This window comes from Lactuca serriola, chromosome 1, assembly GCF_051521515.1.
Source record: "Lactuca serriola cultivar US96UC23 chromosome 1, Lser_US96UC23_V15, whole genome shotgun sequence".
Classification (NCBI taxonomy): domain Eukaryota; kingdom Viridiplantae; phylum Streptophyta; class Magnoliopsida; order Asterales; family Asteraceae; genus Lactuca; species Lactuca serriola.
The window spans coordinates 73446566-73518654 of record NC_136408.1 but is presented as its reverse complement, the minus strand read 5'-3'; the positions used below and the strand labels follow the sequence as shown (position 1 = coordinate 73518654).

General features: G+C 39.3%; 1 protein-coding gene across 1 annotated transcript; it reads left to right on the top strand.

Moving 5' to 3' along the window:
* Window positions 1-49583: 49583 nt before the first annotated feature.
* LOC145069437 (zinc finger protein 8-like) lies at window positions 49584-50632 on the top strand. The gene has a single exon (XM_079016374.1). The coding sequence runs from the start codon at window positions 49712-49714 to the stop codon at window positions 50420-50422; it is 711 nt and encodes a 236-aa protein (XP_078872500.1). The 5' UTR covers window positions 49584-49711; the 3' UTR covers window positions 50423-50632.
* The last annotated feature ends 21457 nt before the right edge of the window (window positions 50633-72089 follow it).

Genomic DNA, 72089 nt, shown 5'->3' with positions numbered 1-72089 from the left:
GCTTTACGGCCAAACCACTCAGCCAGCAGTTTAATGAGCTTGATGAACTGATAAAGAAGGTACAATCGGTTTTCATTTCATTTAAAGTACCACAATCCTCATATGAGAAAGAACTAAAAAATGTTAATACAAGAATTTCTCATCTAGATAGCAGCTTAACTCAAACTCGAGTCACCAATTCTAACCTAACTGATCAATGAAGCAGGGTGTCATCGAAGAGTGAGGAGCGGCGCATGTGGATCGAGTTGAAGGAGTCTGAATTAGTTAAAATTTAAGACGAAAACATTTATTTACAAAGAGATAATTTAAAGTTGTTAAAACAGCGGAATGTTTTTTGTTTAATTGCAAAACGTCTTTATTCTAATATTACTCAGCTTCACTTAGACTGTGAAATAGGACAAAAGATCCATCGCATGATTTTGCCCTTCCTGGAGTTTAAGGAGGATGAAATTGATGTCGAAGCTTATAACTGTGAGAGTGTGATATCATCTGATGATGTCAATCCGACCTACATGTATGGACTGGACAAAATTGAGTCCTTCATTAAATCCAAGGACCACAAGAACATGCTTAAAAACCTTTTGGATGAAAATGATAGACTTAAACTGAGAACCGAAATCATACAAAAATTTGACTCTTTAAACGCCAACGTAAGCTCAGAAAACAAAATTGATGTTGAAAATGCATCTGAGCTTAACGAAGACGACAAAATGAGTGAAATTTCTGTAGAGGACACGGTTGACTGCTCAGAATTTGTAAAAAGCGAACCTCAAAACCACAAGAATCTAATTTCTGAAAATTCGGTGGAGTTCGCTCGATTGTCCCAACAAAAGTCCCCGATCTTAGCAGAGAAAGCAGTTGTGTATCAAAAGGTCAGGACCACTCCAAATCAAGTATACAAGGTCACTGGAGTAACTGAACATCAGACGGCTGAACTCACAGCTATTGTAAACGAAGACAATGCTGATGGCTGCGATGAGTACTTCTGGTCAGCACCAATAGATAATGCAAACGAAACGGTGGGCTTATCTGAAAGAACCTCTTGGATGAGTAAAGGTAGATACATACCTAAACCCCTGAATAAGCCAGATAACTTCGATGAGCCAAGCACCAGTGGTACGAAAGACATTCCTGAGGAGAATGAAAGTTCAGCAAAAGAACATGTTCCCTCTACTTCCTCAGTTCAAAGTGAAACTTCCACAGCTCAAAGTGAACCTGCTAAGGAGAAACCGAAAATGAAAGCCAATATTCATCATCAACCGAAGCAGATGAGGAATAAGAAACGTGAAAGGAACCAGAGATACAGGAAGAATCTCTCTGAAAGGAGGCAATTCTGGCATTCCCAGAATGCATACTTCTCACATCAAGACAAGAATCTGAAGTATGAAAACAATCCTGTCGGAAAGCCTGAGAACCACAACAACCGAAAGCTAAGGTTCGGTTCACATGAGGATACCAACCGAAAGCAAAGGTTCGGTTCTGAGAATGACTTCAACCGAAAGCAAAGGTTCGGTTCAAAGAACGATTCCAACCGAAAGCAAAGGTTCGGTTCTGAAGTCAAAAGAGATCAAAACTCTAAGGTCAGTCCCTCCAATGATCAAAAGCAAAAGGGTCACCTAGAATCTCCGGCCAAGAAGTCCTCTCCATCTAAACCCACTTCTTCTAGTTCATCTAATTCTTCTACTTCCATCAATTCATCTCCATCTTGCTCTAAAGTTCATTCTGTTCACTCACAAAAATCTCATTCGTCATCTGAACAAAAGGGCAAACAGAAGGTTAATGAATCCAAACCAGAGTCTAAACCGAACGCACCTAATCCTAATAAAATAAAAGTATTTACCATTAAAAAGAAAGATGAAACAACACTTATAAAACGAACATATTTTGTTGATATCTCTCTTACTGTTCCTGTTCCCATGAAAAGCTCACGTAGACCCAATAAACTTTGGGTTCCTAAATCTGCTTAATTTTTGCAGGTTATAAGTGACGAGCAGTTCGACGAAGAATGGTACATCGATAGTGGCTGCTCACGTCACATGACAGGGAGGAAAGAGGAGCTCAGGGAATATAGATCTCTTGCAAATGGTGGCAATGTCAAGTTTGGAAATAATTCTTTCGGCACCATAAAGGGATACGGGATGATAACAAATGGTGACTTTACTATAAGGAAGGTGGCTTATGTGGAAGGACTACAACACAACCTCATCAGTGTATCTCAGCTTGTTGGAGGTACAGGTCTCAAAGTCTCATTCGATGATGAAGGTTCTGAAATTATTGAGAAAAAGACAAAGAAAGTAATTCTCAAGTCTGAGCGAAAGGGTGAAATGTTTCCTCTAAACCTGAAACCCATCAAAGGAAACCCAGCTATATGTCTGTTATCAAAAGCTCAATCTAACGAAAGCTGGTTGTGGCACCGAAGACTCTCTCATCTCAACTTTAAAGATATCAACCGACTTGTCACTGGAGGTCATGTTAGGGGTCTTCCATTACTCAAGTTCGATAGAGATCATTTGTGTGCTGCATGCGAAATGGGGAAGCAGAGTCGTCAAAGTCATCCATCTGTAATTAACACAAAAGTTGTTGAACCACTCGAATTACTTCATATCGATTTGTGTGGTCCTTCATCTATCGAAAGCATCAGCGGTAGCAAGTATATTCTTGTTATTGTTGATGACTTTTCACGATTTACATGGGTGTTCTTTCTAAAGCTCAAATCTGAAGCGACTCATAAGCTGAAAGTGTTCATCAAGCAGATTGAAGTACAGCTCAAGAAGGTCGTTCGCAACATCAGGAGCGACAATGGTCTGGAATTCAAGAACAGGGAGTTTGAAGAATTTCTAGCAGAAAAGGGAATAAGTCACAACTTCTCAGCTCCTTACACACCTCAACAGAACGGAATAGTCGAAAGACGAAACTGATCTTTTTGTGAAGCTGCCCGTACTATGCTAAGTTTCGCTTCCTTACCTCTTTATTTTTGGGCTGATGCTATTTCTGCTGCTTGTTTTACACAGAACAGGTCTTATCTTAACAAACGATTCACGCTCACACCATACGAGATTCTCAATAACAGAAAGCCCAATGTGAAATTTTTCCACGTGTTCGGCTCACGGTGTTTCATCTTTAACTCTAAAGAACACCGCAAAAAGTTCGATGTCAAAGCCGACGAGGGAATCTTTCTGGGCTACTCTCTCACATCCAAAGCATACAGAGTCCTAAACAAGCGTTCGAGAAAAATTGAAGAGACATATTACGTGACCTTTGACGATAGCTATGTCAAAAAACTTCAAGCCAGAGAAGACAATGCTGGGGAAATCTTTCCTCAAACTGGTCAAGTCACAGTCTCGATCGCTAATCTATACGAGAAATTTCTGGAGCTCTTTGACGAACCAGAGAAAGCTTCTCTCTCAGAAGCAGGTGCAGCAGACAACAAGGTAGATCACATGAAGCAAATTGTCGAAGAAGCTGCCAGAAGAATGAATGAAGGAGGATCGACTTCTGATGAACCTCCATCCAACGATGCTTTAGTCGAGGGGGAGCCAAGCTCACATGTCGAGGGGGAGCCAAGCTCTACAACTGCAACCGAAAGTGCTTCTCCAACCAAAGGTGCATCAACGCCTGCAAATCCAGCATCACAAGAAACCCCTGAACCTCAAGTTTCTCAAACCTCATCCATCGAGGGGGAGCATGATGATATGACGCTTGACTTCGATAGCCAATCCGAGCCAGAAGAAATGATCAATGCTGAACTAGACCCAACCTTTGATCCAAATTATCCTCCTCTTACCAAATGGACCAGAGATCATCCAATCTCTCAAGTGGTTGGTGATGTCTCTAAAAAGGTTCTGACCCGATCACAACTGAAGGCAAAACAAACATCCTTATTTTCAAAGGTTGAGTTTTGTATGTTTAACTCATTCGTATCAAAAGTTGAACCGAAGACAGTTAACACTGCTATCGATCACTCTGATTGGGTTCAAGCAATGCAAGACGAACTGAACGAATTTGAAAGGAACAAAGTCTGGCGCCTCATTCCAACTCCTCCAGATGCTTCGGTTGTTGGTCTCAAATGGGTCTTTAGGAATAAAATGGACAAGGAAGGGAATGTTATAAGGAACAAAGCTCGTTTGGTAGTAAAGGGATACTGTCAGGAGGAAGGGATTGATTATGAAGAGACTTTCGCTCCTGTAGCTAGGCTGGAATCTGTAAGAATATTTCTTGCTTATGCTGCCCACAAAAACTTTGAAGTTTTCCAAATGGACGTCAAGTGTGCATTCCTTAATGGAGAACTCGAAGAAACGGTGTATGTGGAGCAACCTCCTGGGTTCGTGAACGAAAAGTATCCAAACCATTGCTATATTCTGGATAAAGCTGTGTATGGCCTTAAACAAGCTCCGAGAGCCTGGTATGAAACGCTAACTAAATTCTTAAAGATATCTAAATTCAAACAAGGTTCGGTTGACCCAACCTTCTTTCGCAAAAAGGAAGGTAACCACCTTATGATAGTTCAAATTTATGTCGATGACATTATCTTTGGCTCTACGAATCCCAGCTTAACAGCTGAATTCAGAAAGTTGATGGAGACTAAATTTGAAATGAGCTCAATGGGTCCTATTAACTTTTTCCTTGGTTTAAATATTAGACAGGGACCCGAAGGCATTTTTATCAATCAGGAAGCTTACACGAAGACTCTCCTAGCAAAGTTTGGTATGATGGGAGACTCCAAAGTCAAAGTCCCAATGGCATTCGGCACCAAGCTAACTCCATCCCTAGACAAACCGGCTGTCGATATCACGCTCTATCGTCAAATGATAGGCTCACTAATGTATCTTACTGCTAGCAGACCTGACATCATGTTTTCTGTGTGTTATTGTGCTCGATTTCAGGCAAACCCACGCGAACCTCACATGCTTGCAGTGAAAAACATTTTACGCTATCTCAAGCGAACCACCTCCTTAGGTCTATGGTATCCTTCCAACTCAGGCTTCTTCATTCAAGCCTATTCAGATGCTGACCTTGGAGGATGTGGACTCGACAGAAAAAGCACAACTGGTGGCTGTTAATTTCCTGACGGGAAGTTGGTCAGCTGGCAATCCAAGAAACAAACGTGCGTGTCCTTGTCTACTGCCGAAGCGGAATACATAGCTGCTGCATCCTGCACATCACAAGTGATTTGGATCCAGAGTCAACTTCGAGACTATGGACTCAATATGAAGAAGATCCCACTATATTGTGACTCTGAAAGTGCAATTAGGATCTGTCATAACCCAGTGCAACACTCTAAAACCAAACACATAGCACTGAGGTATCACTTCATCAAAAATCACGTGGAAGATGGAAACGTCGAAGTTCACTTCGTAAGAACCACTGATCAACTGGCTGACATCTTTACCAAAGCTCTTCCTGAAGCATCCTTCAATAGAATACTGCAAGGGCTAGGTATGATGGAATTAGAGTCAGTACCTCACACTACCTCTCAACCTCAATCGTAAGAAGCGAAACCAACCGAACGTTCGGGTTCGGTTAAACCATCTGACTCGCTCTTCACTTCAAAGGTAGTTTTTCTTGGTTGTATATTTCTTGTACAAAAATTGTTTTTCTTAGTGTTGAAAGTATTTTCCTATTGCATGTCTAAATTCCTTGGTTTCTTAAAATTTTCCAAAACCGAAACCTACCGAAGGTTCGGGTTCGGTTTTTCAAAATTTTGTTGAACCGAAATCAACCGAACGCTCGGGTTCGGTTTTTCAAAATTTTCTGGAACCGAAACCAACCGAACGCTCGGGTTCGGTTTTTCAAAATTTTCTGGAACCGAAACCAACCGAACATTCGGGTTCGGTTTTTCATATTTTTTTTTCAAAGTTTTTTTAACTCATTTTTTTTCTTACTTATTTTTTTAATTTTATTCATTTTTTTTCTCTTTCTTTTATTTTTTTAATAAATCTCAAAAATTCCAAAAATATTTTTTTCTTCTTGTGTGTTCGTTCGTCTATGGGGATATATTTGATGAATTGCTTAAGTGTCCCTAGAAGCATGTTGCTGTATGTGTCCCAAGCCTCATAAGATTTTGAATAATACCCTTCATGACCTGGTATACACAAACCTTGTCTTCCCAATAAGGCTAACACATTTATTCTAATCGTGAGCTACCTCACTCTCTTCTCACATGAGATAAGAGTTTTCTGCTTGGTCCTTTATTTCGCAGCAGAGGTACTGTGTTTTCTTACACCATCTCCATTATATTTCTCCATTACATTCGTTTAATCAACGTAACCCTTGAGACTCTCAGAAATTACCACTGAGGTTTATGGTTACACAACATCTGTGTTTATGATCTTAGTTTCGTGTCACTACGAGCTGAGTGAAACCCAAAATTCAACACCTAACGAATTGACGGTGAACAATTAATTTGCTCAAGTTTTCACCAACGAATTGACGGATGTATCCTACTGAAATCTCAATTTTTTTTTGTGATTCCTATGAAATTGTTAAAAACCATAACATTTCTTCCCTTGGAATCCAACTTTTAATTTTTTTTTCTGAGATTTTATATTTTTCCAAGCCAATTTAAAATAAATTCCTACCTACTTGTTCAATAGACTACACCGGTCTCACAAGAACTTTGATCCCTTTCTTTCTTATTTCAAGATTAGAATTGCTGAATCAAAGCGAAAGCCACCCTTACTTAGCCTAATTAAAAGAAGCCTTTCAACATTTATTAATAAGTGTTTGATCGTAATTCAACGGGAATCCACATAAACACTTTAAGGTCTCTCTTGATCTTGAAGGAAGAGATTCGTGCCCGGGATCATCAGTTTCGTGTCATTATTGACATCACAGTAAATCCTAAAAAGAGTTGCTTTATTTCTTTTCTTTTTACACTCTTTGCACGAAAATCTTTGATTTTCCAAAATTCCGTTACTAATTAATTTTAGGCTGATTTGTTGCATTGGTGGTTAATAATTAAGACGTGGTCAACAATCCTCCATGTGGGCAGTTTATTCAAAAAGATGCAATTTACAAGATAAGACGAAAGGGTGCTGACTCAGGCGGGAAATAAAAGGATTGAATTTCAACTGGTGGTAAAAAATTAAAAAGGGGGCGCGTGTGAATTTGAATCGCCCATACTTTTACTGGCATCAGGGACGCGTGTGCGAATTTCAAGCGCCATCTCTCTGGCACTTAAAGGCGCGTGAGGATTTGAAACGGTTTTCCTCTGAAACGGCGCTTGTTGGGTGGCGTGATCCTAGGAATCTGACACTCTCTCTCCTACGTGATCATCGCATAGAAGATTTGAAACGATTTTTCTCTCTCCATTCCCTCACTATAAAAGGCAGTCTACACTCTCATTTACCTTTTTACTGCTTCCGGATTTTCTAGAGAGCAAAAACTCCCAAAAGCTTCACTGTTCATCTTCTTCTTCTACTACCTTCAACAATGGCGGAATCATCCTCAGTCCATGCTACCTCACAAATCCTTCCTATTCGTCCGCAACAATGCCTGGTGATCGACCTCAATCCTCTGGCGTACGACTCTTACATGTCGCCGATCATTGAGTGCCTGAAGTACTCCGAAATCGCTCCGGCTCTCTCCAGGATTGAGTCTGTGCCCATGACGACTCTCTCGCAGGTTTATGCGACTACCTATTACGACAAAGCAGTCGAGCGGGTGTTCTTCGAGATTGCTGAACACAAGACCTCTGTTTCTCGACAACGTTTCTGCACTATGCTAGGGTTGGCTGTTGACCCATCGAGAATAAATCCGGAGACGATTCCGGTTGGGTATCTGTATAACATGTTTTACAATATGGGGTACACGGAGGTCCTCACCTCCGTCGCAAAGTTCAAGAAATCTTGCTTGCCGCCACAGTGGAACGGCATGTTCACAGTCCTCTTCAAGGGCTTGTCGGAACGGAGCTCAGGATCCGACGGTGCTAGTCGACTTTTCTTGTCGATCATGTATGCAGTCTACAATGGGATCAACTTGGATTTTGGGTTGGTCCTTTGGCAACAGCTCATCCAGAGCCTTTCTTCATCATCACGACACTTTGAGGTGTCGCTTGCCCGGTTCTGGATTTTAATCACAAAGTGGGCAATGGACAAGTTCGACATTCCCACTGTTGCTGATGCATCGATGTCTTCAATCGGTACGTTTCATACCAAGAAGATCATCGTCTCGGATGCATCTAAATTCTCGTTCATTGGCTCTATTCCGGAGACAATGTATGGCGACGTCCCCTCTGACAGCAGGCTAATCCGGACGATCAAGGAATTCAGGGCAACTGGACCTAGGGAACTAACACCGGAAATGCTCAAGTCCATCCACGATGCCGACAAACCGGTGCCCAGGGGCAAAAAGGCGGACAAAGGGAAGCAAGAGACCAAAGCTCCTAAGGGTCCTTCTCCCAAGAAGAGGAAACAGCCTAAAGCTGCACAGTCCCCACAACCGAAGAGGAGGAAGACTCAACCGAAGCGCAAGCTTGTTATTCCCTCTTCTTCGAGTGACTCTGAAGGCGAGAGTTCGGGTTCGGACGGCTCTAAAGGAGGCGAAACCCCTCAAAGAGGCACACACCACCTCGATCACCTACCCCAGAGATGGAACTTCATAATTCACCAGTTCCTTCACCTCCTCCAACCATTCCTACTTCCATTCCGACCATAATCCCCAATACCTCTATTCCTACAACCTCTTTCCCAATACCACCACCCATTTTCACAACTGCAACCGAAACACCACCAGTAACCGAAACCCCACCCGTAACCGAAACACCTCAAACCGAAACCCAACATACAACCGAACCTACCCATACTCAACCACCACCCGAAACTAACCCCACACCCACTCAACCTGAACCTACCCAAACAACCACACCCCCAGCTTCACCACCTCCACAATCTCCAGATAATGCCTCTGATGGAGATAACCCGTTTCTTGGCGGTGATAACATGAACTTCGATTCGGTCTACTATAGTCCGTTTCAGGTTCAGAGCGACGAAGAGGATGATGCTCCAGTGACAAAGAAGCATCTTAAGGAGCTCAACGAGAAGGTTGACTTACTTCTCGCCTCATCTTCCAACCAACAGTCCTCTCTCTCTGAAGCTGCACTTCAAAAGATTGTTGATGCCTTCTCCAGGGCTCAACATGATTCGGTAGCCTCAGCCACTGCCGCCATAGACGCATCTACCAAAGCCTGTGAGGCAGCGACCGCAAAAGTCGATAAACTATTCTCAGACGCCTCTACCCTGTTGAAGTCATTACAGGAGAGTGTGGATTCAACCAAGACAACTTTGGACCCGATTGTTCAGCAATTGGCAAAGTTTGTTTCAACGGAGTTGACATCGTTCGCTACCCTTCGCCAAACCATAAGCAACGACAACTCGGCCCTTCGTGCCTCCATCGATGAGTGCCTCACTAAGCTTCAGGAGGATCTCGCAGCTGAAAATTCTTTGATGGACGTTCTGGCGAGCAAAACCACCGCCCTCAAGGTCAAGAGCACGCAGCTTTCAAACTCACAACAACAACTTGAAGCTCTTCGATCCGAAAGGGAGGTCATAAAGACATGTGTTTCGGATGTACACGCTGCCTTATCAAACATCCTTGAAGCACACGATCCAATTCTTAACCATTCGGTGAGGCGAACCCTTGCTGAAAAGCTTTCTCCCGCCATGGACCTTCTCAGCAAAATCGAAGGCTTACCCAGTTTCGTGTCCACTCCGAAACAAGGGGGAGAAGAGTTGAAGTCCGGATCGAAACCACCTCCTTCCTCCAAAGCTACTCACACAACCGAACCACCTCCGACTGGTCAAGCTTCGGGTTCGGGTGTGAAGAACAAAGGGAAAAACATAGCTGAGGAAGAAGATGATGATGAAGACGATGAAACCATTGCGGACCTGTTGAAACGAAAGAACAATCGCAATGTGGATGATGATGTTAATCGTGTGGCGCGAGAGGCTGAAGAAGCCGAACGCAAGCAGAAGGAAGCCCACGATCTCCTCGAGAGCAGGAAGACTCTCTTCCCTGCCTGGACTCGGGAGCGCATGATTAAAGAGGCCATAGATACTCCTAGCATCTTATGGCTCGAGCCGGTGATCTCGTTCGACTGCAATAACACTGTCGACTCGCAGTTCGACATGCCGTTGACTCGAAAGGCATTTATCTTCCATGCCTTCTCAAATATTTTTGAAGTCCCTCATCCGAATGCTGAGGTGGATAGGGAGCTCATCGACTTCTATCTGAAGGCTACTCGTCCTTAGTATCTAACTTGGAGCGCCCAGAAGATAGTGAAGGTTCGGGTACTGAAGCCTTACACCGAAGGAAGGTTCATAAACGTTCGGTTCAAGGTGATTCGAGGATCTGCAAGAACTACACATCATATCTCCCTGGCAGATCTACCAAACATAAATCCTCATGATTGGATTGTCTTGCATAATATCCTTTTGACTAATGAAGCCGAATATGGTCCCATTATAGACCATATCAAAAGGATGTTAGTCTGCTACATCATGGAGGTTGCCCTAATGGATCAGGAGGTTGCCACAGTCTTCAAGAAGAAACCGAAGATAGCTCCTGTGGGATCGGCCAGTGATCTCAATCAAATGCAAATGGGCAAGATCGACCCGAGACGCAATTCGATTATGTTCACCAGAGCAGAAGGACAGAAATGTCTCTTTGCTTTAGCTGACAAACATCTTTACACCACTGCTTGTCTAGAGCATGTGTTGTCGATCATCAAAAGGTGTAAAGAGAATTCAACGGATGATGTCAAGTACTTCAACGACATGATCCAATGGTACATCGGGTTTAGACAGACAATACTCGCTCTCACCAAGTGTCTGTTTAACACCGTGAAGAAGAAGGTACCTGTCTCCGCTGCTGGCCCAAGTAACAAGTGAAGATCTCGCTCCAATTGACGCAAAGAGGGAGATTGTTGGGCTGAAGATTTGTTTGAAGATTGCGTCATTTAGGCTCGGTTGTTTGTTTATTTATTTTGTATTCCGGTTTGGGCCTGTCCAACCGAGAGCCCATTATGTTTATTATATAAGTATATGCTTGCATGCATATTAGGTCAATGATTGAACGATTCATCTAGAGCATAATGATAGTATTTACAGTTTTCTTTAATCGTTCTTGTAACCTACCAATCCTCTACAGTTGATGTTCTTAATCGAGCTCTTCTGAGGATTTTGTTTCAATCATTCGACACGTTTGATTCACTCTTGCCTTGTTCTTATTTTCGTGCTCTTGCTGTTTTATAATTAATTACATGTTTAAGATCTAATCGATCTTCATTGATTAAAGTTTTAATCTCATCAATGTTTGTCTATGATCCTTACATTGTGATGTAGATCAATTGAACATGATTCCAATGATACTCATTTCACAATCCCAAATCCTTATCGTAAATGTCAGAATCCCCGATTCCTATCATTTACCAAAAAAACTATTGAATTTTAAACTTTTATGCAATGTTCCTCTTGTAATGATTATGCACAAAGTCACCAAAACCTTGTCACCAGTCATTACAGAGTATTCCAAAGAAGGTCAACCTCTATGGAACGGAAGTCTCATATTCAAAGTACATTGCTTTGAACATCCTTCTTGCATTAAGGTTTTCTAATCTTACATAGATTGAATAACTTCCACCTATGGAGACATTTCCATAGTCCCATTTTGACTACCACTTCCGAACAAGAGTTACTTCTTTTCAGAACATGTCAATACGGTCCTTTCCGACAACTTACATCATACTTCCAACTTTCCCTGAGCAACCAATCTTTGGCGAACCTCAGATTTGTCCTCGACAATTGCTTAATCACTTTAGTCATATCCAGTTCTAGACTTTTCCCTTCTCAATGCCTTAAGCATTTGGAAAATTTAGAAAAGATGAATATTATAGCACATGCAATCAATCCTATATCCGAAGCATATGGGACACGATTCATGATGTTTGACATAAAGACATGATACTAGACCAGTCTTTTGCTACAATAATTTTTTTTATTTGCCATGTTTTCAAAATTTAACTATGAAGAGGGATGTCGTAGTCATAATTGAATTTTGAGAACGCAATATATATAGAATTTCCTTAAGTCGAACCATTCAGACATAAAATTCATATATATGTCATTGACTAAAGATGATTAATATCTCAATCTAAGCTTCTAGAATTGAAATGAAGTATAATTTCCTCTCCCTTAATTATAGCAAAACAACTTTTCAACCCATGCAACTTCACGAATTGAAACTTTGTTTTCTATCATTTACATTGCTAACTTGCAACACTAAACGTAATAATCATGCTCCCAGTAACATGATGATTATCAGCATAACACTTATGCTCCCACTAGCTCTGACATATTTCTAGAAATTTGCTAGACTTCTGAAATTTAGATTCATACACCCTTTCTTAGATAGCTCACATGTGTTTCTAAACAATATTTAGGACTATGAAAAGGGATGTCGTAATCATAGTCTCAGTTGCTTAGGCATTTTCCATTTCTCACAAGTCCATGTTAGTGTGCCGGTTAACCACACGCGCTCCACTAACGACTTTTGAAAATGCAAATAACACAATTGATATCTACGTAAAATCTACTTAGTGAAAGCGTTTCCTCACCATCATTTTCATGAATTGGAGAGAAACCTTATGACACTTAGATTTTATAGTGTATGAGTTCCTATCCATGTGAATTGTCAAAACCATAATCACAAGATAAGGTTAGTGACAAATTCAGCCTTACATGGATTAAACTTGTTCAATCTTAGTTTCTTGTCACCTTGGTAGCACAAGGTCCACCAATGCTTCCAAGTTAAACTCTGATAACTCACATGCAAATTCAACTTATTTGAAGTAGGTACAGAAATAAGAATTATATCAACACGATAGGTTGCAAACCTCAAGTCGTGTGCTAGTGATAAATTACAGGTTTTACTCTTGATTAAATCTTGAAACTCTTTCTGGATCTTTAAGGCTCCCACTGTCCCCTTGACATATAAGTTTCCCCAGTCAAGAACCATTCCTTGACAAAACAAATATTCAAGGGACAATGCGGATTCTTATCAAGACTAACACTTCACACAATTAGTCTTACTTGGTCTTTGTCTCATCCAAGACATCACAACTTACCAATCTCAAATGTACAAGAGTAGAAAACATTTTACTCTTACATTTGACTAGTGTTAATAAATCTTCCTTTATGTCACTCAAAGTTACAATCTTGGAGTATGACTCTAAGAATTGTTTTGGAACGAAGTATGACTCATCTTCTCGATCTTAACCAATCCAACAATTCATGACCTCTCTTCTTAGCCATAACAATGCACTAAGACGTCCTTAGAGTATGAATTTGTGACATGGTTTCATAATCATTAAGATGATCATGAAATACGATACTAAAGTACTCTCCCATCCTTTCCGATTTGAGAAACTTTTATTTTTCTGCCTAATTTGATTCTTCTCATTTGTTTTGTCATACATTGTAACCTTTCCAATGTTAGAGAATTATACTTAACCTTATAAGTATAATCATATTTACTAATCTTTAGTAAATCATGACAAATCAATCTTTGTGGTGGACCTTGACCAGCGCACACCCAGTGTACCTAATTCCTTAGTCCTTCAATTGACTCACATATACATGTGATCAAAGAATTAGTCTTAATTTTCAAATATGAAAATTCTCATTCATCATACAATACAACTTTTATGATTCCAAGTTTCTGTCCAATTGAAACTTGGGTGATGAAAACTTTCTTCATTCGGTAAATTCAGACACTACCACAAATGAAAGAATCAAATCCACTTTCCAATATTGCTATTACTGGAAACATATAAGCAACAATTTTCCACAGATGCCATTGTAAGGATATTTTTAAAATAAATAAAATTAAAACCCTTTTTTTTCTTTTATTTTAAAACTTTGCAGAAAAACTTATCCTTACAATCCACATGAAAATCTTGTTGTTATCTATTCATAAGCAATATATTATAACTCTTAAGAAACATCTCAAAATTCCGATTGCCGAACCATGCGATCGAAACCCACCTTCGCAATCAGAATCAACATATACTTAGTTTAAGCTTCCTATCTTTTCTTTGATTCTTAAAAACATCAACATGTGACCCATTCACATTATGTAATAAGAATCTCCAAATAGAAACTTAATAGAGTTAGACAGTGGACTTTACCCGAAGTAGAGTCAAACCTCTTGACTTGATCAACCTTATGACCTTTCAGGTGAATATGGCAGCTGCACAATCAGTGTCCCTCCCTTTGGCAATAAAACATATAGACCCTTTGGTAATGGCACATGAGACTATCTCAGACTTAGCCTTTCTCTTTACCATTTGGTCAACCGAGTTGACTATGGCCGATCCCTTTCCATTGGGAAGAGAAATCTTTTTCTAGATATCCAATGCTACCATTGTCAATGTCCATTTAAGACTTGGGAAGTTGTTCTTTTAATCAAATCTGCTTTACTAGTGTTCCAAATCATTGCTGATTCCACAACACCAAGCAAAAAGATAACATCATTAAGGTCATGTCATAGTCTGCCTCATAGTAGTCCCAAAGAGACTCACTATGTTACTAAGAAAGTGATTGAACATCCAACTTTCACGAGCCTTTGACACCCAACTCTCCCGGCTTGTAAATATGTGACTTTATCTCCAAGATGTGAGCATACATAGACTATGCTTGTCAATAGGGATTGAGTGACTTTAAACTTTTCAAGAACTTGTGGGTGAGGGAGAATAATTGGAGGAGGTGGAGGAAGTGAAGCATGATGTTGAGGGACACCATCTTCAAGAGATTTGGGAAGATCATAGTTGTCTGAACCAGACATCTATAATGGGAGAAAATCAAGTTAGTTGATTCAAAGTCTTTAATATAACACCCAATATGAAATATTAAGGCTAGGACCCAACACAATACTTTATAATTTGGAAGAGGGATGCCGTAATCCAAGCTATAAAATATTTAAATGTAGGCGAATGACGATTCACCAATTTCAACCATGAAAACCGAAATAATTTATTAGGTTTTAATTGGATTTGAAATTCCTAGATCTTTTGAGATTCATTGAACTTTTCAATGTCATGTTTCAATCTCAAGTGTGCCCTCTCAAATTTTGTGACTGGGATGCCGAGGATCACAAAACAAGGTGTGAATAACCATACCAATTCACTTGGTACCCTTAATATTATCACCTAATCAATGTGCCGGTTAACAACACACGCTCCATTGATCTATGACAAACATTAAGTCACCCTTCGTGATCCTTACTAGTCCAAGTTAGTGTGCCGGTTAACCACACACGCTCCACCAACGACTTAGTTAGGTACAAAGTGTGAATTCCATGGGCTAGCACCAAATTCACATTTTTCCTAAAGTAACTAAGATTGGGAATTAAAAAAACATATTTAGTTACTTTATAATATTCATTATACTTTTAATGAGAATTTAAAGTCATTATCCTACCCGTTCGGCTAACGAGCCTCCACCGATCAAGCAAGCGGTGGGTGAGAGTGAACACGCATTAAGTCGCCATTTTATAGGCAACAACCTTATACCCACCTTATAGACCGGCTTCGTGAATGAGGCCTACTAACGGTAAAACGACTTGTTCTTATACATATATATAATAATTAACCATTAATGTTATAATAGTATAAGGGTTGAATTTTAACTTTTAAATTTCTAAGCGTTGGAATTAAAGTTTATTAAAGTGTGTGAAACTTTTCCAAATTCCAAAACTTGAGGGCAAGTTTTGTAACTCTTCAAAACTTTTCATTTCATAACTTATGAATTAAAGGTTCATAAAATGAAGACTCTTCATTTTATGTAACTTATGTGTTTTTAATGTGTGTTAAAGAAAAGTGACCTTTGGATATCCATAACTTGAGGACAAATTATGGACTCCATTAAAACACATAAATGATCAAGAATTACTTCTAAACAATTTAGCAAATAATTCCTATCATCTTCTAAATTCATAAGAACATGAACATGATCATCAAAATTTCAAGAATTATATGAACACATAAAAATCATGGAATTTTGATATATGCTATTGTAAATGGATTAGAACAACCATTACACCAACTAAAACAAGTTTTAAAACACCAAAACAGTTTAGGGTAATGTTTCTAGTCCATTTCCAGCAGCAAAAGTCGAAATTCTGCATTCTGATCATTCTACTCGCCGAGTGCACGAACCTACTCGCCGAGTAGGATGAATTTTGCCTTGAACTCAACGAGCCCCCCCATGAACTCAACGAGTCCCCCCATCAGCCAAACAGCAACAATTTCAACTTTTTTCACTATTTTGCATCAAGTATCAAACAAGCAAGCCTAGGCTTTGATACCACTGTTGGGTTTTGAGCAATCTAACACTTCCTAAGTGTGCATGCAACCCTAATAAACCTTGGATCTATGTTTGTCTAAATACATGCAAAATAATAATTTTCCAAGGTTCATAACCTATTTAACATGGCATGGGGTACTTTTAAACATAAAAGAATTAGATGAGATTACATACCTTTTGATGATGAGTTTGATTCCTAAGGAGTTTGAGGGCCAAGCACTGTGACATCCCCAAAATCTCGGCCAAAAAAAAAAAAAAAGACCGATTTTCATTTATGCTTTTAAATATTTTCATAGTAAATCCTTTTGATTTGAAAGAGTTGCGGAATTTGTTCCCAAAAACAAAACATGATAAAACATTGTTTACCGAAGCATTTCATAAAAGAAATGTATTTTCATTATAATCAAAACTCGGGGTGTCATGTTCCAATACAGACCAATAAGCATAAACGAATACATTACAAGTCATATAACAAATATAAACATATGCAGACTTGTAAACAAAACAACTTGATGGTTCATCCATCTCATGCCCTTCCGCCACTTCCTGTAATACAATTTAAAACTGAGTGGGTCAGGCTTGGGAGCCTGGTGAGCATATAGGGTTTTCAACCCACAATAAATATCATATTTAATTTTCACCAACCAACAATAACCCAATTACCCATTCCCGTTATTCTCACTTTAATGTCCCTAAAACAACTAACATAAGGGACCTAGTCTAAGAATATTTCATCGGGGCGACAACACATGCTTCGGGGGTACCTCAGCAATATAAGTCAAATAAGGCAACCATGAGGGGGATGGAGTACAGCGAATGAACACCCAAGTTCATTAACACCTACAGGTGGCGAACCTGCTAATGTTTCCACAAGACTGTCTAGAATAGCCAGTGGTCGTCATCTAAACTCCGCTAGATGACTCAATCAAACAACAACGAGGCCTCTCATCTGTTTATTACACACCAACGATCTACCCATGTTCTACCCAACATATTAGTAGATAAAAATATACATTTGTATACATAGTTTAAAGAAAACCTGTATAGCATGCTTTAATCAACACATATATCACATAACAGATGAGGCACACACACACATAACACGTATCTCATAAAGAAATAAGCAGATCTATAAGATAGAAGAGAGTGAATACTCATTCACACATAACACAACCAAATATATACACATAGCACGTATTTTTATATAAAATACTTCGTATTATTGTATTAGAAGAAAATAACTACACACTCACTTGATCAGAAGATGATCCGACAGCACTACGGCTTATAGAAGTAGTAATCCACAGCAGATCTGGAAGATCTTCACAAAAATCGAACTTCTCGCGGGCAGAACTTCTACTCGGGAACCGCACTTCTCGGGATCTTCGGGGTCTCGGGACTTGCCTCGGGGCTAGAGTATGATACCGGGATTTCGGGATAGCTTCGGCACGAAAAACGATGCAAAAGACTAGAGAGAAGAGAAGAAATTGAACAACAAAGAAGGCTGTCTTCGGATCCTTTATATAGAGGCTGGAGCCTCGGAGTACGCGGGGCGTACTGCGTTACGCGGGGCGTACTGCCCAAAACGTCATTGCTTACGTATCCGAAGTGCTCGAGTGCGAGTGTCGACATCCCTCGGAGTACGCGGGGCGTACTCGAGTACGCGGGGCGTACCTCAGATCAGATCGGTGACTCCTTCGGATAATGCTTCCGAATTTTGATTTAAATATAAATACAAAATGATTAATAAACTTCGGAAATTCATAACTTCTTCATACGAACTCCGTTTTCAACGTTCTTTATATCCACGCGAAGGTGAGACCACGCTCTACGACTTTCGTTTAGACTCCGTCGGCTAATTTTGACTTTATTTTTATTAATTATTTTTAATAGGCCGGGACAGAAACTTTCGTTATAAATTCATAACTTCTTCGTTTGACGTCCGTTCTCGCCTAACTTTTTATCGTTTCAATACCAACAATGAGATCTTCGATTCTCATTTAGATTGCTTCGGCTAACAACCGCTCGATCTCAAATCGAGTAAAACAGGCTGTATATCGCTAAGCCGGAACTTCGATAAATCATAACTTCCTCATACGAAGTCAGATTTGGGCGTTCTATATATATTCGGAAACCTCGTTTCAATTACTACAACATTAATCAAATATATTAAGTTTATTTTACACTTAAATTTTGACGCTTATTTTTATTCTTAATTAATCAAACCACATAATTAAGCAATTAAGCACAAAACACAAAATACTCAAATAATACAATCTTATTACTTCAAAATGGGTTACAAAGGTCAACCTAGACTATTACATTGCTACAAATGGCAAGCCCGGAACACAGGCGTTACAATTCTCTCCACCTTAGAATGATTCCGTCTCCGGAATCACACATCAACAAACAAATGCGGATAGCGACTCAACATGTCACTCTCCGTCTCCCAGGTGAGATTCGGCCCATTCGTGTGTTTCCATCGGACAAGCACTAATCCAACCATTTTGCGTCGCAACTTCTTAGTCTTTCGGTCAACAATTGCCTCTGGTTCTTCAATCAACCTTTTGTTCTCATCAATTCTCAATTCAGAAATTTGAATTATATCGGGAACTTCTCCCGTGAACTTCCTCAAATAACACACATGAAAAGTGTTGTGAATTCCATTCAGCTCTTCGGGTAATTCGAGCTTGTAAGCTTGATTCCCAATCCTCTGAAGGACTCTAAACGGTCCAATAAACCTTGGACTCAACTTTCCCCTTTTTCCAAATCTTATAAGTCCCTTCCACGGCGAGACTTTAAGCAAAACCGAATCTCCAACCTCAAAAGTCATCGGTCTTCGCTTCTTGTCAGCATAGCTCTTTTGACGATCTTGAGCTGCTAACATTCTTTCCCTAATTATTTTCAACTTTTCAGCAGTTTGATGAACCAACTCCGGTCCCATAAACTGCTTTTCCCCAGCCTCAAGCCAACAAGACGGCGTACGACACTTCTGTCCATACAAAGCTTGGTACGGTGCCATCTTAATGCTCGAGTGAAAACTATTATTATAGGAAAATTCTACCAACGGTAAATGTTCATCCCAATTACCTAGGAATTCCAAGGTACATGCTCTCAGCATATCTTCAAGTGTTTGTATTGTTCTTTCACTCTGACCATCAGTCTGCGGATGGTAAGCTGTGCTTAAACATAACTTGGTACCCATTTCCTCTTGTAGACTTTTCCAAAACCTTGAGGTGAAACGGCTATCACGATCAGATACAATCGTTAACGGAACACCGTGAAGCCTCACAATTTCCTTCACGTAAGAATTCGCAAGCTTTTCCATAGACCATTTCTCCCTGGCCGCTATGAAATGCGCACTCTTAGTGAATCGATCAACGACCACCCAAATCATGTCGTGACCATTCTTTGTTCTGGGCAGCTTAGTGACAAAATCCATAGCAATGTCTTCCCACTTACCCATAGGCACAGGCAAAGGTTCTAAACTCCCGTACGGTTTCTGATGTTGTGTCTTGACTCTCGCACAAGTCACACACTCGGCCACATACTTTGCAACATCAAGCTTCATCGTCGGCCACCAGTAGTAGGGTTTCAGGTCCCTATACATTTTAGTGCTACCCGGATGAATCGAGTACATGGTCTTGTAAGCTTCTTCCATCAGAAGATCCCTAATTCCTCCTGACTTAGGTACCCAAATACGATCTTGGAATACCTTCAGTCCATGACCGTTAGTACCAAACACCAACATTTTACCCAAACGTTCCTCCTTTCGGTCATTTTTCTCAGAAGCTTCCTCTTGAGCTTTCTTTATACTTTCCACAATAGTCGAGACAACTTCAATTCTCAACGCTCTTGGCCTCTTCCTTTCAAGATTGACCTTCCGACTGAGAGCATCAGCAACAACATTAGCTTTACCGGGGTGGTAAAGTATCTCGCAGTCGTAGTCTTTAAGTAATTCTAGCCAGCGTCGTTGCCTCATATTCAATTCTTTCTGATTAAAGAGGTATTGGAGACTCTTATGATCAGTGAAAAGTTTGCACTTCGTGCCATAGAGGTAATGCCTCCATATTTTCAGAGCAAAAACTACCGCTGCCAACTCCAAATCATGAGTCGGGTAATTCTTTTCATGCTCTTTCAACTGTCGAGACGCATATGCTATCACCTTTTCTCTTTGGGTCAAAACACAACCCAATCCAACACCAGACGCATCGCTATAAACAGCGAAGTCTTCAACTCCATCGGGTAGAGAAAGTATCGGTGCCTCGCATAGCTTCTTCTTTAACTTCTCGAATGCTTCTTTATGCTTCTCACTCCAAGCATAAGTAGCTCCCTTGTGGGTCAAAGCTGTTAATGGAGTAGCAATTGAAGAAAAACCTTGGATAAACCTTCGGTAATATCCGGCTAATCCCAAAAAGCTTCGAATCTTCGTGGGACTTTTCGGTTGTTCCCACTTCGTCACAGCCTCAATCTTCGCTGGATCAACCATTATACCTTCTTGGTTGACCACGTGACCCAAGAATTGGACTTCACGAATCCAAAAATCACATTTGGAGAACTTTGCATAAAGCTTCTCCTCCTTCAAAACTTCTAACACTTCTCGCAAGTGTCTGCCATGCTCCTCCTGGCTTTTCGAGTAAATCAGAATGTCGTCTATGAACACTATCACAGATTTATCAAGGAACGGGTTACAAACCCTATTCATCAAATCCATGAACGCTGCTGGAGCATTGGTTAGTCCAAACGACATAACCAAGAACTCGTAGTGTCCATATCTAGTTCTGAATGCAGTCTTCTCAATATCTTGCTCTCTTACTTTCAGCTGATGATATCCTGACCTAAGATCGATCTTCGAGAAATAGCTCGAACCTTGCAATTGATCAAATAGGTCATCAATCCTCGGCAACGGATATCTATTCTTTATTGTTGCCTTGTTCAGCTCTCTGTAATCTATGCACTTTCTCATACTTCCATCTTTCTTCTTTACAAATAACACCGGAGCTCCCCAGGGCGATGAACTAGGTCTAATGAAACCTTTGTCCAATAACTCCTGAAGTTGCATCATCAGCTCCTTCATCTCCGTCGGTGCTAATCGATAAGGTGCTTTTGCAATTGGCGTGGTTCCTGGTAACAAGTCTATTCTGAATTCCACTTGTCTATCAGGTGGTAATCCAGGAAGATCCTCGGGAAATACTTCCGGATAATCACACACCACTGGAATACTCTGCATCACCTTCTTTTCTTTCTTAGCATCAATCACGAATGCTAAATATGATGTACATCCCTTGGTCAAACACTTTCTGGCTTTCATTAGAGAAATGATCCCAGAATTCACTCGTCGTTTGTCCCCATACACCATAAACGAATCTTTTCCAGGCGGGTTTACTTTAACTATCTTCTTCTTGCACAAAATTTCGGCATCATTGGCGCTAAGCCAATCCATTCCCAACACGATGTCGAAACCATTTAGTTCGATAGGCAATAATTCCTCGAGAAACTTATTCCCATTAAGGTCGATCAAGACGTTTTTCATACGATGGCTAACAGGTACAAACTTGCCACTAACTACTTCGACTAATAAAGCATTATTTAGTCTATCAATAGGCAAAACTAGCTTTCTACCAAACTCATGCGAAATAAAGGAGTAGTTGGCTCCAGAATCAAACAATATATGAGCAGGTAATTCGTTTACGAGAAAGGTACCTGAAGCGACATCAGCTTCATCTTTCGCAGCCTCAAGTGTCATCTGGAAGGCCCTCGCCTTCGGCTTTGGTGGAATGTTGGGCTTTGCTGCCTCCTACTTCTTCGGACAGTCTTTCAAAATGTGCCCCTCTTCATTACACCCAAAACACATCCTTTTGTTGTTTGGACATTCATTGGCAAAATGTCCAACCTTTCCACACTTGTAGCAGGTCACATCCTCGCTACATTTCCCAAAGTGCTTTTTCCTACACTTATCACACCACTTTGCTTCTCCTCCTTTTCCTCCAAACTTTTTCGAATCAAATTTCGAAAATTTACTCTTCTTACTGGAACCAGATGTTCCTTCAAACTTCCTTTTCTCACCAACCTCAACCTTGACGGTGGTTCTCCCCTTGATCATGTTCTCCACAGACTTGGCAGCCCAGATAGCTGCCTCTAGAGTAAGTGCCTGACGTACTGGCACCTCGTACTCCCATGGAAGTCCCTTCGCATACCGATCCACCTTTGTCAGCTCGTCTGGAACGATACGTAAGGCAAACTCCATCTTATCGGTGAAGTTATTGGTGTATTCATCAACTGACATGCTACCCTTCGTCAATGTCAAAAACTTATTCTCCAACTCCAACAGATTTTGAGCCGAGCAGAACTTGCGCTTGAACTGCACCAAGAACTCTGCCCATGACAATTGCAGTGGCTCATTAGGGCTTAAGGTCTTCCCTAGAGTGTTCCACCAACGAACGGCTCCACCTCGGAATTGTCGCACGGCATAGATAGTCTGCAACTTGCCTCTACAGCCACATGTCATAAAGGCTAACTCCATTTTGGAGATCCAATCCATAACCCCAATCGGATCCTCCTTTCCATTGAAGGTCGATGGTTTACAAGTCAAAAAGTCCTTGTACTTGCATCCCATTCCATCATTCCTTCCATCATGGTTATCTTGCCTAACTATCGGTGGGTTGGCTGGACCAACAGACCCACTGAAGTTTCCACCTTCCGAGTGCCCTTCATTCAGTTCAGGCTCTTCCACACGAATCGACAGTTCTTCACGATTTTGTTGAAGCAACCGTCTAGTTTCATCCATCTGACGATCCAACATCGTCTGAATCATCAATTGCACACCAGCCATGGTTATTGGCTCAGGTGCTGCTGCTATGACAGGTATTGGCTCAATCACTGGTGGGTGATTCCTGTTTTCGTCAGCATTTCCAACTCCACTTCTTGTTCTCACCATTTTGATCTACACACCGAATAAGGTGAAATTAGATCCTCAATCATGATGGATATTCAAATCATCTTTATCACTCTGAAACGTTTACATGCTAGTTCTAATATCGTAGACGTACGCTTAGAATCCTACACACATAAGGTTTCTAGATCCAGTCGGCAACAGACCATAGATCCGAACAAATAATATCATATATGGCAACATATAACATTTAGCACATAAAGCATTTTAGGCAACTTTCCTAAAATAAACTAGTGCTCGTGTCTAAAACATAACAGACACGCATCTCAAAACTTCACTTAGCATTCTAAGTTTAAGTCTAGAAATCCAACAAATTCCTAGTTCGCTTAAACTAATGCTCTGATACCAACTGTGACATCCCCAAAATCTCGGCCAAAAAAAAAAAAAAAGACCGATTTTCATTTATGCTTTTAAATATTTTCAGAGTAAATCCTTTTGATTTGAAAGAGTTGCGGAATTTGTTCCCAAAAACAAAACATGATAAAACATTGTTTACCGAAGCATTTCATAAAAGAAATGTATTTTCATTATAATCAAAACTCGGGGTGTCATGTTCCGATACAGACCAATAAGCATAAACGAATACATTACAAGTCATATAACAAATATAAACATATGCAGACTTGTAAACAAAACAACTTGATGGTTCATCCATCTCATGCCCTTCCGCCACTTCCTGTAATACAATTTAAAACTGAGTGGGTCAGGCTTGGGAGCCTGGTGAGCATATAGGGTTTTCAACCCACAATAAATATCATATTTAATTTTCACCAACCAACAATAACCCAATTACCCATTCCCGTTATTCTCACTTTAATGTCCCTAAAACAACTAACATAAGGGACCTAGTCTAAGAATATTTCATCGGGGCGACAACACATGCTTCGGGGGTACCTCAGCAATATAAGTCAAATAAGGCAACCATGAGGGGGATGGAGTACAGCGAATGAACACCCAAGTTCATTAACACCTACAGGTGGCGAACCTGCTAATGTTTCCACAAGACTGTCTAGAATAGCCAGTGGTCGTCATCTAAACTCCGCTAGATGACTCAATCAAACAACAACGAGGCCTCTCATCTGTTTATTACACACCAACGATCTACCCATGTTCTACCCAACATATTAGTAGACAAAAATATACATTTGTATACATAGTTTAAAGAAAACCTGTATAGCATGCTTTAATCAACACATATATCACATAACAGATGAGGCACACACACACATAACACGTATCTCATAAAGAAATAAGCAGATCTATAAGATAGAAGAGAGTGAATACTCATTCACACATAACACAACCAAATATATACACATAGCACGTATTTTTATATAAAATACTTCGTATTATTGTATTAGAAGAAAATAACTACACACTCACTTGATCAGAAGATGATCCGACAGCACTACGGCTTATAGAAGTAGTAATCCACAGCAGATCTGGAAGATCTTCACAAAAATCGAACTTCTCGCGGGCAGAACTTCTACTCGGGAACCGCACTTCTCGGGATCTTCGGGGTCTCGGGACTTGCCTCGGGGCTAGAGTATGATACCGGGATTTCGGGATAGCTTCGGCACGAAAAACGATGCAAAAGACTAGAGAGAAGAGAAGAAATTGAACAACAAAGAAGGCTGTCTTCGGATCCTTTATATAGAGGCTGGAGCCTCGGAGTACGCGGGGCGTACTGCGTTACGCGGGGCGTACTGCCCAAAACGTCATTGCTTACGTATCCGAAGTGCTCGAGTGCGAGTGTCGACATCCCTCGGAGTACGCGGGGCGTACTCGAGTACGCGGGGCGTACCTCAGATCAGATCGGTGACTCCTTCGGATAATGCTTCCGAATTTTGATTTAAATATAAATACAAAATGATTAATAAACTTCGGAAATTCATAACTTCTTCATACGAACTCCGTTTTCAACGTTCTTTATATCCACGCGAAGGTGAGACCACGCTCTACGACTTTCGTTTAGACTCCGTCGGCTAATTTTGACTTTATTTTTATTAATTATTTTTAATAGGCCGGGACAGAAACTTTCGTTATAAATTCATAACTTCTTCGTTTGACGTCCGTTCTCGCCTAACTTTTTATCGTTTCAATACCAACAATGAGATCTTCGATTCTCATTTAGATTGCTTCGGCTAACAACCGCTCGATCTCAAATCGAGTAAAACAGGCTGTATATCGCTAAGCCGGAACTTCGATAAATCATAACTTCCTCATACGAAGTCAGATTTGGGCGTTCTATATATATTCGGAAACCTCGTTTCAATTACTACAACATTAATCAAATATATTAAGTTTATTTTACACTTAAATTTTGACGCTTATTTTTATTCTTAATTAATCAAACCACATAATTAAGCAATTAAGCACAAAACACAAAATACTCAAATAATACAATCTTATTACTTCAAAATGGGTTACAAAGGTCAACCTAGACTATTACATTGCTACAAATGGCAAGCCCGGAACACAGGCGTTTTAAATTTGGCATTATCTTTAGTGGTGGGTATGCATTAAAATCAACTACTTGGAATAGATCTTAACTTCTACGAATGTGGTTGTTGATAGAAAAAGTTCACTAAGATCAAGTGTGTGAGATAATGCAGTTGATTTGATAAACAAGCAATATGAGGTGGGTGGACTTAGAAGTTTTAAAACATATGCTTCTGCTGTTGACTCGATCATGTATGCTATGACTTGTACCCGCCCTGATGTAGCCTTTTCTTTGAGCATGGTCAGCAGATATCAGGGGAACCCTGGAAAGGCTCACTGGACTGCGGTAAAGAACATTCTCAAGTACCTATGAAGGACTAAGGAATGGATTCTTACCCTTGGTGGGAGTGATGAATTTAGAGTAGTAGGGTATAGTGATGCCAACTTTTCGACTGATAGGGATAACTTCCGCTCTCAGTCAGGCTGGGTGTTTACCCTGAATGGAGAAGCGATTACATGGAAAAGTTCCAAGCAGGAGACGGTAGTTGATTCGACGTGTGAATAATAGTACATAGCAGCGAGTGAAGAGGCGAAGGAGGCGATATGGATGATGAACCTCATCGGAGACCTTGGAGTTGTACCAGCTATAAAGGAGCCTATGGAGATTTTCTGTGACAGTAATAGTGCGGTTGCCTTAGCCAAGGAACCAAGAGATCATGACAGCTCTAGACACAGTGAAAAAAAATATCAGTTCATAAGACACAAGATAGAAGAAGGACTCCTCGTGGCAAAGAGGGTATCATCAGAAGAGAACCCAATAGATCCCCTCACGAAGGGACTAACTAGGGTTTGGCATTTTCAGCATGCGAGGCGCATCAGGCTGAAGGACAATATTAGTTTTACAGATTAGATAGCTATCTCTGAAACTTGTAAAATGTAATTGACATTTGATTATTAAATAAAAGTTGTTGTTTATTTATAAGTAAGGTGTTGTTATCTTGTATCAATCATTTACTATTGTTTCAACTTTGCATGTTTTGACTTCCAGAATAATTACTTTATTTAAACTCTCCACAGTTAGTCATATGTGGAAGTACGTATGAATCAAGACTGTTATGAATTAGGCTTGTGGATGTCTAAGGTGTTGGTCATAGCACAAGTTGCTACAACATTCATGAGTGCTGATAAGTTCTGAGTATTGGATTAAACCCACGCATACTTGTATCACTTCATGGAATTTATCTCAAGTGATCGTGAGAAGGTAATATCATATAAGTCTTTAAACCTAGAGATATGAGTTGTTGACTATGAGTTGGTTGTGCTTTGATTGCATGAAAACGCATCAGTAAGTTGATGTTATAAAACGTGCCTTTGTGTATGATTCAACAAGTAGTAGTAACAAGCATATGAGTCGAAGTTTATCTATTCCTTTTAATCCTTGATTAGAAGCGATATCTTGGCCCCTCGATGATTTTGTTTTGACCTATGTGTCGGGCTCGGTCATAACCAAATTGATGTGTTTAGTTTAGTTCTATGTCAAACAAATTGGAAATCGGGAAACAAACTGTTGGACTATAAGTACGAAGTTGTTCCATGTATTTGTGCGGATGATATCTTGAATACAGAGGATTATATGATCACTTATCTAAAATGGCACTTCATAGTTCAATACAGTTTTAAGAGCTAAGATTACTGGTCGGTTCCTGAAGTCACACTTGCAACTATAGTTATCAGACTTATCCAAGTGGGAGACTGTTGGATAAGGTGTGTAAGTCCGTAATTATATTTGGTATATACTTGACCCGATCCGGCATAGTCCATTTGGGTTGCATTTCACTGAAACAATTTGTGACATCCATAAATTTTACGCCAAAGTTAAACTTTTCCAATCACAAATAAAACCAAATAGTATTTGTTTACAAAATGTTTTCAATCATTATTCATCAGAGTGTCCCAATAACCAAATGATAAGGATGACGAGTGATACGGTTACGCCTTCGCCTTGCCATGATCTCCTGAAGTACTTGAAACATTAAACTGAAAACTATAAGCCCAAGGGATTAGTGAGCTACCCCCAAAATACCAATACCACAGCGATAATACCATATAAACAACAGACAAACAACAACATGCATACTGCGCCATCAGTCTGACTGGACCGCCCAACAGGGCCTACAGTCTATCAGAATCTTTCCTGAGCCTTCGGCATAACTAGACCACCACGTGGGCCTACAATCTCCTCGGACCGCTCATAGGGTGTGTTGGTCTTCAACACAAAGCAGGACCGCCTCAACCGAAACAACAAACAAATAACCATGTGCACATCAACATATCTATCTCACTGATCATCAATCATATCAATCTCTCATAAGTAGAGCATCGACCTAGCATGTCACTATCATACCGATCCCTATGGATCATAAGAGCATAACATACTGTCTATCCTGATTCCGATCTAACAAATCATAACCATAGGTAGCATACCATAACAATAACAACTAAAGGGCTGACCTTGGTGCCTTATAACCTATTGATATAGTGAGGATAACTCACCTTGCAGATGTCCACTCGGTAGATAAACTTCAACCCTCGGATCCACGCCACAAACTCCACAACCTATTTGTTGGGTTTTGAGCATTCTAACACTCCTAAGTGTACATGCAACCCTAAATACCTTGGATCTATGTTTTCTCTATTATACATGCAAATAAGAACTTCCAAGGTATTATCCTAATCTAGCATACAAAACAATGAATGTAACAAGATAGAATACATACCTCTTGATGTAGAAAGTCTTCATGAAGCTTGAGTGCTTAGTGCCCCAAGTGTGACACCTCAAATGGAATCACAATCATCAAAACACTTAGAATGACTTGAGAGAATTCTACACTCACCAAAATCGGCTAGCCCTTTCTTCACACACACTAGTGGCCGATTTTTCCTCAATAATAAGATGCTTATATAGTTACACAATTAGGGTAAACTCTTAATTGTCATGGCTTTCCATTTCCTTGGATCCATGGGTACAAATACACCATGGAGCATCCATGGACCATCCTATGGGTTTTAGCCCAACTTGATTATCCATGGAGCATTAGCCCACTATACAAGTATGGATGATTTACACAATCAACCCATATATTTAATTAGTCTTCTTTTGATCACTTAATTAATCCTAGATTAATTCTTGATCAATACTAATTAAATAATCTTATTATTCTTATTATTAATATACTAGAACTTATAATATATTAATAACCATAAGTGTCTTATTTCTCTCATTCAAGTGCATGATGGTATGCAACCCAAATGGACCATGCCGGGTCGGGTCAAGTCTTACCAAATATAGTTATGGACTTAGACATTAATCCAACAGTCTCCCACTTGGATAAGTCTAAAACTATTATTGCGTATGACTTCAGGAACCAACTGGCCATCGTAGCTCTCAAAAGCTTCTGTCGAACTCTGACCTTGTAGATGAACTCTGACCTTTGTCAGTGACTTGTCCATTAGATAAGGGATCATATATTCCTCCATTCTAGATATCATATGGACTGAGACATGGATTATAATCATTCTCTCTGTCCATTTGTTGTTTCCCGATTTCCGATTTATGACGACTGACTAATTGAACAAATCAAATCAGTCCTGGCCCGGCCGAGCACTTCCATTTGTCATCATCAAATCATCGAGGGGCCCACAGATATCACTTTTATCCCGAAGGTAAAAGGAACGGATAAACTTCGACTCATATGGCTTGTTCTACTACTTGTTGAATCATACACAAAGGCACGTTTTATAGCACAGAGTTACCAAATGCGGTTTCGTGCAATCAATGTACTATCAACTCATAGTAACAACTCATATCTCTAGGTTTGAAGAATATAAGATATTATCGTCTCATGATCACTCGTGATAAAATCCATGAAGTGATTCCAATGAGCGCGGGTTGAATCCAATACTCAGAACTTATGAGCACTCATGATTGTTGTAGCCTTGTCCAACACCTTAGACCTCTACAACCCATCATGACAGTCTTAATTCATATCTACTTCCAACATATGACCGACTGTGGATGGTTTGAATAACTTAGTCATTCCGAAAGAATAACCCAGTTTATTCGGGAAGTCAAAACATGCAAAGTGAAACACAATAATAATAGAATCCAATATGGTATCAACCCTTTGAACATAAATAAAACACCTTTTATTTATCACCATACGATTACACATTATTCATTGTATACTGTTTCAGCTATCAACTTTATTCTTGAATTTAAAACAATAGTTGTCCCATGCTCCAAGCATGTACACTATGTTTTCTAAACACTAGTCATGCCATACACCAAGTATGCATACTATGTTTGTCTATGATCTTTACTTTGTGAACTATATCAATTGAACATAACTTCAATGATTCTCTTTTCACACTCCCAAATCCTTACTGCAAATGCAAGAATTCCAAATTCATGCCATTTACTGAAATCTGTTAGATTCTAAATTTATATGCATTAATCCTCTCGTAATGATTATGCACAAAGTCAGAAAGACTTGACAACAATCATTACAGAGTATTCCAAAGGAGATCAACTCCTTGGAAATATCCTTCTTGCATTAAGTTTCCTTAATCTTACACAGATTGAAAATTCAAACTTTGAAACATTTCCAGATTCCATTTTGACTATCACTTCTGAACAAGAGTTGCCTCCTTACAGATTATGTCAATATGGTCCTTCCAGAATTATCACTATACTTCCAACTGTCCTTGAGCAACCAATCTTTGGTAAACCTTAGATTGTCCCCGACAATTGTTTAATCCTTTTAGTCATATCCAGTTCTAAACCTTTTCCCTTCTTAATGCCCTAGGAATTTGGAAAATTTTAGAAAGGATGAATATAGCACATGTAATCGATCCTATATCCGAAGCATATGGGACACGATTCATGATGTCTCACATAAAGACTAAACCAGTCTTTTGCTATAACATTTCCATTTCAATTTGCCAAGTTCTCATAATTCAGATTATGAAAAGGGATGCCGTAATCATAATCGAATTTTAGAACGCAAATAATGGACTCATATATAGAATTTCCTTATGTTGAGCCATTCCAACATGAAATTCATATATATATCCTTGACTAAATGATTAAAACCTCATGATCTAAGCTTATAGATTTGAGATGAAGTATAATTTCCTCTCCCTTAATTATAGCAAAACAACTTTTCCCAATTGAAACCTTTTGTTTTCTATAATTAACATTGCTAACTTGAAATACTTATCATAATTATCATGCTCGATTATTAGCATAACACTTATGCTCCCACTAGCTTTGACATGTACTCAGAAATCAGCTGGACTTCTAGAAATCAATACTTCATTGACTTTCTTACCAAAGTTCAGATTTCTGATGCTAGATTGTTTTGATAAAACTTTATCAAAATCATACACCTTCCCTTAGATAGCACACTTGTGTGTCTAAACAATTATGAAGAGGTATGCCGTAATCATAATGGTTAGACCTTTTTGCCACTTCTCACAAGTCCAGGTTAGTGTGCCGGTTAACCACACGCGCTCCACTAACGACTTTGAGAATGCAAATATCACAATTGCTATCTAGCTAAAATCTACTTAGTGAAAGTGTTTCCTCACCATCATTTTCATGAATCGGAGAGAAACCTTTTGACACTTAGATTTACTGGTGTATGTGTTCTTATCCATGTGAATTGTCAAAATCATAGTCACAAGACAAGGATAATGACAAATCCAAACTCATATGGACTGAACTCAATCTTAATTTCTTGCCACCTGGCAGCTCAAGGGCCTACCATTGCTTCCAAGTTGTTATGCAACGAATTGAGAACTCTAAGAACTCATATGCAAAGCCAACTTTAACTGGAATGGGCATAGATATGTCAACACGATAGGTTATAAACCTCAAGTCGTGTGCTAGTGAAGAACTTGAGGTTTTATTCTTGATTATTTCTTGAGACTTTCAAGACCTTTAAGACTCCCACTGTCCTCTTGACATATAAGACTCCCTTGTCAAACATCCAAGAGATAGTGCGGATTCTAATCAAGAAAAACACTTTACCCAATTGGCCTAAGTTGGTCTTTGTTTTATCCAAAACATCACAACTTACCAATTTCAAATGTACAAGAGTAGAAAACTTTTACTCTTACATTTGACAAGTGTTTTAAACCTTCTTTAAGACATGTCACTCAAATGACAATCTTGGAGTATGACTCTAAGACTTGTATTGGAACGAAGTATGACTCATCATTAAGATGATCACAAAACTGATACTAAGTACTCTCCCATCTTTTCAGATTTGAGAAACTTTTATCCTTCTGCCTTATTTGATTCTTCTTATCGATCTTTTGTGGTGGACTTAATCAGTGCACAAGAATGTGTACTCGATCCCTAAGTCCTTTACTTGACTCACACATCCATGTGAACAAGTAATTAGTCTTAATTTTCCAAAACTTGAAAGTTCTCATTCATAATGCTATACAACTTGCATGATTCCAAGTTCCGGTCCAATTGAAACTTGGGTGATGAGAATCTTTCCTTATTTGGTAAATTTAGACATTACCACAAATGAAAGAATCAATTTCATACTTCCACTCTTGCTACTAATGGAATCTTATAAGCAACAAAAATTTCCACAGATGCCATTGTAAGGATATTTTAAAATAAATAAAATCAAAAATTTCGTTTTATTTTAAAACTTTGCGGAAAAACTATCCTTACAATCCATATGAAAACTTGTTGTTATCTATTCCTAATCAATATCTCATAACTCCTAAGAAGTAGCTCAAGAATCCGATTTTTCAAACTATGCGATAGAAATCCATCTATGCGATCAGATTCAGCATATTCTTCCTTTAAGTTTCTTCACTTTCCTTTGATTCTTAAACCATCACCATGCGACCCGGTCACATCATGTATCAAGAATCTCAGAATAGAAACTTAACAGAGTTAGATAGTGGATTTTACCTGAAGTAGAGTCAAACTTATTGACTTTAACATCCTTAGGTAAATTTGGCAGCTTCGCAACCAATGCCCTTTCTTTGGCAATACAAACATATGGACCCTTTGATAATGGTACACAGGACTATCACAGACTTAGCTTTTCTCTTTACCATTTGGTCAACCGAGTTGACTATAGCCGATCCCTTTCCATTGGGAAGAGAATGCTTTACTGGATATCCAATGTCATCATTGTCAATGTCCATAAAGTTTTAGGAAGTTGATCTTAACAAATAGATAAGATCATTAAGGGTCTTGTCATAGTCTTTTTCATAGGTGTTCCAAAAGAACTCACTATGTGACTTAGAAAGTAGTTGAACCACCAACTTTCTCAAGACTTTGACACCCAACTCTCCCGGCTTGTCAATATGTGACTACATCTCCAAGATGTGACCACACCTAGACCTTGCCTTGCCAATAGGGCCTGAGTGACCTTAAACTTTTCAAGAACTTGTGGGTTAGGGAGAATAATTTGAAGAGGTGAAGAAGTATGATATCCATGGGACATCATCTTCATTAGGAAACCTTGTTTCAAGAGATTTGGGAAGATCATAGGTGTCTAAACCAGACATCTTTTGGGAGATATTCAAGATAGTTGATTTAAAGTCCTTAATATGACACCCAATATGAAATATTAAGGCTAGGACCCAACAAACTATTTTATAACTTAGAAGAGGTATGCCGTAATCCAAGCTATAAAATATTTGAAGGTAGGTGAATGACGATTCACCAATTTCCACCAAGATAAACGAAATGTATAATTAGGTTTTAATTGGTTTTGAAACTCCTAGATCTTTGAGATTCATTGAACTTTTCAAAGGCATGTTTCAATCTCGCGTGTGCCCTTCAGGTTTTGTGACTGGGATGCCGAGGATCACAAAACAAGGTGTGAAGTAACCATGCAAATCACTTGGTACCCTTAATAAATTACCCCTCAATCGATGTGCCGGTTAACCACACACGCTCCATCGATACTATGATAAATATTAAGTCACCCTTTACCTACCTTGTTAAGTCCAAGTTAGTGTGCCGGTTAACCACACACGCTCCACTAACGACTTAGACAAAGTGTAAAGTGTAATTTCATGGATTAGCACCTTATTCACATTTTTCCTAAGTAACTAAGATTGGGTATTATTAAGAGTTTAGTTACTTAGTATTATCATTAATACTTTTAATGAAGGGAGAATTCTAGTCCTGTCAAACCCGTTCGGCTAACGACCCTCCACCAGTCAAGCAAGCGGTGGGTGAGAGTGGACACCCATTAAGTTGCCATTTTATAGGCAACAACCTTATACCCACCTTATAGACCGGCTTCGTGAATGAGGCGTACTAGCGGTAAGACTGACTTTACTCTTATACATATATATATTATTAACTTATAATATTATAAAGTATAAGGGTTGAATTTTAACTTTTAAAATTCTAAGGGCTAACTTGGAATTAAAGTATTCATAAGTGAAAACTTTACAAATTCCAAAACTTGAGGGCAAGTTTTGAAACTATTCAAAACTAATTAATTCCATAACTTATGTGTTTAAAGTAGTTTTAATCCAAAAACTCTTCAAGTTCCATAACTTGAGGACAAGTTATGGAAGACTTTAAACTAATAAAAGAATTAACTTTTCTTTATTTTATAACTTATGGAATTAATTAAGGTTACACCTTTATTTTATTTTATTTTATTTTATTAAATGAAGAGACTCTTGGTCCTCCATAACTTGAGGACAAGTTATGGAGTCATAAAACCATTTAATTAGAACTAGACTCTTCATTTTTGTAACCTTTGCCAATTTTTATGAGTTTTATTGAGGACAAGTTATGGAGTCATAAAACCATTTAATTAGAACTAGACTCTTCATTTTTGTAACCTTTGCCAATTTTTATGAGTTTTATGATTCTTAAATGTGACTTTTCATATAACTTGAGGACAAGTTACAAAAACACATTTTAGAATCAATTCTTAGATTAATTTGGATTAAAACCAACTATCACATAATTTTATTCATTAATCTAAATTCACTCATAAAACAAGGTAACATAAAAAAACTTTTGGTGATCCATAACTTATTCTTAAGTTATGGAATCCTTTAAAACATTAACACCAAATTTTGTAACTCCAAAAAAACTTTGAATCAATTTTTTTTTTTAAAACCTTTTCATATCCATAACTTATGGAGGTTTCAAAAAATAAAACTCTTTAGATCAAACTTTTAAAACTAATAAAATAATCATATTATTTTATCTTTTATTAAATTTGACCTAATTCAACTCATAAAGCAAATTATTCAAATTTTACAAATAATTAGTTTTTTCACAAGAACAAGTAATTATCTTAAAATTTGACAAACTTCATGTTTTTTTTCTTCAACTTTGAAAATAAAATATTTGCATCAATATAACAGAAAACAACCCGTGGCTCTGATACCACTGTTGGGTTTTGAGCATTCTAACACTCCTAAGTGTACATGCAACCCTAAATACCTTGGATCTATGTTTTCTCTATTATACATGCAAATAAGAACTTCCAAGGTATTATCCTAATCTAGCATACAAAACAATGAATGTAACAAGATAGAATACATACCTCTTGATGTAGAAAGTCTTCATGAAGCTTGAGTGCTTAGTGCCCCAAGTGTGACACCTCAAATGGAATCACAATCATCAAAACACTTAGAATGACTTGAGAGAATTCTACACTCACCAAAATCGGCTAGCCCTTTCTTCACACACACTAGTGGCCGATTTTTCCTCAATAATAAGATGCTTATATAGTTACACAATTAGGGTAAACTCTTAATTGTCATGGCTTTCCATTTCCGTGGATCCATGGGTACAAATACACCATGGAGCATCCATGGACCATCCTATGGGTTTTAGCCCAACTTGATTATCCATGGAGCATTAGCCCACTATACAAGTATGGATGATTTACACAATCAACCCATATATTTAATTAGTCTTCTTTTGATCACTTAATTAATCCTAGATTAATTCTTGATCAATACTAATTAAATAATCTTATTATTCTTATTATTAATATACTAGAACTTATAATATATTAATAACCATAAGTGTCTTATTTCTCTCATTCAAGTGCATGATGGTATGCAACCCAAATGGACCATGCCGGGTCGGGTCAAGTCTTACCAAATATAGTTATGGACTTAGACATTAATCCAACACTATTACCATAGCATAATAATACCCATAAGTTCCAAACCTTTCAACGTATCCCATAAGCCAACTAATCAAACCCTGATCAAATTTAGAGTCATTAGTCAAGGTCAACAGTCCATTTTGACCCTAACTCGCCGAGTACCCTCGACTACTCGCCAAGTTCCTTGAAGTACTTGCCCACTCGTCAAGTCACTGGAGTGACTCATCGAGTTCCTTCTATTTATGATCGAAACCCTAAGGCCCCTTGTCGAGTTTCCTTCTTGCAACTTGACGGTTACACACGCATACATAAATTGGGGAAACCTCAACCGAATCGCCGAGTTGTTCATCCAACTTGTCGAGTCTACAACAATATTTATCGGACTCGTAGGGTTGTTCATCCAACTCTTCGGGTCCAGGCTCATCTTCATGTGACTCACCGAGTCAACCTTGCGACTCGCCGAGTTCCTTCAATCCTTAAGCCATACAGACTCTTTTAATCCATGCGGTGGCTCCAAATTACAGATCCAAGCTTCTAAGGCATGATTTTCACGTAAATTTGAAAATTTTACGTGCATGAATAGCTACAAAGGCTCTCAATGTCAAATCCAAGCTCACAATGGGGTTTCATACTCAAAGAAGCTTCGTACATGACCAAATTCGGAGCTTTTTGACTCTAGAACCCAAGAAGGGTCTAGATATGAAGTTACAACTTCAGATCTAGCTCATATCCCACATTATCATCTCAAACAAACCATAAGAACCCTAAATCTCAACCAAAAGAGGTCTAGAAGGAAAATGAAGTAAAGGTGACGACTTGATACCTCCAAATGATGCTATCTGAGGTAGATTTCTAATTTCCCACACTTCCTTTCCCCTAGCCTTTTGTCCTCCAAGCTCTTCTTATCAAAAGATCTCCTCTCCAAAGCTTTAGACACACAAGAATGAAGCACCACACGAATTAGGGTTTTATGGGCTCTCAATGGACTCCCCCACTTGAACTAGACTTCGCCCTCGAAGTCTGCTGGAATAAACAACGCCGTGTAATGCTCTCGCATTTCTGCCTCCGACTCCCATGTCCACTCGGATCCCCTCTGATGTTCCCACTACAATTTCACCAAAGGTATTTCTTTTTTCCGCAAGATCTTCTTCTTCCTTTCCAAGATGGCTACAGGCCTCTCTACGTAATTCAGGCGCTCATCGACCTGAATATCATCCAACGATACTACTGCCTCCCGACCCATAATACACTTTCACAATTGCGAAACATGGCACGTGCTATGAATTCGGCTGAGCTCCTCCGGTAGCCTAAGCCTATAATCCACTTTGCCAACCCTAGCAATGATCCTAAATGGCCCGATATAAGGAGGACCCTATTTTCCCCTCTTCTTGAAGCGGATCACACCCTTCTAGGGCGAGACCTTCAGAAGTACCATGTCACCAACCTGAAACACTAAATTCGATCAACGTCTATCAACGTAACTCTTTTGCCAACTCTGAGCGGTCTCCAGCCGCTGTCTGATCTGCTGGATCTTCTCGGTAGTCTGCAAGACTACCTCCGCCCTACCCATCACTCTGTGTCCAACCTCACCCAAACAGCCCGGGGTTCTACATCTCTGACCATACAACAGCTCAAAAGGTGGGGCGCTAATACTGTTATGATAGTTGTTGTTGTAGGTGAACTCTGCAAGCGTTAGGTGGGAATCCTAACTCCCACCAAAGTCGATGACGCACGCCCTCAACATATCTTTGAGGGTCTGAATGGTTCGCTCACTCTGTCCATCGGTCTGCGGATGGAACGTTGTACTAAAGTGCAGCTGCGTACCTAGTTCCTCTTGGAACTTCTGCCAGAAACGGGAAGTAAACCTGACATCCCGATCGGAAACAATGGAGACTAGAACCCCATGGCGAGAGACAATCTCGCTGACGTACATGTCAGCCAATTTCTCGGCCAACGAACTCTCCCGTATGGCCAAGAAATGGGCACTCTTGGTTAACCGATCCACTATGACCCATATAGCATCGAGCCCCTTTGCCGTCCTTAGCAACTTTGTAATGAATTCCATCGTAATATGTTCCCATTTCCATATGGGAATATCCAGAGGCTGTAGATTACCATGCGGCCTCTGATGCTCGACCTTGACCATCCTACATGTCAGGCACATCTCAACATACCAAGCGATTTCTCGCTTCATACTGGGCCACCAGTAACTCAAGCTCAGATCGTGGTACATCTTGGTGGCCTTCGTGTGTATAGAAAAGTGAGACTTATGAGCCTCCTCCATCACTGTCTGCCGGACCCCTTCGGACATCGGAACCCAAACCTGACCGTGTCGGGTCAATAATCCGCGGCTATCCTGAACAAAATGGGCGCTCTCGCCCTTAATCCGCTCCAACTCCAGTTCTCTGGTCTCATGCCCTCAACCTGAGCATCCCTAATCAAGCTCACAAGCGGGGAATCCACCGATATCCTCATACACCTTGCTGGGGTAGAAGACCCAGCTGACTTGCGGCTCAAAGCGTCCGCAACCACATTCGCTTTACCAGGATGGTCAAGGATCTCACAATCCTAGTCCTTGACTACATCCAGCCACCTGTGCTGCCTCATATTCAGGTTCGGATGATCCATGATCTGCCTCAATCTCTTATGATTCGTGTATATAATACATCAGACCCCGTATAGATAATGCCTCCAAATCTTGAGAGCAAATACCACCGCTCCCAACTGAAGATCATGCATAGGGTATCTTGTCTTATGCGGCTTCAACTACCATGATGTATAGACTATCACTCGTCCCCTCTGCATGAGGACTGCCCCCAGGCCTGTGATTAATGCATCACAATATGCTACAAAATCATCGACTCCCTTGGTGATCGTCAACACAGGCGCCTCACATAAACACAGTTGGAGGGTCTCAAACGCCCTCTATTTCTCTGGATCCCACTGGAAATCCTCCCCTTCCTTGTTAGACGAGTGAGGGGTACTACAATCTTGGAGAAATCCCGAATGAATCTCTTATAGTACCCTGCTAACCCCAAGAAACTCCTGATATCTGAGGGAGATTTCGGAATCTCCCATTGCATGACCGCCTCGACTTTGCCTGGGTCGACCAAAATCCCCTCTTGATTAATGAGACGTCCAAGGAACTGGACCTCTCGTAACCAAACCTCACACTTCAAGAACTTGGCATCCAGCCGTTCTCGCCGCAGAACCTCCAGCAGCTCCAGGAGGTGCTCTCATCTATGAACACAAGGACCGAGCAATCGAGCATCGGTCTGCAGACCCGATTCATCAAATCCATAAACACTGTCGGCGCGTTGGTGAGCCCAAACGGCATCACCACGAACTCGTAATGACCATAATGAGTCCGAAATGCGGTCTTCTCCATGTCTTCCTTCCTCACCCTGACCTGGTGATATCCGGATCTCAAATCGATCTTGGAAAACCAAGATGCACCCTGCAGCTGATCGAAAAGTTCATTTATCCATGGGAGAGGATAACGGTTCTTCACCTTTAACTTGTTCAACTCCCTATAGTCAACGCACATCATGTGCGAACCGTCCTTCTTCCTAAAGAAGAGGATCGGTGTTCCCCAAGGTGAACTACTCGGGCGAATAAACTGCTTACCCAGCAGCTCCTGCAGCTGAGATGCCAACTCCTGCATCTCTGTCGGTGCCAGACGGTACTACGCCTTAGCGATAGGGGCCGCAAACGACACTAGATCAATCTTGAACTCTACCTGCCTCTCCAAAGGCACTCCAGGTAACTCCTCTGGAAATACTGTTGGGTTTTGAGCATTCTAACACTCCTAAGTGTACACGCAACCCTAAATACCTTGGATCTATGTTTTCTCCATTATACATACAAATATGAACTTTCCAAGGTATTATCCTAATCTAGCATACAAAACAATGAATATAACAATAGAATACATACCTCTTTGATGTAGAAAGTCTTCATGAAGCTTGAGTGCCTAGTGCCCCAAGTGTGACACCTCAAATGGTTCACACAACATCTATTGCTTTTGGAATAACCTTGAGAGAAATGTAGAACACTTGAAATCGGCTAGCCCTTCTCTAGAATCATACTAGTGCCGATTTTGGTCAAGAATAAGATGCATATATAGTTAGGGTTACACCATGTAAACCCTAATTGACATGGCCTTTCATTTCCTTGATCCATGGGTACAAAAACACCATGGAGCATCCATGAAGTATCATATGGGTTTTAGCCGAACTAGATAATCCATGGAGCATTAGCCCACTATATAAGTATGGATGATTTACACAATCAACCCATATATTTAATTAATCTTCTTTTGATCACTTAATTAATCCTAGATTAATTCTTGATCAATACTAATTAAATAATCTTATTAATATATTAGAACTTATAATATATTAACCAACCTCAAGTGTTATTTCTCTCATTATAGTCTATCCAAATGCATGATGTCATGCAACCCAAATGGACCATGCCGGGTCGGGTCAAGTCTCACCAATTATAGTTATGGACTTAGACATTAATCCAACAAATACATCAGCAAACTTACTAACCACTAGAACTTTTGAAACTGAAGTATGATCCTCAATCCGCGTATCTATCACATACGCTAAATAACTGGAATACTCGTGCCGAATAAACTACCGAGTCTTGGCGGCTAAACAAAACCCTACTCCCACTCTGGTGCCCTTACCATACACTACCAGTTCTCCCCCACTTGGGGTTCAAACAACCACTTGCTGACCCTCACAGTCGATCATGACACCAAACCGGCTGAGCCAATCCATCAGTGCGATCACACATACTTCCCCCATGGGAATAGGAATCAAATCTATCGGGAATGATACCCCGAAAATCTCCACCTCGCATCCCTGGTAATCCGAAGAAGCAGAAATCCTGTGCTCGTTGGCGATTGAAACTCGCAACGGACACTCAAGCTCATCTACTGACATACCGAATCGCCCCCGAGTCGAATAAAACCAAAGCAGGCAAAGAGTTTATTAAAAACGTACCTAAACACAGGTACCACCTATAAATATAACACATATACAATAACTGAAACTGAAAATAGAAACATACCAGCAACCACATCCAGTGCTGCCTTGGCCTCCTCGGTCGTGAGTTGGAAGGCGCGCCCCTGAGCCTTCAGAGGCTCCACCTTGACCGGCCTCCCATCCCGAATCCTCAAAGTAGTCGGTGTGGATCCCTGTGCTGGCTTGGCGGCGAGCTGCGGGAGTTGGTCTTCACGTGACCAACCTGATGACACTGGTAACAAATCCTTATATCTACTGGAGGGGCGTACTGGCGACAGTCCCTGGCATAGCGCCCCTCTTTGCCACATTTGTGCAACCACCTCCTGCTCGACAAACCGCAGAATGACCCTTGCCACACTTTCCACGAGTGCGGCTCTGCTGACCCCGGTCCGAGTATCATCGGCCTTGGACTGTTTAAGTGTCATATGAGACTGTGCCGGAACCTGACGCTGCTCCTTTAACTGTAGCTCTAACTCCAACTCACGCCGCCTCGCGGCTTCCTAAAGATCCAAGAGAGTCTCACAACGTTGCGCAGCAACAAACTATCGAATATCAGTCTTGAGCATACTCAGATAACCAGTCATCTGAGACTGCTCTGAACCAACCTCCGGGCGAAACATAGACCTCTCCGTGAACATACGAGTGATATCCATCACTGACTCCCCATCTTGCCTCAATGTCAAAAACTCCTGAGCAAGCCACTCCCGCTCAACGCGTGGAACGTAGCGGGTGCGGAACATATCCCGGAACTGCTCCTAAGTAACAACGACTCGCTGATCATCAGTGTACGACCCTATCGTCAATCTCCACCAGTCCTTTTCCCCAAGCCTCAGCAGGTTCATGACACACCTGACTTTCTGTTCAGCAGGACATGAACACGTGAAGAAACAGCCCTCCACGTTAGATAACCACCTCATAGCCCTGATTGTATCTGTATACCATCAAATGTCGGGGGCTTCGTGTTATTGAAGTCCCGGTACTAGAGAGCCCTGTCGGCTCCTCCTCCAACCCCTGCCGCGGTTACAGCCGTTGTGGCTGCAGCAGCAGCTGTCTCTGCTAGAGCTGCATATCGCTCATCAAAGTACTCAACCATCACGGTCTTAATCGACCCAAACATCTCTGGCAACTGCACTCAGAGCGCTGCAACAATCTCATCGTGCAAAATCTCCCAGATCCTGGCATCCAACTCCTCTGTCCCTATCTGTACCATGGGCTCAGGTGCTACCGGCACCTCCGACCCTCCGTCTCCCGATCCTAATCCTGATCCTGATCCTGATCCGCATCTAGTAGTAAAATGTATCGTCACCACCATACTGAGAATATAACCAAGATGTAAGATAAACAACATATATCGAGAGGCCAATTCCCACAACCCTTGGGGTTGTGACTTCCTTGCTACGCTTATGGGTCCTGTGCTTCCAGTAGTACGGGACCATACTACCTTCCGCACCTACCCATATTTATCTCAATTATCACCACAACACCCTAATACTATCACCAACATAATATGCGCTCAACCCTCACTCCTAGGGGAATATTGACTATCTCGCCATTGGTCTCACAGCTTTCCACAACTCACATATTAATGAAACTTTCACCAACCCTACAGCACTAGTGTATGCTAGCCACACATAACGTTGGACCCAATAGACTTTCGAATATCCAATCCTACACTAAGGTCGAATTAGACATTCTCAGGCTATAAGATCTTGATGATGCACAACCGTGATGTATACACTAAACACCTACAGTTATGATGTCAATTCCATATACAAGAAACCCTAGGCTAGTAGGTATCCTATATTCAGGCAAGTCTATCATGCGATTCCTGAAGATTCCTAGCCTAGCACTAGCATGCTGTTATATCATATCATGATATCAAATAACTGTATGGTATTTTGGGGTTTACTTACAGGCTTCGTCTGATTGTACCCTCTACATCCTCCATCCTTTACTTTGAAAACCATTTTAGATTTTATTCTGAAAATTTCCATTGATTTGAGACTGGGTTTACACGTGTGTTTCCCCCAATTCACTTAAACCAAGGCTCTGATACAAACTTGTAACATCCATAAATTTTATGCCAAATTTAAACTTTTCCAATCACAAATAAAACTAAATAGTATTTGTTTACATAATGTTTTCAATCATTATTCATCAAAGTGTCCCAATAACCAGATCATAAGGATGAGGAGCGGTACGGTCACGCATTCGCCTTGCCATGATCTCCTGAAGTACATGAAACATTAAACTGAAAACTGTAAGCCCAAGGGCTTAGTGATCTACCCCCAAAATACCAATACCACACAGATAATACCATATCAACAACAGACAAACAACAACATGCCTACTGGGCCATCGACCTGAATGGACCGCCCTGCAGGGCCTACAGTCTATCTGAATCTGTCCCGAGCCTTCGGCATAACTCGACTGCCACGTTGGCCTACAGTCTCCTCGGACCGCTCATAGGGTGTGTTGGCCTTCAACACAAAGCAGGACCGCCTCAACCCAAACAACAAACAAATAACCATGTGCACCTAACTAGCATATACTGTCATATGCAAACACCAACATATCTATCTCACTGATCATCAATCATATCAATCTCTCATAAGTAGAGCATCGACCTAGCATGTCACTATCATACCAATCCCTATGGATCATAAGAGCATAACATACTGTCTATCCTGATTCCGATCTAATAGATCATAACCATAGGTAGCATACCATAACAATAACAACTAAAGGGCCGACCTTGGTGCCTTAGACCCTATTGATATAGTGAGGATAACTCACCTTGCAGATGTCCACTCGGTAGATAAACCTCAACCCTCGGATCACCGCCACAAACTCCACCACCTATTACCATAGCATAATCATACCCATAAGTTCCCAACCTTTCAAGGTATCCCATAAGCCAACTAATCAAACCCGGATCAAATTCAGAGTCATTAGTCAAGGTCAACAGTCCATGTTGACCCTAACTCGCCGAGTACCCTTGGCTACTCGCCGAGTTCCTTGAAGTACTTGCCCACTCGTCAAGTTACCGGAGCGACTCATTAAGTTCCTTCGGTTTATGATCGAAACCCTAAGGCCACTTGTCGAGTTTCCTTCTTGCAACTCGACGGTTACACACACATACATAAATTGGGGAAACCTCAACCGACTCGCCGAGTTGTTCATCCAACTCGTTGAGTCTACAACAATCTTCATCGGACTCGCCGAGTTGTTCATCCGACTCGTTGGGTCCAGGCTCATCTTCATGTGACTCGCCGAGTCAACCTTGTGACTCGTCGAGTTCCTTCAATCCTTAAGCCATACAGACTCTTTTAAGCCATGCGGTGGCTCCAAATTACAGATCCAAGCTTCTAAGGCATGCTTTTCACGTAAAGTTGCAAAATTTACGTGTATGCATAGCTACAAAGGCTCTCAATGTCAAATCCAAGCTCACAATGGGGTTTCATACTCAAAAAGGCTTCATACATGACCAAATTCGGAGCTTTATGACTATAGAACCCAAGAAGGGTCCAGATATGAAGTTACAACTTCAGATCTAGCTCATATCCCACATTATCATCTCAAACAAACCATAAGAACCCTAAATCTCAACCAAAAGAGGTCTAGAAGGAAAATGAAGTAAAGGTGACGACTTGATATCTCCAAATGATGCTATCTGAGGTAGATTTCTAATTTCCCACACGTCCTTTCCCCCAGCCTTTTGTCCTCCAAGATCTTCTTCTCAAAAGATCTCCTCTCCAAAGCTTTAGACACACAAGAATGAAGCACCACACGAATTAGGGTTTTATGAGCTCTTAATGGACTACAAAGAGGCCAAAGGAGGCTTATGCTTCCTTAAATAGGGTGCAAAACCCTGAGATTTAGGGTTTCATCATCCAGATCCTACTCGTCGAGTCCCTTCATGCAATCGGCGAGTAGGCCACTAAATACGCATCCCCAACCCGCTGCTACTCGGCGAGTTGGAAAACCAACTTGTCGAGTATACCTCAAAATCAAAGAAATTCATATTTAAACAATACCTGAGAATTGGGCGTTACACAATTTGTATGGATAATCTTTTGAGAATAGTATGTTTATGATTTATTAATATATTAGAAGTTATAATGTATTAATATGAAATCATATTGTTTAATTATTATTGATCAAGAATTAATTTAGTGATCAAAAGAAACTAATAAAGTATGGACTTTTATATATATAATGGGCCAAAGTTCATTGAGGATGGGCTAAGCTTGCATGTATAGTCGATGGAGTTTTTAACCGATGGATGTTATGGAAATGAAAGGTCATGGGTATTAGGGTTTACATGGAGGTAACCCTAATCCACCATACAATATAAAGAGGTCTTTGGAACATGAAATGGCACTAGTGTGTGTGAGAACAAATGGTGGGCTGATTTCTAGTGTGCTTTATATTCTCTCAAAGTATTCTAAGTTGTTTTGGTGATTTGTGATTCCACTTGAGGCATTCACATTATTGGTGCTAGGCTCTTGAAGCACCAAGCAATCAACCACAAGAAAAGGTAAGTCATTTTCTAGTTTTATATTACAAGTACCCCATGATATTCTAGTTAGGATGAGAACCTTGGATAAATCAATTTTGCGTGTATAATACAGAAAACATAGATCCAAGGTTTCTAGGGTTGCATGTACACCATAGGAGTGTTACAATGCTCACAACCCTTCATCTGTAACATCATGTTTCAAATTGTTCCCATTTTGAATTGGTGAACAAGGATTAAGTGCTATCAAGTTATGGATACTTGAGGGGTCGGGTTTCGGACCTAGTTGGAGTTGGACAATGTGCCTTGCATTGCTCGGGTATTCAGTTTGAGATTTTGGATCAAAGGGTATTTCGGTAATTTTTCAGATCAGGTCTTATTTGAAGTGGATTTTGGTTCGGGACATTTTATGGCAGGCAATAATTGATAATAGTGTTGAGCGTCTCGATACCTTTCTATGGATATATGAATGGTTGGGATCGGAGTTGTATCGAGTAAGTTATAGCCTTCAGAAGAATTAGGATTTTAGGAAAAGCCCTAGTACACAGGGCGTACCGAAGAGAAAGAACTACACGAGGCGTAGTTGGAGGAACGCGTAGTGTATATGCAAGGACTAGATTGGGGTGCGCGGCCTCGTACGCGGGGCGTACGAGAAGGTACACTGAGCGTACGAGGGTCAGACTGAAAACCATAAAATTCGGACTTGACACCTATTTAAACATCCTCATGTCTTTAGTACTAAACCCTAATCTGCCTCTAGAGCCTCATTTCATCCCTTCTCACCAGAGATACCTTGTGAGAGTGTTTCTGAGCTTAAGGAATGTATTGTGGTCATTTTAGAGTTCATTCAAGAAGTAGGATTTGCTAAGCAAGCTTGGAATGACATTGGGCTTCAAGAATTTGCATCTAGTTCACCTTGAAGAGATTCTGGAGGTATAAAGCTTTGATCTTGGCATCTTATTCATTAGATCTAGTTAGAGTTTTCTATATTGTCCCGTGTAGTTGGTTTTGGACCTTCTCTTGAGAGTTGAGCAACTCCAGAGGCTGAAATGGTTAGATTTGAGCCTTGTGAGCATGATAGATGCATAAAGGTGCTAGATTGAAGAGTATCTAGACTCAATGCATGAGTTTGAAGCTTTAAATGAAGTCCTAAAGTGAAGAATGAAGTTTTTAAGTCCCATATAGCATGCAAGGGCATAAAGTTGCCAACTTTATGCCCTAGGACGTCTTAATATGCTCAGATATAAGTTTGGGACGTAAAGTCTTCAAGTATTAAGCATTTAATGGATTTTGTGCATAAGCTTTTTGTACGTCGGGCGTACAATGTAGTAGGCTGCGCGTACAGCCCTTTGCCCGATACTCTAAGTGAACAGAAGAGGTACGTTGGGCGTACTCTCTCAGGAGGACTTAGGCCTTAGCGGACTTCGAACCATTTGGCCCTAATGGTTTTGCGTCTAGATTTGCTAGAAGTTGGGTCTGAATGTACCTTTAGGCCAATATTGGGATAGTTGGGTCTAATGAGCCTTGTGGCCCAATACATAAATGGACTTTGCATTATAGGCCTCAGGTTGGGCAATTTCTTGGACTAGGTTATTGTGGCCCTTCGTGGGCCAATTGGGAACAGGATTATGGACTATGGAAATTATTGGGCTTTAGGATAAGGTCCATTAGAGAGGTTGGGCCCAATTTGGAAATTTGGGTCGTTGGTTAATTAATTGGCCTTTGGGCCTTTCAGATTATAGTATGGGCCAAAGTATTGGACAAGGATAGGTTAGGGGTAAAATGGTCTTTTTACCTCGGGGTATGAAGTGATATGTATGGATTAGAACTTAATTGCTAATTGAGTGTCAACTGATATTGGTAGCTCCGGGAAGTAGACATGACAACAACTAAGGAATTCAATCGGTAAGTATCTGCATTCAAGGTGAGTCTTCTCACCATACCAATGAGTCTAAGACACCAAGGCCGGCCTATTTAATGTTATATGGATTGATAGTTGGTTATGTGATATGTCGCTAGGACATTTGTATGGAAGTCCTCGAGGGGTTCCCGTGGCAGTATATTAAGACCATGAGGAGGTTCCTATGACAATCGATATAAGTCCTTGAAGGGTTTCCATGGCTTCCAATATATGTTTACTTGTTTAGCTCGTATGATATTTCCGTGATTGGTGTAGACCGTTGGGTTCCAGTGGCGGCTAGTAAAGACCACGTGGGGGTTTTCCGTGGCACTTGGTGTAAGACCTTGAAAGGTTTCTACGGCATCCCCATATATTTATATGCATGGCTTATATGATTTATGTAGCTTTCATAGTTAATATGGATTATGTGATTATGTGGTTTGTATGGGGTATGCTCTGGGGAACTCACTAAGCTTCGTGCTTACGGTTTATAGTTTTGGTTTCAGGTATCATCGATTTGGAAAAGAAGGGTTCGAATTGATCGCAGTGTACACACCTATGATTTCCACAATAAATGATTTTGGGATGAACTCTGATAAATGTTTTACTTAACGATGTTTTGGAATGTTTGAAATAAAAAGTATCAATGTTTTGACTATATTAAAAATGAAATTTTTACCCTTGATTTTTGGGTTATTAAACGATCACTCTGTATTTTTTGCCAAGGCTAATAATACTTATGTTGCATTGCTCATTTATGTGGATGACGAGATTCTCCTTGGTAATAATCGTGATCACATTGCTTAAAGAAAGACATATCAAAGACTAAGGACCAGTAAAGTATTTTCTTGGCTGTGAAGCAACTCATACACAAGATGGTATGGTCTTAAGTTAAAGAAAATATACATTGGACGTCCTCGCAGAGAGCAATCCTCTAGGGTGTCGCCTTGGCTCCTTTCAAATGGAAACTAATGACAATATCGACCATGTTATTGATTCACCATTTATTGATGCAAGACGATATCGACGAATCATTGGCCGATTGCTCTATCTACAAGTCACAAGACCCAACATAATACTTGAGTCAATACTTTGATTTAGTTTGTCTCTTCACCAAGAAAACGTCATCTTAATGTTGTCCACAGAATATTGTGTTACATCAAAACTACTGCAGGACAAGAGATATTTTTATTTGTTTAACAGTAATATAACTCACAACGCATTATATGATTCAGATTGGCTTAGGTGTCCTTTTACTCGACATCTAAAACCAGATATTTTATTACATTGGATGGAGTCCCAATATCTTGGAAAACCAAGAAACAATATGTGGTCTCAAGATCGTTTGGTAAAGCTGAGTATAATGCCATTGCTACTACTTTTAGTGAACTCTTATGGCTCAGATGCGTGGTTGCTTTCTGATATGGATGCACCTTAGTTAGGACAACACCGTTTCATTATGACAACAAAGTGGCTTGTCACATTGCCAATAACCCAGTCTTTCATGAACACACAAAACGTGTTGAGATGGATTTTACTTTGTACACTAGCAAGTAGAGTATGGTTAGATCAAGCTATGCTACATTAGTAATAAATATCAAATTGTTGACATTTTCATTAAACCATTTGGGATGGAACGATTCCAGTTTTTATGTGGCAAGCTTGTCATTCGAGCTCACGGGAGTGTTGGACTTGCTTGTCTATAAACTTCCTAGTAGATGTAGACTAGGTCGCTTTTTTTTGGTTTCCTAGTTGTTATCATTTTGTTATTTATTCCCCACGCAAGTTTACTATATAAACATTGCCACGGTGTGCCTTAATAAATATAACCTGAAATATGATTCTTCAAGATTATGCCTAAACCGTCAAATTCATTAAATAAGTATATCCATGTTTAAATAAATTTTAAACAAACAAACCTAACGACTTATCAAATAAGATATTAAATTCATTAATTCCTTAAATCACAAAACAAAAGACGATTAAATTCTGAAAAAAAAAAACAAATAAACAAACAAACAACGATTAAATTCTGGAAAAAAAAAAAACAATGACTATTAAAGTCTGAAAAATGTTTAAATAAGAAAACAGAAAATATTATAGAGATTTATTTTAGTTTAATTTCATATGCTATATTTATGTAAATTTAAGACTCGCCAATGAATTAATGTTGACTCCTCAACGACTTAGATTTCTTTTATATAGTGCCCAGCACCACATATAAACTAAGGTCCACTCACTGCTCGAATTGATATCTCATCGCCGTCGTCACCTCCACCATAAACCACCACCAACCACCACCTCCAGCATTCAAATGGAAAGGTTGAAAACACAAACTCATGATTTCTTGAACGAAGAATCTTTCTCTCGACTTCCCTTTTCCCCTCACTTGCCACCCAAAGAGAATTCAATTAGGCTGTTCGGGAAAGAATTTGGTGGCGGTGATCTGGCCACCGTTATCACCGACGAGTCTAGTTCAGCGAAAAGTACCACCACCTTTATCCAGAATGAAACCAAAGAAAACGGAGAAAGTTGCAGGAAATTTGAATGCAATTATTGTTGCAGGAACTTCCCTACATCTCAAGCCCTTGGAGGCCATCAAAACGCACACAGAAGGGAAAGATTACAGGCCAAGCGTCCACATATCCTACCCTTCTCGATCCACCGTAGCTCCTCCAAGCCACAACTGCATAATGCCATTAACAACCACAATCACAACCTCACCACCACCACCACCACCACCTCACCACCCTATCGCCATCAATCCACTATAAAAAACATCATCGACTATAGCAATAATTTAAGGTTTTATGGAGGGAAAACTTCTTACACTTCCCATCAAACACCCATCAACGGAAGGCCATTGGCGTTGTGGAGATTTCCCATGGTGGTGCACAACTCAACTACATTTAATCACGGCAGCTTGTTGAATTCCTCAGACACCGGATCGAGGTCTGGGAACCTATACATGCATGAATTGCAGCAAAACATTCATGATCAAGTTAGTTTGGATTTGCATCTTTAGTATTGTAGTATTATTTTTTAATCTTTTTGAGGATATGTTTTCCTCATTGCAAGATCAGTACATGCACTAGCTAGATCATGGGATTCGTTTGTTTATTAATGCATTCATATTATGACCGAGAACTGTTAGTAATTATGTTATGAGTTATGTCTGTGACAAGATCCAATAATTAAAAGGTAGCGCATTGACTTGTGTACATAAATAATTAATTATAGCACGATAATGTTAAATTGTCAAATTACTAGTTTTTTTATATCTGAACTTTATGAAATACCAAGGAAAGCTCAATAATTACTTAGTTTGTAAAGGTTTTGGACGAACAAACTTATAAACAAATCGATAAAAAGCGAGACGAACATCTTTTAGCAACATATAATGTAATACCGTAACTTTGTAAGATTATCCTATTAATTAAATGTTCATTATAATTCTAGAGATATAATGGAACGGTATACGTTTAAACATATATTATTGTGACTGGAGGTAATATGATGCTTGAAAAATTAGGTGGCAGATTAAAAATAAAAAATAAATAGAGGACTATTGTACAAACGTGCTAAGTTGGTGGGGACCATGTGCTAAGAAGATACCAGTAGTAGTTTTTTCAGAATTTTTTATTATGTGAAAAAACTTTTGAAAATTTGTTTAGATTTATTTAAATAAAAGTTCTTAAGTTTGGTGATATTTTGTTAGTTTTATTACTACAAAATTTTTAATAAATTCGGTAAGTTTTATTTGGTTTTGTTTCTGTGATGATTTTTGAAATATTAATGTGTAATAGTTGGGAAGACATGTTTGTATTAGTCATTTTTCTTTTTTTACCTTCTATAATATGTTAGCATTGCCTATAACAGGTCATCATCACCGCAATCTGTCCTAATGTCACAACCAAATGGAAACACCAGCCCTTAACAAGTTACCTAACTGCTTAACTTCTCTATGTAGCAAGACCAGCACTGTCACTTAACTGATATACCCTTGGGCTCAAAACACAAACTGAACTACCGGATTATCCAATCTACATTTCCACACCCAAAGGGGTTTGATTCTCTCTTTCCCAAAGGCCCTAAGGCCTTGTGATAACCGATCTTCGGGTCACGGCCCCGAATTAGGAAATGATTCGGAACAGGGTGTTACAAATCTCCCTACTTGAATTAGATTTCGTCCTCAAAATCACTCTTTACTACCCTCCTAGAAAACCAAACGCCCTGACCAAAACCTCCTAATGATGAACAAATCACTGACCCTTTATCTGACGAACCCACACCTTGTTGCTATAATTATGAAACCCAATAACTTGCCTGATCTCCATGCAGGTAGAACCATTCTGAAACACAATCATGAGGACCTCTTACTGCAAATTTGAACTGAGAAACATCATTTTGAGCCTAAACCATTCAACTGATACCCTTGGCAGGTAGATTCCTTAACCATAACTGCTAACGAAAGGTTGCCCTATATATAACGACTCCCAACACGAGTCTTGCCCCCGTGCCAACCCGGTACATAACCCATATCCTGAGATCCAAAGATTACACTAGCATTTCATCCAAAATGTTCTAATTCCACGGCGACCATTCGCTAAGTTGAGATACAAAATCCTCAATCCACTACTGAGACTGTCAATCTCACATGCATGCCAATCACAGGCCATAAAGTCATCATACTCTAATCGTAATCTAATACCTTGATCCAGCCGATCTCGATTGGGTCTCACCCATTCTGTCATAATCATACGGGCCCCGCCCACGTGTCTCACCCAGTCTGTACCAACGAATGAGCCACGCCCACGGGTCTCACCCAATCAAGTGCTACACAGGCCTAACCTTTCCTTGAACCCTAATGGTCCTCCTCCCATAAGAAGGAGAAACTTTATGACAATATTGTATGGCTTGCCCCAGACATATGCTTGCCCCCTTCCAGCCCAACAACCAATCATACCATGGCCTACTGCAATCTGGCGAATGCGACGACTACATCGCAGACTTGTAACGATTCCTTGACAGTCCATCATCCTTGTGTATGCTACGACTACCCTTTAGTCTTACAACACTCCCCTATTTCCATGGATCTGACCCATGGTTTATGTGACATCTCCAAATTCACAGCCAGAAAAGACCGATTTAATTTATGCTTTTAAAATAACTTAGAGTAATACTTTGATTAAAAGAGTTGCAGAATTTGTTCCCAAAACAAAATATGATAAAAATTTATCAAAGCATTTCTTAAAGAAATGTATTTTCATTATATAACAAAGTCTCGGGATGTCATGTTCTGATACAAACCTAAAGCATAAACAATACAAAATAGACCTTACAACAATTATTTACAACTACTGGTCTATAATCCAAAATATCTTGATAAGTCATCCAACTTATGCTCTAGTGCCACTACCTGTAATACAAAGAAAACCGAATGGGTCAGGCTTTGGAGCCTAGTGAGCATATAGGGTTTTCAACCCATAATAAATAATTTTATTAATTTCATCAACCAACAATAACCCAATTACCCATTCTCGTTATCCTCACTTTACGTCCCTAAAACAACTATCACAAGGGACCTAGCCTAAGGATTTTCATCGCGGCGACAACACTACTTTGGGAGTTTCCCAACAATTTATGTCAAATAAGGCAACCATGTGGGGGATGGAGTACAACAATTGAAAACCCAAGTTCAATAACACCTACAGGTGGCAAGTTTGCCAGCGTTCCACTGAACTGTCTAGAAGAGTTAGTGGTCGTCATTTAAACTCCGCTAGATGGCTGAATCAACAACAACATCGAGGCCTCTCATCATTTTATTTAATCACACATCAACTATCTACCCATGTTTCACCCAACATATTTGTTGATAAAAAAATACATATACAACTTAAAATGTGTATAAAACATTCATTTAACACTTATCTCAGACAAACAAATAATATATAAACACATAGCACGTATTTTATAGAGAATACTTCATATCTATGTGTTAGAAGAAAATAAATATACACTCACTTGATAAGATGATGTTTGGATAGTACTACGACTCTTAAAGTAATATTCTTTGATGAAACTGGGATATTCTCTCAAAAACCGGGCTTCACGCGGGCAGAGTTTCGGCTCGAAAACTCTTTTTCTCGGGATCTTCGGGGCTTCGGGACTTGTTTCGGGGCTTCGGGATGATACAGGGACTTCGGGGGTATTTCTTGCAAAGTAGAAGAAAGTTTAAGGGATGAAGGATGGAAAATTAGCAACCATAAACGGTTGGCCTCGCATCCTATTTATAGGAGGAGTGTGGCCTTCGGTGCGCAGGGTGTTCCTATGAGGTACACAGTGCGTTCCGGAACGCTGGGTGTTCCTTTGGATGCAGCGCGTAGGAGTGGGGGCAAGGTTCTCTATTCGACCATCTTGCATCGCAACTTCTTAGTCTTACGATCAACGATTGCCTCTGGTTCTTCAATTAACCTTTTGTTTTCATAATCACCCTTCCACCGTCACCAACATTCCTTCCACCGTCACTAGCATTCCTTGTCTTTGGACAGTCTCTCTTAAAGTATCCTGCTTCACCGCACTCGTAACAAGTTGGGCTGGTTCCAATGTCGGGGACCTGGTTGATGGGTTGTGCCGGTGCTCTACAGAAACGGATAGTGTGCCCCTTCCTGTTGTAATTCTTGCAATGCATCTCCCGGCAAACCCCATTATGATGGAAGTTACACTTGTTGCATTTCGGAAGGGTTCCAGCGTATCGATTTATGGGTGCTAGAGTGGCAGGAGTTGTGGTAGCATGAACAGAAACAGTATGTTGCTTCTTGGTGGATTCATAGGCTGGTTGGTCCTTCTTGTTGTTCCAAAACTTCCTTTTGTTGCTTCTCCCTCCGTCTTGCTCAGGAGTGGTTGTTACAGCGTCATGGATGGACCTACGGTCGATGAGTTGTTGTGCCAACTCCTTGGCACTGTCAAAGGTAGTTGGTCTTGAGGCCAACATGCTGTTTTGAATTTGGGGAGACAATCCCTAGAGTTATCGTTCCACCTTCTTTTCCTCAGGAGTGACCATCGCAGGACAAAGGAGTGCTAGATCACAGAATCGGTCGGTGTAACTTGCAAGGTCAGAGTCTGTCATCTTGAGGTTCCACAGTTCTTGCTCCAGTTTTTGCACTTCGCCCCTTGGGCAGTACTCTTTCAGCATCACTGTCTTTAAGTCTTCCCAGCTTAACGAGTTAGCCACTGCAAGCGTCAGTGACTTAACGTGGCTGTTCCACCAAGTAAGGGCTCGGCCTGAGAAAGTGCAAGCTGCAAATTTGACATTGCTTGCTTCGGGGCATGCACAAATTTCAAAGACCGATTTGGTCTTCTCGAACCATTGCATCATTGTGATGACTCCCCCGCTTCCATTGAAAGAATCGGGTTTTCCATTGGTAAAATCCTTAAAGGAACACTCTCTCGAGCGCCCTTGGCTTTCTCCTTGAGTGGAGTTATTAATACCACTCCCTGTCCTTCTGGTACCGTCAGTGCTGATTTGGGACATAGCAGCTGCCACCACGACTGTGACCGCAGCTTGGAACATGACAGGATCATATTGGGGAGGCGACGGTGGTGGATTTTTTTACGTTCCGCCAGTGCGTCTAGCAGACCTACGAGACGGCATCTTTATGTTATAGAATTTCAGAGACGAAATGGGTATAAGTCTTTTAGTAATGGTTATTAGTCGTGCGTCGTAAAACTAGATTATCAGTTTTTAAGTATAGCATTTCCCTGTTGTTCGAAAGTGGCAATCAATTCATTGTAGAGGTCTACATAAATAAACTTATGAATTTAGTATTAATGACTCGAATGAAATCTTCTAATCTTGTTTCACACCTCATCCACTCCCAAGATCACTTGGCATATACCAATTGTGTATAATTAAGGTCCAATAGGCCGTTGAACTTAATGAGTTTGCCCTAGGCCCACAACCAAACAAGGAACAGGACCCAAAGCGGACTCACCATTTCTAAGTCGATCGTCTCTTAATTACACCTAACCTGGGGGTATACATTAAGCAATCTTAGAGGCACCATAAGTGAATCGTCTGTAATACCAGGTTATAACATATTTAGTAAACTCCTAATGAAATAAAATGTATGCTAATTCCATTTACATAGTCTAGTACATAAAGTTATGGAAAGTTTGACGTTATAGAAGGTCCACATTGTTAGATTAGTGTATAAGTCCATAACTATTTTGATATGTACTTGACCCGATGGTGCATGGTCCTTTTGGGTTGCCTTCACCAAAGTAACTTGATAGGATGAATTATGGAGAGAAAGGATTAAATATGATTTATTAATATATTATGAGAATAATATGTTAAAGGAGAAATCATATTGTTTAATTAATATTAGTCACGAATTAATAAGAATTAAGTTTGTGACTAAAAGAGATTAATTAAACTTAAGGGACTAGAATTGTAATTATAAGATAATTGCAATTGGGCTATGGATTACCTTATAATATAAGGTAGGACGAATTCTATGGGGAAACCCATTTGAAATCGTCCAAGGCTTATTAAAGATGGGTCTATGGGTTGCTTAGGGCCTAAGCATCCAAATTAGGGTTTCCTAGTTCAAAACCCTAATAGCCTACATGTATAAATAGTACCCTTAAGCCTCAAAAACGTGGTGAACTAATTAGTTAGGGTTTCCACACGTTTTGGGCAGCCTCCTTCTCAAATTTTCAAACAATTTTTTTTCATTTTTAAATTCTCAAAACATAGTTCATAGCATCAGCCCATTCAAAAACGTAATTGTCAATACAAACTATCATGAAAAAAAAATCAAATATCCCATAATCCACAAAAATTCTAATCATCAAGCTAGTGTGTACAATCATGTTGGTGCCTTCCCGCGATCCTGTGATGTACCTGAACACATTTAATCAACACTGTAAGCATAAAGCTTAATGAGTTCCCTAAAATACCCTATACACAAATAATTAGCCTATTGTGGCTAAATCTCGATAAGGACCCTCCGGTCATGTGTCTCAGTGAAGACCCTCCGGTATCACGTCTCGGTATGGACCCTCCAGTCGTAGCTCAATAAATACACAGAATAACATAACAACATAAGTCACAAAGACAGAATGCATAATAACACATAAACAGATAAGACCCTCCGGTCAATAATACAATTAAGACCCTCTGGTCCATAACATTAATAAGACCCTCTGGTCACACAAAACTTACCACACAAGTAAGTATAGTGAGAAGACTCGCCTCTCGTTGGAAAGCAATCAATCTCGAACCCGAACTGCCAGTCTAGACTCCGCTAATTATGTCACATTTTATCTCTAATTAATAAATAATACTAATAACCCCAAAACACTAGACCGAGTCACTCTACAAAATCTTAGGAGGGTGAAAAGACCAATTTTCCCCTCTTTGGCCAAAGTTCCACAAAATGGCCAATAGCTCAAAAGTCAATGAAAGTCAACACCAAGCGAGTACGTTGGGCTTACAGCCCTCTATGTTGGGTGTACAACCAACCATGCATGCATCGGGGGTCTCAACGCTACGTTGCGTGTAGTTGGGAGTACGCACGACATACATCTCAGATTTCCACTCCGCACTTCACTTGGTCTTAATCCGTTAATACAAATGCTACAACTACAAATCTGAGCTGAATAAGGCCTGTGTAACGCCCGTAGATCAGGGCTAGTCAATTTAGAGACGTTAAGCGTCAAAAATGACTTTTTGATGGAAGATTATTTTGAAAGAATAATCTTAACTAAGTTGTAGTATATGTTACAAGGATTTTGTACATATAAAGAACGCCGAAATCCGAGTTATAACGAAGAAGTTATGACCTATCGAAGTTTCGCGACAGCACCGGCACGGCACAGCGCGACGTAAAAAGTGAATTTACATTAGAGTGATATTTAGCCTTAGCAATCTAAATGAAAGTCGTAGAATACATTAAACCATGAGCGTGCATAAAAAGAACGCCCAAATCTGACTTCGTATGAGGAAGTTATGATTTTTCGAAGTTTCGACTTAGCGGTATGCAGTCCGAATGCTCGATTTGAGACCGAGCGGTTTTTAGCCGAAACAATCTAAATGAGAATTGAAGATCCCATTAATTGTAGTAAACGATAAAAAGATAGGCGAAAACGGACGTCGGATGAAGAAGGTATGATTTTATAACGGAGTTTTTCTGTCCCGGCTACTAAAAATAAATAATAAAAATAAATCAAAATTAGCCAACGGAGTCTAAACGAAAGTTGTAGATCGTAGTCTCACCTACGTGTGGATATAAAGAACGTCGAAAACGGAGTTCGTATGAGGAAGATATGAATTTTTGAAGTTTAATAAATATTTTCGATATTTTATTTATATATATATTGGCCGATATTATCCGAAGGGGGGGAGTCAGCGATCCTATCCAGGTTACGCCCCACGTAACTAGGATTTACGCCCTGCGTAAATCGACCTTCCAGCCCCTATAAAAGGGTGTCGAGGGCAGCCGAGTAGTTTGCTCATTTCTTCCCTTTTTCTCGCGTTTTTGCATCGTTTTTCGTGCAAGAATTATCCTGAAGCCCCGGTATCATTCCCGAGCCCCGAAGCAATTCCCGAGGCCCCAAAGATCCCGAGAAGTGAAATTCCCGAGCCGAAGCTCTGCCCACGAGGAGTCCGGTTTTTGTGAAGATCTTCCAGATCTGCCGAAGATTACTACTTCTGCAAGCCGTAGTGCTGTCCGATCATCTTCTAATCAAGTGAGTGTGTGGTCACTTTCTTCTAACACATAAATATTATGTATTTTCTATAAAATACGTGCTATGTGTATAATATAAAGTTGTTTATATGTGTGAGTGTATACTACCTTTCATAAACACGATAATAATACAAGTATGGTTTGAGTGTATTAAGTATATTGTTGTTTATAGGTGTGAGTGTGTGGTTACTTTCTTCTAACACATAAGTATGAAGTATTTGCTACGAAATACGTGCTATGTGTTTATATATTCTTGTTTATTTGAGGTATTGGTGGAATGGATGAACTATATAGATTTTTAATGAGTTAAACTATATATGTATTTTATATCTACAAATATGCTGGGTAGGACATGGGTAGATGAGATCCGTGAGTAGGGATCAGATCAAGAGGTTAGTTTAGATCCGTGAGTAGGGATCAGATCAAGAGGTCAGTTTAGATCCGTGAGTAGGGATCATATTAAGAGGTTAGTTTTAGATCCGTGAGTATGGATCAGGTAAAGAGATAAACTTGCTATTAGTCCGGGAGTATGGATTAAGACTAAGTTAATTGTCCCTAGTCCGGGAGTATGGATTGGGCACAGTTATAGATCCGGGAGTATGGATCATATATGGATTAAGATTATGTTAATTGTCCCTAGTCCGGGAGTATGGATTGGGCACAGTTATAGATCCGGGAGTATGGATCAGATCAGGATTAAGGTATAGTTAATTGTCCCTATTCCGGGAGTATGGATTAGGTACAATTATTGATCCGGGAGTATGGATCAGATCAGGAGGTTAGTTTTAGATCCGTGAGTATGGATCAGGTAGTTTTTGATCCGTGAGTATGAATCAGGTGAAAAGGTTAGTCTTAGATCCGTGAGTATGGATCGGGTGAAGAGGATAGTTTTAGATCCGTGAGTAGGGATCAGGTAAAGAGGTAAATTTTAGATACGAGAGTTTAGATCGTGTCGTTGTGAGGATCGATGGGGTGGGATAAGAGTTGCCTTTATATGGTGAAATTGTACAAGTTTGAATGTTCTATATTTATAAATATATGATATAACATTGTGGGATGAAAACCATATATGCTCACTAGGCTCCCAAGCCTGACCCACTCAGTTTTCTTTGTATCACAGGTATCAATACGAAGATACATTTCACTGAGAGATTAAAGGAGATATAAAATCTTTAGTGTAAATAATGTAAGTTCTGTTTATGCTTATGTGTCTGTATCGGAACATGACATCCCGAGGTTTTATTATTTAATGAAAACACATTCTCTTTGAGAAATGTTTTGATAAATGATTATCATATTTTATTTTGGGAACAAATTCCGCAACCGTTTTCTTTAAACGATCGCTCTGATTTATAAAAATAAAGCATAAACAAATCGGTCTTTTCTGGCCGTGAAATTGGGGATGTCACAGCCTGTTACTTCATAAAGTCGTGGACTTTAAGCCTTAGCATGGCTGAACAAGTCCCAAACTCACAAACTCTAACCTTCTCAACACAAAAGTCCACATAACTCATGCATAGAGAGGTTTAGACGATCAAGTTCCCATTTTTATGAACCTAGACAGCCAAATACATTTAAAAGGACAGGAGATTTGCTCTGGAGTTCACCAAACTCACTAAGCTCCATACTTGGGACATAAAACCCTAAAATGGGCCCAAAGCATCAACTAACACAACAATGAGCAAGTTACGAACTTGATACCTCTAGAAGATGCACCAATAAGAGTATAACTCATATCCAGTAGCTAGAAGCACAAGCTATCGATCCTTCAATGCTCCTTCTTCACCAAAAGCTTCACAAGAACACTCAAATGAGCCACAAAAACTCACACAAGCTCGGAATATGAAATTAGGGTTCGAACTGTTAGATTAATGTCTAAGTCCATAACTATAATTGGTAAGACTTGACCCGACCCGGCATGGTCCATTTGGGTTGCATGGCATCATGCATTTGGATAGACTAAAATGAGAGAAATAACACTTAAGGTTTGTTAATATATTATAAGTTCTAATATATTAATAAGGTTATTTAATTAGTATTGATCAAGAATTAATTTGGAATTAATTAAGTGATCAAAAGGAGACTAATTAAATATATGGGTTGATTGTGTAAATCATTCATTCTTATATATGTGGGCTTGTGATCCAAGATTCCTTATGTTGGACTAAGTCCATGGGGTGACCCATGGATGCTCCATGGAGGTTAAAATCCATGGAGCATAAGGAATGGGTAAAGTCATGAGTTACATGGTGTAACCCTAATAGCCACCATATAAAAGAATCCCATGGCTCAAGAAATCGTGCACTATGTGTGAGTGTGAGGGCTAGACGATTTCAAGGAGTGTTCAAGTTTCTCTCAAGTTATTACAAGTGTATTTGGTGTTGTGTGAACCATTTGAGGTGTCACACTTGGGGCACTAGGCACTCAAGCTTCATGAAGACTTTCTACATCAAAGAGGTATGTATTCTATCTTGTTATATTAATTGTTTTGTATGCTAGATTAGGATAATACCTTGGAAGTTCATATTTGCATGTATAATAGAGAAAACATAGATCCAAGGTATTTTGGGTTGCATGTACACTTAGGAGTGTTAGAATCCTCAAAACCCAACAGTGGTATCTGAGCCACGGGTTGTTTTCTGTTATATTGATGCAAATATATTTTTTTTCAAAGTTGAAAAAAAGGAAAAAAAAAAACATGAAGTTTGTCAAATTTTAAAATAATTATTTGTTCTTGTGAAAAACTAATTATTTGTAAAATTTGAATAATTTGCTTTATGAGTTGAATTAGGTCAAATTTAATAAAAGATAAAATGATATGATTATTTTATTAGTTTTAAGAGTTTGATCTAAAGAGTTTTATTTTTGAAACCTCCATAAGTTATGGATATGAAAAGGTTTTAAAAAAAATTGATTCAAAGTTTTTATGGAGTTACAAAATTTGGTGTTAATGTTTTAAAGGATTCCATAACTTAAGAATAAGTTATGGATCACCAAAAGTTTTTTGTGTTACCATGTTTTATGAGTGAATTTAGATTAATGAATAAAATTATGTGATAGTTGGTTTTAATCCAAATTAATCTAAAAGAAGTTCATAAAATGTGTTTATGTAACTTATAAGTCACATTTATGAATCTTAAAACTCATAAAAGTTGTCATAGGTTACAAAATGAAGAGTCTTTTTCTTCATTAAATCGTTTTATGACTCCATAACTTGTCCTCAAGTTATGGATGTTCAAGAGTCACTTCATTAAAGTTTTTAAAACTTTAATTAAACTCATAAGTTATGAAAATCCAAGAGTTTTGAATAGTTTCAAAACTTGCCCTCAAGTTTTGGAATTTGTAAAGTTTTCCCCATGAATACTTTAATTCCAAGTTAGCCCTTAGAATTTTAAAAGTTAAAATTCAACCCTTATACTTTATAATATTATAAGTTAACAATATTTATATATATATATATATATATATATATATATATATATATATATGTATAAGAGTAAAGTCAGTCTTACCGTTAGTAGGCCTCATTCACGAAGCCGGTCTATAAGGGGGGTATAAGGTTACTGCCTATAAAATGGCAGTTTAATGGGTGTCCACTCTCACCCACCGCTTCCTTGACCGGTGGAGGGTCGTTAGCCGAACGGGTAGGACAAGGACTAGAATTCTCCCTTCATTAAAAGTATTAATGATAAATACTAAGTGACTAAACTCTTATAAATACCAAATCTTAGTTACTTAGGAAAATGTGAATAAGGTGTTAATCCATAAAATTACACTTTGCACTTTGTTTAAGTCGGTTAGTGGAGCGTGTGTGGTTAACCGGCACACTAACTCGTATTTAACAAGGTAGGCAAAGGGTAACTTAATGTTTATCATAGTATCAATGGAGCATGTGTGGTTAACCGGCACATCGATTGAGGGGTAAACACTTAAGGGTACCAACTAATTTGCATGGTTACTTCACACCTTGTTTTGTGATCCTCGGCATCCCAGTCACAAAACCTGAAGGGCACACTTAAGATTGAAACATGCCATTGAAAAGTTCAATGAATCTCAAAGATCTAGGAGTTTCAAAAACCAATTAAAACCTAATAATACATTTCGTTTATCTTGGTGGAAATTGGTGAATCGTCATTCACCTACCTTCGAATATTTTATAACTTGGATTACGACATCCCTCTTCTAAGTTATAAAATAGTTTGTTGGGTCTTGGCCTTAATATTTCATATTGGGTGTCATATTAAGGACTTTAAATCAACTATCTTGAATATCTCCCAAAAATATGTCTGGTTTAGACATTTATGATCTTCCTAAATCTCTTGAAACAAGCTTTCCTAAATGAAGATGATGTCCCATGGAAATCATACTTCTTTCACCTACTCCAATTATTCTCCCTAACCCACAAGTTCTTGAAAATTTTAAGGTCACTCAAGCCCTATTGGCAAGCAAAGGTCTATGTGTGATCACATCTTGGAGATGTAGTCACATATTGACAAGTCGGGAGAGTTGGGTGTCAAAGTGTTGAGAAAGTTGGTGCCTCAACTATTTTCTAAGTCACATAGTGAGTTCCTTTGGGACTCCTATGAAACAGACTATGACAAGACCCTTAATGATTTTATCTATTTGCTAAGATCAACTTCCTAAAACTTGTGGACATTGACAATAATGACATTGTATATCCAGTAAAGCTCTCTCTTTCCAATGGAAAGGGATCGGCCATAGTCAACTCGGTTGACCAAATGGTAAAGAGAGAGGCTAAGTCTGAGATAGTCCCATTATCAAGGGTCCATAGGTAACTATTGCCAAAGGAAGGGGCATTGGTTGCGAACCTGGCAAATTTACCTAAGGATGTTAAAGTCAATAAGTTTGGCTCTACTTCAGGTAAAGTCCATTGTCTAACTCTATTAAGTGCATGTTGATTCTGATCGCGAAGATGGATTTCAATCGCATGGTTCGGTGATCAGATGTTTGGGCTATTACTTAAGAGTTATGATATTTATATTGCTTAGGAATAGATAACAACAAGGTTTTCATATGGATTGTAAGGATAAGTTTTCCGCAAAGTTTTAAAATAAAAGAAAAAGGTTTTGATTTTATTTATTTTAAGTATCCTTACAATGGCATTTGTGAAAAGTTGTTGCTTATAAGATTCCACTGATAGCAATATTGGAAAGTGAATTTGATTCTTTCATTTGTGGTAGTGTCTAAATTTACCAAATAAGGAAAGATTCTCATCACCCAAGTTTCAGTTGGATAGAAACTTGGAATCATGCAAGTTGTATAGCATGATCAATGAGAACTTTCAAGCATTGAAAAAAAAATTAAAACTAACTACTTGTTCACATGGATGTGTGAGTCAAGTGAAGGACTAAGGGATCGAGTACACATTCTTGTGCATTGGTCAAGTCCACCACAAAAGATCGATAAGACTATTCGTCATGGTTTACTAAAGCTCAGTAAATATGATTATACTTACAAGTTTAAGTGTAACTCTGAGACATTGGAAAAGGTTCCAATGTATGGCAGAGCGAATAAGAAGAATCAAATTAGGCAGAAGGATAAAAGTTTCTCAAATCTGAAAAGATAGGAGAGTACTTTAGTATCAGTTTTGTGATCATCTTAATGATTAAGAAACCATAGCACAATTAGTTCTCTAAGGAAATCTTACTGCATTCTATGACTAAGACAAGGAATCTTGAATTGTTGAAATGGTTAAATCAAGAAGATGAGTCATACTTCGTTCCAATACAAGTCTTAGAGTCATACTCCAAGATTGTAATTTGAGTGACATGTCTTAAAGAAGGTTTAAAACACTTGTCAAATGTAAGAGTTAAAGTTTCCTACTCTTGTACATTTGAAATTGGTAAGTTGTGATGTTTTGGATAAAACAAAGACCAACTAAGGCCAATTATGTGAAGTGTTTGTCTTGATTAGAATCCGCACTATCTCTTGGATATTTGAAAAGGGAGTCATATAGGTCAAGAAGACAGTGGGAGTCTTAAAGGTCTTGAAAGTCTCAAGAACTAATCAAGAATAAAACCTGAAGTTCTTCACTAGCACACGACTTGAGGTTTATAACCTATTATGTTGACATATTATGTGCCCATTCCAGTTAAAGTTGGCTTTGCATATGAGTTTTTAGAGTTCTCAATTGGTTGCACAACAACTTGGAAGCAATGGCAGGCCCTTGAGCTGCCAGGTGGCAAGAAATTAAGATTGAGTTCAATCCATATGAGTTTTGATTTGTCATTGTCCTTGTCTTGTGATTATGGTTTTGACAAATTCATATGGGTAGGAACTCATACACCATAAAAATCGAAGTGTCATAAGGTTTCTCTCCGATTCATGAAAATGATGGTGAGGAAACACTTTCACTAAGTAGATTTTAGCTAGATAGCAATTGAGATATTTGCATTCTCAAAGTCGTTAGTGGAGCGTGTGTGGTTAACCGGCACACTAACCTGTACTTGTGAGAAGTGGCAAAAAGGTCTAACCATTATGATTATGGCATCCCTCTTCATAATTGTTTAGACACACCTATGAGCTATCTAAGGGAAGGTGTATGATTTTGATAAAGTTTTATCAAAACAATCTAGTATCAGAAATCTGAACTTTGGTAAGAAAGTCAGCTGATTTCTGAGTACATGTCAAAGCTAGTGGGAGCATAAGTGTCATGCTAATAATCATCATGTTAGTGGGAGCATGATAATTATGATAAGTATTGCAAGTTAGCAATGTTAATTATAGAAAACAAAAGTTTCAATTGGGAAAGAGTTGTTTTGCTATAATTAAGAGAGAGGGAATTATACTTCATTTCAAATCTAAAAGCTTAGATTGAGGTTGTAATCGTATTTAGTCAAGTATATATATATATATATATATATATATATATATATATATATATATATATATATATATATATATATATGAATTTCATGTTGGAATGGCTCAACATAAGAAAATTCTGTATTTGGGTCCATTATTTGCGTTCTAAAATTCAATTATGATTACGGCATCCCTTTTCATAATCTGAATTATGAGAACTTGGCAAATAGAAATGGAAATGTTATAGCAAAAGACTGGTTTAGTCTTTATGTGAGACATCATGAATCGTGTCCCATATGCTTCGGATATAGGATCGATTACATGTGCTATATTCATCCTTTCTAAAATTTTCCAAATGCCTGGGGCATTAAGAAGGGAAAAGGTCTAGAATTGGATATGACTAAAAGGATTAATCAATTGTCGAGGAAAATCTAAGGTTTACCAAAGATTGGGTGCTCAAGGACATTTGGAAGTATAGTGATAATTCTGGAAGGACCATATTGACATAATCTGTAAGGAGGCAACTCTTGTTCAGAAGTGATAGTCAAAATGAATCTGAAAATGTTTCAAAGTTAGAATTTTCAATCTATGTAAGATTAAGGAAACTTAATGCAAGAAGGATGTTTCCAAGGAGTTGATCTCCTTTGGAATACTTTGTAATGTTTGTTTTCAAGTCCTTGTGACTTTGTGCATAATCATTACAAGAGGATCAATGCATATAAGTTTAGAATCTAACAGATTTCAGTAAATCGCATTAATTTGGAATTTTTGCATTTGTAGTAAGGATTTGGGACTGTGAAAAGAGGATCATTGTAGTTATGTTTTATTGATCTATTTCACAAAGTAAAGATCATAGAAAAACATAGTATGCATACTTGGTGTATAACATGACTAGTGTTTAGAAAACATAGTGTACATGCTTGGAGCATGGGACAACTATTGTTTTAAATTCAAGAATAAAGTTGATAGCTGAAACAGTATACAATGAATAATGTGTAATCATATGGTGATAAATAAAAGGTGTTTTATTTATGTTCATAGGTTTTGATACCATATTGGATTCAATTATTCTTGTGTTTCATTTTGCATGTTTTGACTTCCAGAATAAACTAGGTTATTCTTCCGGAATGACTAAGTTATTCAAACCATCCACAGTCGGTCATATGTTGGAAGTAGATATGAATCAAGACTGTCATGGGCTGGCTTGTAGAGGTCTAAGATGTTGGACAAAGGGCTACAACACTCATGAGTGCTCATAAGTTCTGAGTATTGGATTCAACCCACGCTCATTGGAATCACATCATGGATTTTATCATGAGTGATCTTGAAACGATAATATCTTATATTCTTCAAACCTAGAGATATGAGTTGTTACTATGAGTTGGTTGTACATTGATTGCACGAATACGCATTCGGTAACTTGGTGTTATAAAACGTGCCTTTGTGTATGATTCAACAAGTAGTAGAACAAGCCATATGAGTCGAAGCTTATCCATTCTTTTTACCTTCGGGATAAAAGTGATATATGTGGGCCCCTCTATGATTTGATGATGACAAATGGAAGTGCTCGGCCGGGCCAGGACTGATTTGATTTATTCAATTAGTCAGTTGTCATAAATTGGAAATCGGGAAACAACAAATGGACAGAGAGAATGGTTATAATCCATGTCTCAGTCCATATGATATCTAGAATGGAGGAATATATGATCACTTATCTAATGGACAAGTCATTGACAAAGGTCAGAGTTCATCTACAAGGTCAGAGTTCGACAGAAGCTTTTGAGAGCTACGATTGCCAGTCAGTTCTTGAAGTCATACGCAATAATAGTTTTAGACTTATCCAAGTGGGAGACTGTTGGATTAATGTCTAAGTCCATAACTATAATTGGTAAGACTTGACGCGACCCGGCATGGTCCATTTGGGTTGCATGGCATCATGCATTTGGATAGACTAAAATGAGAGAAATAACACTTAAGGTTTGTTAATATATTATAAGTTCTAATATATTAATAAGGTTATTTAATTAGTATTGATCAAGAATTAATTTGGAATTAATTAAGTGATCAAAAGGAGACTAATTAAATATATGGGTTGATTGTGTAAATCATTCATTCTTATATATGTGGGCTTGTGATCCAAGATTCCTTATGTTGGACTAAGTCCATGGGGTGACCCATGGATGCTCCATGGAGGTTAAAATCCATGGAGCATAAGGAATGGGTAAAGTCATGAGTTACATGGTGTAACCCTAATAGCCACCATATAAAAGAATCCCATGGCTCAAGAAATCGTGCACTATGTGTGAGTGTGAGGGCTAGACGATTTCAAGGAGTGTTCAAGTTTCTCTCAAGTTATTCCAAGTGTATTTGGTGTTATGTGAACCATTTGAGGTGTCACACTTGGGGCACTAGGCACTCAAGCTTCATGAAGACTTTCTACATCAAAGAGGTATGTATTATATCTTGTTATACTCATTGTTTTGTATGCTAGATTAGGATAATACCTTGGAAGTTCATATTTGCATGTATAATAGAGAAAACATAGATCCAAGATATTTAGGGTTGCATGTACACTTAGGAGTGATAGAATGCTCAAAACCCAACACGAACTACCACTCACTGGTGTTGAAACCAAAACATAACTCAAACCAGCTTTACCAGGTACAACCATCCCTGACCTTGGAATGTATAACACACGCAAGATGATCCTCCAGATAAGGGTCGAACAAATCCTAAGAGAATCTTGAATTTCAACTAAAGACCTCTAAAATTTTCCAATATTGACCACTTAACATTAAGGGTTTCATGCAAAAGCATAAGAAAATACCGACTTACGATCCAAAACGTACCATCCTTGCTTACAATCCCAACCGAAAATCTAATACCTGTCTTGCCTATATCCCAAGAATACGGACCCTTGATCGCATCACAAAGCACCCATACCACATCAAACTACCCGTGCACTCCCACGCTGACATATTGTGGCCAAACCCCACGACCAACAGACCCCAAGCTGGGCTTACATCCCAAATTTGAAAGTCACAAGCCTGCTCACTCCTTCCCCGATCTCGGAAAACTAAAAGGGCAAAATCCCCACCATAGATAGCGACATACCAAACCATCAATCAACCATTCTACTCCCAACTAAAATACCCAAATTGATCTTAATGGTTGTTCTATTCTTGAGTCTCGGAACCTGAATGCACGACCTTGAGCCAAAACCCTCGAGACCTCGAAACCATCAAGCTTATCTAGGTCTGCACCAATAAACCGAAACTGATATCTCCATTGGGGCCAAACAATTAACAGACCTCTCCTCATGCCAGAGTAACCACAACCAAAGATCGAAAGATACAGAGCTAGTGCCACGAATCATGGTATCAAATAATGCTATCTCTCCCGACCATCCCTTAGATTCCCCTAAACTTTCCTCTATTCGAGTATGGATCCTATGCTTCCAGTAATATGGGCCCAATAATACCTTCCACACCTATCCATACTTTCCTCAAGGATCATATCGGTTCCTCCAAGACCTACTCATAATAATACTCTCGATACCTGCTCAACAACGAGACAATCGCACTAAAATACTTCCTAGGCTATCCTAGGATTCCCACCTCCCCTTCAATCAGCTACTGAAGGACTCCAATCAATGTCAATCAAGAACTTCATAAATACAATTACATGCGATAAAACTTAAATAATCTTTCGACTAAAGGACCCAACCCTACAACGGTTAGACTTAAACGAGGGCTGCACAATAGGGCCAAATCCTCCACTCTAAGATTATTTAACCTTCATAGCATGTAACTTAGTGTATTCATTTGATAGTCAGCTCACATCAATCTGAGTCCCACAAAGCACAAAGCAAGTAACATTCGAGCAGTGGGTCGACTGGCACTAAGACATAATAAAATCAGATAGATCCTCATACTAAATTCCCGATCTCTATCTCCCAACATCTCAGATACACCTTCGTCCTTCCTTCACTCTCTCAAGACTAGCTAATCATTCCTCGCATTGACCCGCTATATTGCACACACTCATGAAACTTCCACCAACCCTACATCACTCATGTATGCTATTCATATATAACAGTAGATCCTATAGACATTCGAATACTTGATTGTACCAAAATCCCTTGATCGAACAAGAAAAGGAAATAACGCTAAACCAAACATTCTCAGGGTATATACTCTTAGTTATGTACAACTATGATCCATACACTAAGCAACTACAGTAATGATCTCAATTTCATATAAGGAAAATCCTAGGCTATCTGGCATCATATAATCATGCAATTCTATAATGTAATTCCTAAAGATCCCTAGCCTATCACTAGCATGTTGTTATAACATATCACAAGATCAAACAACAGTGTGGTAATTTGGGGTCTAGTTACTGGCTCCGGCAGATCGTACACATCACATCATCCTTGATTATTTTGAAAATAATTTGAAAATCATTTTTATAAAATGTTTTTCCTTAGTTTGAGACTGGATTCAAACAAGTGTTCCACTAAATCACTCAAACCAAGGGTCTCATACCAAATTGTAACACCAATAAAATCACAAGAATTTTAAGCTTTTTAAAACCTACCCAAAGTCATAAATTGTTTAAAATCATTGTTTTCAAAACATTTTTAAACATTAGAGTCTCCCAAAATCATCATTCATAAACAAGAGGATGTGTATGGTCAGGCCTTCGCCTTCCCTCGGTCATCTGAAATTCCTGAAACATAACCCAAAATTGTAAGCCAACGCTTAGTGGGTTCTCCCAAAGTACCACCACATAAACATAATAACAAACAACATGCATATAGAGCCTTTAGCCTGAATGCATGCCGCACCGACCTAAAGACTATATGGAACACTCATAGAGTCTTCATCATGATTGGAACACCTCTCCATCCTACATACTATCTACAACGTTCATAGAATCTTCAGCATGACTGGAATGCCTCACTAGGCCTTTAGCCTATCTGAAACATTCTTGGGGCCTTTGTCTTGACTGGTACGTCCCTTGGGCCTTCAGTCTATCCGAGATGCCTTGGGTCTCTTGGCCTTTAATCTACTCTGGTCCGCCTCAACCCAACCACACATAACATGTCAACATATACGTAACCGATAAACATATAAAACCCATAAACCATAACAACATATCCATATGAACATATTAGGTTTGTTGACTGAAAACACAAAGTAGTATAGTCTCAACCAACCACACCATGGTGACATACACAACAGATAATAATATATGCATAAAATGGATAACAGGCAGATCTACTGATCACTAAGCAAAGCATCATCTTATATACTATGATACCGATCTAACAGATCACCACAACACAAAGCATACTATCACATACATGATATCTAATCCAATGGGCCGGCCTTGGTGCCTTCGACCCACAAATACAGTGAGGAAAACTCACCTCACAGACTGAACAATAGCTGATGAGGCCCCGACTCTGAATCTCAGCTCAAACTGTCACCTATCCAACCAAATAACCAATCATACTCAAAATACCAAAATACCCATAAGTCAAACTTGGTCAAAGTCAAATTGGTCAAACCCACTAAGTCAATTGAGTCAACCTAGCCGAGTCACCTCAGAATGAGTACGTGGGGCGTACTCCGAAGGTACACTGTGCGTACTCGCATCCTCGCATGTTGACCACCATCAGGGTGGTTGACCTCGTACGCATGGCGAATTTCGAGTACGCAGGGCATACTCCCAGAAGCGCCAAAACTCAACAAATGCTTAATAGCTTAAGCACTTACGTCCATATTTTAGATCCATGGCTAAAATACGCTCAACAGTCATAAAGTTTCCAACTTTATGATTTTACATGCCCATTAAGTGCTTAACTAAACTTCTTAATCTATTAAGACATTCTACCATATGCATGGAGCAAAACCAACCATTTGAAACCCATTTTTATGACTTAAGACCCTCCTAAGGGTCTGAAAGGACAACTTAATGGGTCAAGAACATGCTTTGTTCACGAAACACAACATTTAGGACAAAAGAACCCAAAACAAGATCTACAAGAAACAACACCAAGTTCAGAACTTGATACCTCAAAATGGTGCCAAAAGGTGGTGTGATCTTGGATCTAGAGAGCTTCACTCCTTCAACGTGGTCTCCTCTTCCTTCCTTCTTCTTCAAGAAAACAAAACACACACACTTTCAAGATTAGAAATGCTTTACAAGAAGGATTAGTTTTGCCAAAACATATCAAGAGGGTGGAGGCTAATAAAGTGAGGGAAAATGAGGCTATAATGGGGTTTAAATATGAGAAAAACCCTAAAAATTAGGGTTTGCATTCGTGGCACGTACGCCCTACGTACCTATGTATGCCATGTGTACTAAAACGCGCCTTAGTACGCTAAGCGTACACACTTACGCATGGCGTACTCCCAAACTTCCCAAATTACGAAAATGCCACTAGGGCTTCCCATGCACCCTTCCTTCTACTTAGGGACCTAAAATGCAACAAATCTTAAAATAAGGGTCAACAATAGAAGTGCTTCAAACTAGATGTTACAATTACATATTTAACATTGGCAGTTAATGCCTCAATCAATTCCGTATCACAGATTGATTTGTTGTCGTTACATGTTCAACTATAAAAGGAGACCTCCACTGTCTCATTTAACACACGAATGAAAATACTCTTCTTCCTCATCCTTCTCTGTACACCTACTTCCGAAGACAGTCAAGTGGATATATCCAGCAGTACACACTATTAAGGTTGTTGTACCCTGGGAACAGACAGCGAATCTGTTTAAGGGAATCAAGTCGAACTCGAGCCTCAGCCACTACGTTTACTACAAACCTTTTTTCTTACAGGAATATTTTAAAAAAAAGGAAGTACTTTATCTAACAAGAACCATACTACGTCTTCTCATTCGAAAAGATAAAAACATTAGTTTAATAAGTTATTTTACGCTAAATATTTACATCATAACAATTATACTTTAGTTAGATTCAATGTAAAATTTAATATTTTTAAACTAGTAATCTTTATAAGTTAAATTTACACTGCACATACACTCATAATTTTAAGGATAATTTAGATATTTAATTCATAGTTAGATAATACCTAAT

Excerpts from the sequence above, each read along its gene's own strand:
- LOC145069437 (XM_079016374.1), top strand. The coding sequence starts at position 49,712 with ATGGAAAGGTTGAAAACACAAACTCATGATTTCTTGAACGAAGAATCT.